The sequence below is a fragment of the Ipomoea triloba genome, chromosome 3 (genome assembly GCF_003576645.1).
Source record: "Ipomoea triloba cultivar NCNSP0323 chromosome 3, ASM357664v1".
NCBI lineage: Eukaryota > Viridiplantae > Streptophyta > Magnoliopsida > Solanales > Convolvulaceae > Ipomoea > Ipomoea triloba.
In genome coordinates, this window is record NC_044918.1 from 2,851,454 (window position 1) to 2,912,401 (window position 60,948).

Consider the following 60,948-nt stretch of genomic DNA (forward strand, 5'->3'; position numbering starts at 1 on the left):
TACAACTTATGTTTAAATATATAACAAAATATGTAAATATAAAAAAAATAAAAACAAAAAGGATAAAAAAGAAATTATAAAACAAAAAAAAAATCAAGAACAAAACAGGGACAAAATGAAAAACAAAATTGTTGCACCAAAAACGGCATAGGATGAATAGTGCAGCGCCATATATGCCGCTGCACTATTCATGAAACGCCAAATTTTTGCAACAATACTGCATTGATTGGAGCTCTCTTGTGTCATTTCTTTTGCCAATTTGGTGTTTTGACGGGTTGGTTGGAGTCTTAGAGATGGTCTAATGCATGATGCTTTGAAGCAAAATTTTCTTAGAGCAGATTTAAGCTTACCCTATCCAAAAAAAATTGTTTGACCGTTGTTGTTGTTTGATAAGACAGAGTGATAGTAAAATATGGTTAATTTCAAAATTTAACGTACGTACTTACGTACTTAATTGGGTGAATAAGGATGTTATTCATGTTAATATGTGTCATGCGGTCAAAAATGACCTATTACCAATTTGACAACTGTACATATAGAAATATATGTAGGTTTTTATTTTTATTTTTTGGACTGACGATAAAAATCCGCAACCACGAACTTAGGGTGTGCATTGATACCTTGTGACGTACTTTAGCTGATAAAAGTAATTCAGCTTAAGTTGTTTATAGCTGATCAGCTCAAATCAAGAAGTTAAGACCAATAGGTGACTCATACAAAGAGTCACAGTTGTAACATTGTGATCACTAAGCCAACAATTGAACTAACTTGGTTAGGTTATCTCATAATCATAATCATCAACTTTTTTTAGTGATGATGGAAACCCGCAGCTAATATTCGAGGTATGCATTAGTTAAACTCTGCCAGTTCAAATCAATAATGCCAAAAAAAAAAAAAAAAGATGCTACAATCCCATTAAAAATCAAATTTGTAATATTATTATTAAGTCAGCAACCTGACAAACTTAGTTGGTTTTCATCTATCTCTCTTCTAGTCTCCGCTGCCTGTTGGGTCTTGTTTTGTTTGGTTTCTTTGCTTTGTTTTCTTCTTTCTTAGTGGGTAAATAAACCATCTAATAAAATAATTTACTCTACCGATTAATGCTATTGAATTTGATATTACAATATCCTTTTAAACCCTAACAATAACAAAAAAAATATAGAAATTAATATTGCAATATTTATCCCTAAATTGTTACACATTATATATTATAATACCGCTATTTTTAAAAAAAATAAAATGTTGTCATTCAGTTATTTAGTGAACGGACAATTTAGTCCCTCTAGTAACGGAGTTCTTGAAAATATTCATTATTATTTGTATTTGTAAAATGCTTTTTACTCCTACAAAAACTATTCAATTTTTGCCACTCTCTAATATGGCAAGTTTTGTATGGTTAATTCTTCTTCTTCTTCTTCTTTTTTTCTCTCTAATTTCAAATCTCAATTTATTAATTAAAAATTATCACATTAAAATATTCATGTAATAAGTAAAATTTTAATAGAGTTTAATAGTTCTGTTGCAACTACCATGTAGTGTGATGATATATCGATTACCATTCCAAATGGGTGGTCACATGTTTGAACCTTGGTGGTGGGGGCTTTGCTTCTTTGGACTGAAAATGTTTGAAAAAGTATATAAAACAGATACTACCTGGTAAAGAATCATGAGTATTTCAAAAAACAAATAGTTTTGTTCTTCTAGGATTAAAAATACAACTTTTTCGAAGAATTAGGGATGTATATTGTCATGATAAAAAGTTAAGGACTAAAATTGCTAGCTATGAACAATTTAGAGACTAAAATTACTTTTATTTTCCCCCTAAATCTTAATAATTTGGCTAGTCAACATCAACCATAGCCACAATTCCTTTTAATTTGCTACATTCCTCAAAGCCACTAAAATTAATAATGTAATTAAAGTACCATTTAAGGAACTAATAAATTTTTGTGCCCTACTTTATAAGCAAGAATCTTGACTTCCTAGCACCAATAAGTGAAGGAATATAAGCAATAATATATAGTACATTGAAGTAATTTAAGTACAAATTTTAGTTCACATGATAACAACTTTTCCCACTTGTGTTAAACTACTGCTTTGGCGAATGAAATGAAAGGAAAAATTATATATGAATCCCAGATTAATACTAAGAACAACATAGGATTTGGTGAAAGACATTAGGTTTTGAATGAATTGCCATTTTTAAGTGGAATATTCATTCAAGAAACTTCATGCGGACCTCACTTCCATTTATTGATGTGTGTGGCTTTTGGTTTGGAATATATAATTGCACCATCTTGAGCAGTAGAGTGTAGATTAGATTGGGATAAGGATGTTATTAATTAAGTAATATTCTATCATGGGTTGTGAATAAATAATGCATCATTTTTGTCCCATTAATGATTTGATTATATATGATTTGTATTAGGAAGGATCATATATTAAAGAAAATATGGTAAAATAAGCTCATAAACTTTACTTGAAAAGTCAATTAAGTATCTAAACTTGTAAAAAGTTCAATTACACTCTTTTAAAAAGTTTAATTACCAACTGGTCGTTTTTCTCGACGGTAGGCAACCAGATTAGTCGCATTTCGCCGGGGAAGGCGGCCAGTTTGCCGCTTCTCTAGTAGTCGCGGTCGTTGGATTTGCGTCGGGAATGTTGCCGGAACTGATTTGGGCCTGTGACAGCGCTGAGTTCGGTCCAAAAATAATATTTTTATTGTATTCCATTATGCCGAATTTTCACAACCCGAATTAGCTAAATAGCAGGAGCTTGGGTTTGTACTTGCATAAACAGTCCCAAATAAGTATATACATGCATAGACAGGCCCAAATGCTTTTTGAAAAAAAGTTCAGAAAGGTACAAATGTATTGGGAAAGGCCTATTTCTCAAATTATTGATCACGATCTAAAAACACATAAAATAGATTTGTATGAACCACGGTCCAAAAATACAATCATTATTACATGGACCATGGTCCACAAAGCTGTGTGGATCATAAATAAAAAGTACATTTTTTAAAAAAAATAAAAAGTACATTTTTAATATACTAAAAGTACATTATTTTAGAGTACATTATTTAAGTACTGAAAGTGCATTATTTTATATATACTATAAAGTAATGTAACTTCAGTACAAAAATAATGTACTTTTAATATTATAAAAATATACCTTATATTCATGGTTCACACAGCTATGTGGACCATGATCCACACAATAATTTGCCCCAAAAATACATAAAATACATTATTTTAACTCATAAAATACATTATTCTAACACATAAAATAAATTATCTTATTTTAGAAATTTTATTATTCTAACACATAAAATACATTATTCTAACTCATAAAATACATTATCTTATCCCAAAAAATTCATGATTCTAACATATAAATTACATTATTCTAACTCATAAAATACATTATACTACCCTAGAATGTGTATTATTCTAACACGCGCACGAAACAATAATTTTTTTAACATCAAAGGGGAGTCGTTTTGGACTGTCATCCACACAATAATTTGCTTCAAATTATATCATCGACCAACGTACACCTTTCTTGATGGACCCTGGTCCAAAAAGTTCGAAGCGTTGTTGTTTTATATGGAGTATTAATTAATTAATGTATCATGTTCTATACTTTCAAAATGTATCATGTTCTATAGCATTATCTTGTACTATATTTATAATATTTATTTTATATGTTTATAAACTTAAATCTTAATATCCATAAACACTAAACCATATCTATATTATATGTATTTACATTCAATCTGTAGTAGGTTGATAATGTTGTTTCTATATGTTAATGAAAACAAAGTTTAATGTACATAAACATTACATTATACACATATCATGTTTAATAACATTTATTATGTATTATGTCCATAATATTTGTTATATATAATCATAAATCTAAACTTTAATATACATAAAAATTACACTATAGGTGCATAATATCTATTTCTATTCATTCTGTAGTAGGTTCATAATGTACATTTTATATGTTTATAAAAACAAAACTTAATTTACATAAACATTATACTAAAATAATAACTTTAGGTGTTATACTAAGAATATATATACTAAAAAGACATTGCTGTGAAGCATGGCAGCAAAAAATTATTGTGTAGACTAAAAATGAACATTTATTAGAGGTTTATATTACAATGCAGACATAGTCCATAGAATAATTTGCTGTGAAACATGGCAGTGAAAAATTATTGTGTAGACCATGGTCCATACAATTGTGTGGACTCCGGTCTAAAAAGACATCACTAAATTTTATAAGTTAGAATAATGTATATTATGTGTTAAAATAATGAAACTTAAATGTCATTGTATTAACGACATTTAAACTGCTTTGTTGATAGAAGACCAAAAATGATCACGCCACAATAATACTAGGACTAAATAAAGATGTTTTAATAAAAGAGGACTAAAAGTGGATTGCCACTTATAAATTTAGGACCAAAAATGAAAAACTCTTTTTATCATGGACCCGGGTCCACCTTGCAAGGTGGATCCATCACAATTTGTGAACGTTCAATTGTGATTTGTGAACATTCAATATGTAAATTGTGTGACAGATTTATCTCTAGGGGTGACACTTGTTAAACGATGGGCTTGACCCTCCTTTTGATCCAAAAAAAAAAAAAAAAAGTGTATTTTGAACTTACAAGATAAACTCAGGTCCACAAAATAATTTGCCGTGAAGTGGGCTATAGTGCATACCTCTTTACGTGGGCCTCACTTCGCATATTTGGCCCAATGGATCCTATATCTTAATGCTTGCGAATTGCAATATAGAAATTTTACAATCTTTGGAGTTGTGTCGCCAATTATTGTGAGATGGATTCAAAACATACATTTTTTTTATTATATTAATAATTTATTTTCTTAATGTTTATTTTGAGTGTACTATCTAAATACTAACTTATAATACATTAAAATAAAAATTTAGTATCCCACTTATAAAAAAAAAAAACATTTAGTATGCTAAAAATAAACGTATATAAGTGGTTTACTCTATAATGTAGAGATGGAAATGGCCCAGAATATAATTTGCCAAAGAGAAATGACAAATTGATGGATGTTTAAACATCAAATTTTGTAAAATTAATATAATTCAAATCGCTTAATTATTAATTAACTATAGTTGATTATATTTTTGCTTAAATAAGGATATCTATAAAGTTTCGTACTTTCACTTATTTATTTATTTATTTGTGCATAGTCATGATGGAAAGGATACAACTAAGAGCATACATTTTTTTTTTTAAATTAGTCTAGAAGTATAATATATAATACTCATTTAAATTATTTTATATATAATACAAATCAAATAAGTTGGGGAAAAGTATAAACAATTAATAAAATGATATATAGACTGACTATGGGTTAGGCGCTTCTAAAAGGATTGGAGAAGACAATTAATCTGATAGCCTTCTCCACTCTAAACCAACCATTTTCTCTAGTGGAAAAGGTCACCAGAAGGTTTTTTTTTTTTTAATGGTGATGAATAGTTGTTGGTTACCGGATGGTCAACGACGCTAATTTTATCGATAATCTGTTGGTTACCGGTAAATCGAACTTATTTGACTCATTTTGACAAATTTCAATGTTTAATTGTATTTTTAAAGTTTAAAGAGTAATTATATTTTTAAGTAAAGTTTAATAATTTATTTGATTTTTTAAAAAGAATTTTAAAGAATAAGTATTTCAAAAAAACTCAATAAAAGAATTAACAAATTAAGAATTCCTTTATGAGAAAAGGACACGTTTCGTGCAAAAAATCCTTAAACCTGTTTGGTAAGCCTCTCAAGTCTCAAGTCCCAACCTTATGTTGTGTCGGATTCTCCACGGGTTTCCTTGTTTTAGTCGGCGAAGCTTCCTAAGCTTTCTTTTTACTTCTCCTCATACAATTGTTATTCTCTTCTCAGTCTCTCTTATTTCTACGCTTATTTTTTTCCCAGAATTTTTATTAATTTCATTAAAGATTCAAAGCTCTCATCTTTCTGTGTAATGGGTATCTGGGAGTCTTTTCTCAATTGGCTTCGCAGGTATCTTTTTTTCCCTTCTGTTTAATATATTTGTTTTCAAGAATTTCCAGATTAATTGATTTCCCATTAATTACGGTGTTTTCGGCCCAGCAATAGCAGAAAGCCAAAAAGTTTTTTTTTTTCTTCCTCCAATTTGTGGCTTTATCAGAAGGAAAATTAGATAGAAAAAAAAAAAAAAGAAACTCTTTTTGTTTTCTTTAAATTTCTTGGCGTAAGCTATAGTGATTTATAGTTTCTTAACTCACCGCTCTGCTCTAATGTTGTCGGACGCTAATTTTTTTGGACTGATTTTTGTAAATACTCCATAAATGATGAATACTGAAACCAATTGTGATGGTTAAAGTGGTTATTACTTAACCTCTGTGGTTGATGCTTTATCGCTTGAATATAGGAATTTTGTATTTGTCAAACTTCAAAGAGGGAACTATCATTGTAGTTTAATGAATTACTAATGTAAATACCAGGTTGATGTTTGTTTGATTCCATCTTCTGGTTTAGCTTGAGGATCTTTAATGAGTTTATTAGTGAGGAGTGAGAGTAGAAGGTTGAGACATTTTCTGTTTAGGAATTAGGATGATGATGGACATTATAGACAGTTGGTGATGCCAACAATGTGGTCTATGAAACCTTACCAGGTGTTTGATAAATAGCTGTTAGTTGTTAGCTAATTGGGTTAGAGAGTTTGACTAGTTGATAGCATTAGCTGATTGTAGAGAGATGTTTGAAAAATTAGTTGATAGCTGATTATATGGAAAATTACTTTCTCAAAAAGGTGATCGAAGAAGCTGCGTTGAGCAACTTTTTGAATTTTAGGTCTTGGAGCAATAAGCTGTTACAAAAAGTTAATTAATCAAACACTTATATGGGTCAAATAAGCCAAAATTGGCTGATAAGCTAACTATGTTATGAAACATGGCCTATATCTTGATTATGTTAAATATGCACTCTGCTTGAGCCATTTCGGGATTAGTATTGAAAGAGGCTGTTAGTTAAAAAGGGATTATAATCATCATTTTGCAAGACATGTTTGATTCTTTTATAGCTTTGAGTGACAGCTAAACGCTTCTTGCCTGAGTATCATATGCGAGGCGTGATCTGTAATATGTTTAAGGAAGCCTTAATCGAAACAACACCTAACTTTTAGTTTTGTAGTGTATAAATGTGTTCAAACTTCCAGTGTTGTTGGTGCAAAAGAAAATAATATCTTTTGTCTCCTACAATTATGTTAACGAGAATGACAACATTAATGTGTGTGTGTGTGTGTTTTTTTTTTTTTTTTTTTTTTTTTTGCAAACATTAATGTGTGTTTTTCGAAATCCTTGTCTCCGTGTCAGTCTATTCTTCAAGCAGGAGATGGAACTATCTCTTGTTGGACTTCAAAATGCAGGGAAGACATCTCTCGTTAATTCCATTGCTGTAAGTGCATTTCATCTCTCTCCAAATGCACATCCTGTTCTTTCCTTTATTATCCTAATTGATTTTTTAACATATTTTTGGGTATTGTATCCATCAGACCGGGGCCTACAGTGAGGACATGATTCCAACTGTAAGTATCTTGCTCTAATTATGCAACTCAAATAACACATCTTGAATTTTAGGAATCGGGTTTTCTTAGTAGAATTCTTTTCAAAGCCAGGTTGGATTTAACATGCGTAAAGTGACTAAGGGAAATGTAACCATCAAACTTTGGGACCTTGGAGGGCAACGAAGATTTCGCACCATGTGGGAGCGCTACTGTCGCGGTGTCTCTGCAATAGTGTAATTCCTTCATCTCTACTTATTTACTTCGTCACGTGATCTAAGACTTGCTCACAAAGGATGTTGACTTTTTGCTTCTTCTGATTCTTCTGATACTAAATTGAATGATGTGCTTCGATAGCGAGACTGTACATTTATATATATAAATGTGCAGTTCTGTTATCAGTTTAAATTTTTAGTTGAAACAGAACACATCCTACAACTAAGTAGTTGTTCAACTTGAACTTATTTCATCTCCTGCCGCAAAACAGGTATGTGGTTGACGCTGCTGATCGCGATAGTGTCCCTATATCTCGAACTGAGCTTCACGACCTCTTGACGAAACCTTCATTGAGCGGGATCCCTTTGCTTGTACTCGGGAACAAAATCGACAAATCAGAAGCTCTTTCCAAGCAGGCACTGGTGGATCAATTGTAAGCTAGCATTTGAGCATTTACTCGCTCTGCCTTTTTAATCTCCCTCTTCATTCTAGCCATTCTCGAAATTTTCTTTGATGTCATTATATTGTTGCAGGGATCTTGATTCAATCAAGGATAGAGAGGTTTGTTGCTACATGATCTCCTGTAAAGACTCTGTAAATATAGATGCGGTTATTGATTGGCTTATTAAGCACTCCAAGACGGTAAAATGAAGCCTGTGTTTCAGTCTTTGGCCTATTGTATGTGGAACTATTTTAGCCAAAAATCTGCGTACCTTGGGAGTGCAGTGATTGCAGTCAAGACATTTTTATTTATTTATTTATTTATTTTTATTTTTTACCCTTGTTAGAGACACCACAATATTTGATGTGGGATTTTATGTTCATGTGGGAAAATATGTTCATCAAGACAGTGCTTGGAAACTTTGTCCTTCAATATATTATATATGATTATGTGCTATGTGTTTGAATATTACTCCGAGTTTACTTATTTTATAATTAATGCGGTAAAATGGGGGCAACGAAGGCATGAACACTATTAGTTGATTGTAGAGAGCTCTTCAAACTGATTGAGAGCCAGTAATAGCTTTAAAATGGAATAGCACTTCTCGTAATAGGTTTATTCAAGAACTTATATTTTTGAGAATAAGGTATTCCCCTACAAGGGGATTAGCTATTAATGACCCTGGTATTAAGTTTTAGGGCCGGGGGCCGGTTAGATATGATGCACTCAAAAAAATCAATGAATTTTAGGCCAACAGAAATAGGTGCAATTTATTATCCATGCAAGCATATATATGTTGTCTAATAGTATGTCGAAGCATTTAAGAAATTCTTGAATTATATATTTTGTTTAATTTAATTTTTACTTTAAAAATTACTCCCTGGTAAACTTACGTGCAAAAGTTAGCACAGCCATATTCCATTCAAGTTTTTTTTTTTTTTTAATTTTTTTTAATGACAAGAAATATAAAGTAAAATCTTTAATTATATATCCGATGATTAAATGGTTGTTTATACAATACACAATACAAAATTATGAAAACTAACAACAAATACAGCGTATTGTAATACTAAAATAGTATGATCTCCACTAATAAGATTATATTGTATTATATTATCTTCGGAAATATTAAGAAAATAAATTACAAAATACTTGTACTACATCGGCTTTCCAGATCGACAGCTGATGATGAAGTTTCCTCTTCCTCTGGAAGCATAAAATTGAACTCCAATGCATTCTTGGGTGCTTGTGGGGAGTTGTTGGATGATTTGCCTACAGGGTGGCTATATGGACTCGCGGCATAGATCAATCTGCATTTTAATCATTGAAAAATAAGTTTAAGAAAAAAGGACAAATTTTTAGACTTGATAATAACATCGCGACATTAAAGATTAATGTTTTGCACCTATACTATGATAATACCTGTGTTTGCGCTTCTCCAAGAATCTAGCCAAGGTTGCTTTGCGAGCCATAGCCAAAGCTGCATTCATCACAATAATAATATATGCTTCTTCTTGTTAAATTGAATGTGAAAAAAAGTATTATATTGTACTCTGTTTTATATAAAACTTTAACAGGCTAGGATCGAGATTATACCTCCTTTACCATAAAATTCGAAAAAGTTGTCGGGAGGAGGAGGAGAAGGAGAAGGAGCGAGATTTTGCGGCGGAATTTGCATATTTGGACTTAGAATTTCTGTGTCAGTTAGAGCATTTATAGTTTCATTCATTGCCTCGGTAGTCTTGGATTGATTAGCCATCTTCATGATCAATTCAGCCTAATTATTTTTAAAAAACCAATCAAATTATGTATAAGGGTGAACGGTCCAAAGAAAAAATAGTTAGAGATGTGGACCTTTTCTGGGGAGATATCGTTAAAAAAATGAACCCCACCGGAGTAGAAGATGGTCATTGAGGCTGTAGCCTGTTGGTTTGAGCTGCTAGGAGTATCATGGTCATGTCTAGGGAGTGTTCCCCCTAAGAAGTCCTGTCATGTTCAACATATATAGTCCACCAATTAAAAATTTAAACATGTTTTTAGTCTATTCTTCCTATCAATCAAATATATGTTTATATGTGCTTAATTAATTAGCTTGTGTGAATATAGTGAGTTTGGATGACTACAAAGTTATTATCACCAAATAATTAGTGTGTGGATCAGATCTCGTAAGAACCATTCTTCATGTAAACGCTATAAACTGATTTAATGACCGGGAAAGGTTGGTCGATCTAGAGCAAGAAGATTTCAAGCAAACGCATATTTCAAACTTTAGTACATCATACACAACTATAAAGTGCATCTGATGATATGAAGAACTGCACCGTGAGGATACACTTTGTAGTATTGAAGTTTAGACCAATATCATATAAAATCTTTTATATTTTAATAATTATACTAGACCCCCTCATGTTTTAATAGTTACACTTAAACATGAAAAGTGCTAGTCCCCTCCCCCTGAGTCTTCATACATCTAAAAAAAAAAAAAAAAAAAAAAAAAAAAAGCAATTCGCAGATTTTCCAAACCTATTGCGGAGTACTTTTTTACCGTATCATTAATTTTATAAATTTTTATCTAAAACTAAATACTCCCTCTGTCCCATTTTACCTGTCTTGTTTACTATTCATTGGTCAAACCAACTCTTTCTTCATCGCTTATTTTCTTTAGTAATTTTTAATTATTTTTAAATTTGATTTTTTGTGTTTAATAGTACTTTTAATGTAGTTTTTAAATATATAAATTTTATATACTAATAAAAAATTAAATATTATGAAAAATTGAATTAAAAATAACTCCAGTCAAGCCTCGTTAATCGAATCAGACAAACAAAATGGGACGGAGGTAGTATATATTAATTACTCCAATATTTACGCATAACAAAGTTAAACTAAATTTAGTCAAATTAATTATTATTTTAAAAAAAATACCTGAAATACGAGATTCTTTGGCGGAGCGGCTGTGGAAAGCGATAACTCCGGTTGCGGAGAAACAACATACGAAAACGGCCACTGCTTCCCTAACCCTGTCATTAAAAAAAATTAGTAAAAAAAAATGAAATTAATATATTTGAAATATATATTTTACTTGGTTTTTCCTTTCAGAATTTAAGGTTAGTAAAATATAATTTCCTTAAAGAAAAAAAAAAAAAACCTGGACTAGTGTTGGACTGTTGTTTCACCATTTCTGGGGAGCTCTTCTGGTTCAGCTTCACCTTCATATTTTTCTCCTTTTTAGCTCCCTTTTTCATCTTCGATCTTCGATCTTCGATTCCCAAACGCCAATAATCTAGTTGTAAGAAAATAAATTTAAAAAGAAGAAAATAAAAATATTATATATATCTTGAATTCCTGAAATCACCGAGAATACTTATATGTATATGTATTCCTATAGGAGAATAAATAGATGCATTTTTGTGAAGGAAAGCATTGCTTTATAAGTTTGTCAGTCATATACTAATTATTTCTTTTTTGATATTTTTCTTTTCTTTTAACGAAATGAAAAACACGTGCTTAGACACATAACGGGGCCCCACCCCGAGACGCCCAAGTCAGAAATGCTTTATGGCGAAACCGACTGCACGTACGGGCATTGTGTTTGGCGTGTGCGAATGTCTAAAAATAAGGAAATTAAATTATATATATTTAATGTTTATTATAAAAATTTAGTTGATTATAAAATACTGAGATAATGATGAAATAAATTCTCAATTTTTTAAAAATATAATTAGATTATCTCGCTCAAAATCTATTCAAACTCACAAAAATGAAATTAACTCATTTTTTTTTTTAGCTAATTATCTAGTAGTTGTATGTGGTGAATAAGTTAATTACCGAATATATATATAACAAAAAATATAATTTAATTTTTAGAAAATTAATTTCAACCAAAGTTTAGTACGAAAGTAAGATTTATTTATATAAAATAAATAAATGTGAAAAATAAGGGCTTTATAATTTAGAATATAACCCCAAGAAGAAGTAAGAACAAGGAAAGATCGAAGTCATGGTTAACCCACACTTTTTTTAAACCGATTTGCTACCTCCCGATAATGCTAGGAGCATTGTAGCATCAGTCTTCCAAGATAAAATGAATCACCACTTTAAGCTTGAGTACTCGAACAAAAGTTCAGCAAACTAGAATAACAGGCAAGCACTTTGTATCATTTTTGTAAGTAAAATGTATTGTTACAAAGTTTTGTGTCCTTCCCCCCTCCCCCCGCCCTATTTCCATAGGGGCTCACTTTTATATTAGACAATGAACTACTAAGTATAACGGCTACAATAATTGTACAATGACCTCATATTAAGCGCAGAGAATGACTCCTTAGTAATTGTTGTATGCTCCCCTCCATAACTTCTACTCATTATGGGTTGGTGCTCCAATAAGTACACTGGGCTCTACTTTAAGTGCACTGCTCCACTTGCCCTTGGTCGTTACTATTTGACCGCATTGATTGCTTTGACAGCTTGTTGCTTCGGGTCTCAAGATGGATGGTGTGAATGTGCCCACACTTCTTACAGGGAAAGGTATTATAGATTCGAGTCATCACTGTGGATTATTTTCCTCCATGTTAAAAGGGAATTGTTACACAAACTAGGTTAATAACAATGATGAGGTAAGCTATACTAGTAGATATGTTTTCAATATGGGCGTAAATGTTATATCATACAAATTAACCAAGAAATCATGCATAGCTACATTAGGTTAACTATGAAGGTAGAATTCATAGCTTTGGACCTAGCGGGATATGAGGTTGAGTGGTTAATAAAATTTATTAGCAAATGTACCATTGTGGGGTTATTTGGCACCTTCTGTACCTATGTATTGTGATTTACAAGCTACCATTTGCATTGCAAAAAAATAGTATATTAGGGGACTCGACAATCGCCTGGGCTTCGTCCGTTTCGCATAATCGCGGATTCGTGGGGCTAAAGTCAAGGCTTCGTATGGTTCGCCTAATCTCGTATTCCCAAGGCCGACGTGGGGGCTTCGTTTGCTTCGCCTAATCGCTAAATAAGCGGAAAACTAAACATTTAAATAAGATGTCAAGCTATGAGTACTCCCCTCCCGTTTTGCGATTCAGCTATTATGGCATAAACTCTTGCTTGTAAGGAGGATCTTTCTTGGTTGAATAACAGGAATGAAGATGTCGTTGTTGTGCTTACAGATTGTGCAATTCTTTGTGAAAATCTTGGGTCTACTTCAGATATTCTTTCGTATATTGGCATTTTCACGAGAGAGTGTCTTAGAGTTATGAGTTCTTTTGTTTCTTGTTCTGTCTTTTATATTCTTAGATCTCGGTAATGTCTTAGCCCATGCTTTAGCAGTAGCACGAGACTGTTTTTCCTCTTTGTAGAATGACCTTATATTTTGGGATGTTGTTCCCCCTAACTCCATTTCAGAGCTTTTAATATAAATTCTATTCCCTTTTTTCCACAAATGTGCACTTGCTTTGTGCAAAATAAACCAATTGCCATATAATAACTTCTATTTATCTATTTATCTAAATTCTCTGCAAAATTATAATTTAATTCCATTATTCAAACTATGTTTAGGAATTCTAATTTTCTTTTATTTCTATTTAACTGGTTATTGATGTTGTTTTAGAGTTAGGAATTATGAATTTTAATTGTCTTTTTAATTCTATTTAGGATTCCTATTTACGATGAAATGTTAAATTTATTAAGTTTATTTGAAGAATTATTTTATTTTAGAGTAAATACCAATTTTAGTCCCACGACTATTAGCAAAATGACAATTTTGGTCTACATGTTTAATTTTTACCAATTTTGGTCCCATGATTATTGTTTTAGTACCAATTTTTGTCCCACGACTACTGTTTTAGTGCCAAAATTCATCGTGCTAGTTACACATCCGTTTAAAACGTGCTGAAATCTAAAAATTTTAAAGGTAATTTTGTCCTTTTCAACTCAATATCCCAATTTGAGCATAAATAAAGAGATTTAAGCACTAAGATCGATCACAATTCACAGTTCTTCTCCTCAAATTAAGAAAAAATGAAGAGGAAAACTCCGAATTTTGATCGATCTTAGGACTTAAATCCATTTATTCATGCTCAAATTGGAATATTAATTTAAAAATGACGAAAATACTCTTAACAATTTTAGATTTTTGCACGTTTTAAACGGATGGGTGACCGGCGCGATGAATTTTGGCACTAAAATAGTAGTCGTGGATGAAAATTGGTACTAAAACAATAGTTGTGGGACCAAAATTGGTTAATAAACATGTGGACCAAAATTATCATTTTGCTAATAATCATGGGACCAAAATTGGTATTTGCTCTTTTATTTTATTTTGTAAGTTTTGTAATGTGTTTATTCGTTTTTATGAAGGGATTAGAAGCATTGTCTACCGATTATGCGAAATTAGAATCTCTAGTGTCCAAGTCCAAGCAGTCTACATGTGCTTTTGTTCCTTTTTATTTTTGTTTAAGAATAGTTTATAATAATTTTTTTAATATAATGTTGTCTAAAAAATTATGCGGAAGAAGAAAAAAAAAAAAAGCATTTAGTGGACTCTCAAAGAAGAGCTATGAAAATTTATAAATTTTATTTTAAGTTAGTTGATATTAATATGTTTGTACTCATATATTGAATTTAAAATTTAATTATAAAAATTTATGTTAACTTTTATACATGATATAATCATAAAGTCTCTTCTTTTTTTCTTTTTTTTTTTTACTTCATTTGAACCGAGCTTAAAAGACGATAGGACGGGCCTAATACGTACTATCATAAATGCCGGCATGCGGATAATGTTAGCGGAGATTATTGTTAGCTAATTGGACACTGGTAAAAGCAAAAGCTTTGAGCGCACATGTTTAATGTTTTCCGTTTTCAAACGACGCATAGGATTGGGACAATAATGTATCACCTTAGCATCTTTTAATTGGATAGCAGGATAAGCATGTGGCTGCCCACCTTCTTTGCAAATTTTGAAGCCCACGTGGTCCTCTAACAACCCCTCCCACCCTATCCTCGCGCAGGCGGTGTATAATCCATTTAACCCCACGAAATCCAATTCATTCCATTAAGACCATATTTGGTTCTTTAAAGGAATAGAAACGTTATTCGATCTTAGGAATGAAATACACATGAATTTGAATATAGTTTATATTTCATTATTTGATTCCTTGAAGGAATAGATTTTAATAATGTTATTCCAGTGTTTAGTTAGTTTAAGAAATGAAAATGAAATATATATATTTAAAAGATATAAATACTCTTATACAAAATATATATATATGTATTACATAAGATTTACGAACATTTAATAATATTCAAAAGAAGAATAATATATGTTTTCTTTTTCTTCAACAAAATACTCAAAACAATCAAATGATAATAGGAATGTTCATAAAATGTAAATATGAATGATGATTAATTGCTAGTAAGGAATCTTCTGTTCCACTATAGTCTTTGATAAGGATTAAGAATTTAAGACTAAGGAAAAAGCCACTTTATTAGGACGATCAGTGAGCTTTACCGAAACTAGGTCCATTTCGTCATAAGTAAAACCATCAACCTCTTTTAATGCACGATCAAGTTTCAGAAACATATCCATATCACGATCATATTGAAGATCATTGGACAAGTTCTTACCAACTTCTGACATTGTATTGCTTATTAGCTTCGCATCATTAAGCATATTTCCGGCACATATCTCGATAGTTTCATCATGACTCTTCTTTCTCTTACTTGAATTACTTCTTTTTCTTCCATCATTTTGTGGCTCAAGCACTGCTCCGCGTCACAACAATATATAATTTCATCTTACAATATAAATCATAATTGACAATATAACGATATATGGTTTATAAAATTTTCTAATCTAAATAATCCAAACAAAAAACCAGCCACATGACCATATCCGATATCCAGGCCCACAAACCAAATTAGGTCCAAAACTAACGTTTCAAAGATTATCTTCACACCAAACTCCATGGGCCATTGGCCACCGCCGTCGGCCTCAACAGGACACCACCGCCACCGCCAACCATTCCCTCATTTATATTTCCGCACTATTCACGTGTATCATCTTTGCCAAATTTAAATATTCTACAATTTTATCTAATTTAAAGAAAAATATTTTTTTTAGACCACGTAATGTCTTGATTAAGCTAGTACTATATTTAGATTAATCTCTATTTACACTGTATCTTTCCAATTAAGGAGAAAAGGGTTGGTCATATTAATTTTTTCATAAGGTGGTGAGGGTTTGAACACCCAAGTAAATTATTATCATCTGTATATAGTAATTTATTACCATCTAATACCATATGAAAAGATATGTTGCTTCTTTTATTCAACCATACATCTTTATGTAAAATTAGGTTCTCTATATTTTAATTAACTAGTAATAGAAACATTTGAATATATTTAATTTGTCTTGTAATTTTTTTAAGTAATAAAATAAAGTCAAATGTTACCATTTATCGATCCACCAATCAGACACAAAAAAGCGGAGAAATACATTGAACGGGCAATTGTACGCGGAAGATGGGATGGGTCAAAATGGAACATTGGATGCCCAACTGGCATAAGGGTAAGGGATACATTATTTCATATTTAGCCCAAACTATTCTGATTTATCAATCATAAAGGCCATTTACTATTTTAGAAGTAATCCACAATTCAACGTAGAAAGGAGGGATGAATGTGTAATGTGTTGATCTATTACTAAACTTAGACCAAATCAATAACTAAAAGAGAGTTGTACGTGTTAGAACACCTACAATCAAATATTTGTTATTGTGAAATCCTTTCAATACTTTAATTTACAGGAAAGCCTGCAATTGCTATTCAAATATATGTTTTAAGTGAAGAGCGGGGATTTTGTGACTCTAACTGGCAAAATACCAAAATAAAATCACATTTGGAACCGTATAATTAATAAGTTAATTGTCCAACCAATTTGATTAGGATCACTCTTTTGGTTAGAGTTTGAAAATATGTTAGTGCTAGTCAAACGTGCTACCCCATCACAGATTGGGAAATAAACGGGTTGGGCTCAACTTGACCTGTTTAGGAACCAAGTTGAGAATTTCAGCCCAACACAACTAGGCATAATTGAGTGGTGGTGGTGGGTGGTAGGTGGTGGCGGGTGATTGACTGCTCTACTGCTGCAAACGGAAAATGACTTTCCCCCCAAAAAATGGGAAGTTATTTTCTGGAAAATTCCCTTTATTTTCCATTGAGCACTCCTCTATTTTTCATTTATAGCCAAACACTGGAAACCCGAAAAATGAGTAGGGTAATTTTCATAAATATTATAAAATTGTAAAATGAACGGGGTGATTTTCATAAATATTATAAAGTATTGTTTATTTTTAATCGTTAAATTTACTAGATCAATGTTCTCACCTAGGACATGGTTCTCACCTGATTATAGAACTTATAAATAATATATAATATTGGATGGGAGCCAATGACCTTGTGGACTAGTGGCATCCGGTTGCACCCCTCATGTGAAAGGGGTGAGTTTAAGCGGGCTGTTGTCTCTGTGTGTTTCAGAAGGTTGGGAAAAAAATAATATTGGATGGGAATGATGAATCCCTTTTCCCCTGTGAAATTTTGTGGAGACAGTGAATCCCTGCCCCTAATAATAATCCCCACGAGGATGGCAAAAATATATTCATTGAATAGAGTCGGGGCCAATTCAAAGGCAGGGAATATGTTCCACGTATTTCTTTGTTTTATGACCGTCCATAATCACGTAAGGATACATTCTGCAATTAATGGCGAAGCTAAGGGCCTCCCTCTAAATTGCTATATTTGAATTTTATTGTCAAACCTACTAGTTGTGTTTGGGGGGTGGAAGTAAAGTAATTTAGAGATGTTATCACTCTCCATTCTGTTGGATTCCCATCATAAGTTCACCAATAAAACGCACAAATAATATACAAAGCAACTAATTACGATATTTCAGTTAAAACATCTACCAAAAGTTTAGTGCATCAAATCCCACTTTTGGAAGCCGCCATCATATCATATACCCAAATCAACTTCTATCGTGCCATTTGTTCAAACTTATACTACCACACGTTATAACAACAATGTTGTAGTGTCGCCTAACTCTCAACATTTGCCCAAACTCCAGAAAACTTGAGTTGGAGGCCCATGGTAAAAGAAAATTTATCATGTTTGTCCACATTATATTTTATTTCTATTATATTAATATATACATACATATTTACTAAAAAATATTTGATGGTGGGGTAAAGGTGGATAGGGGTGGAGAGGGGGGGAGGGGTGTCAGGGTCCCTATCCCCTAACGTACCTCCGCCGTTGCCTAACTCTGTAAATATTAAAGTGATTATCTAACTTTGTGCATACTAAAAATAATAAAGAAAGGAAAAAATGTGTAAAATAAGCTTTTAAGTTGAGCAAGTAATTGAGTACAAATACTACCTATTTAATGTACACATTTTTCAAATGTGACAGTAATTTAGCTTGACGTATAAATTGAATTGGACAACCATCATATTGACTAAGCTTCCACATTTCATTCTTTCTTTCTATTTTTTCAAGACAAACATGATTGCTCGAAAAAGTTTAGAAGATAATCATGATTGTCACGAAAGTAAGAGAATTGTGTGTGTGTGTTGTGTGTGGGTGTGGGTTGGGTGGGTGGTGGGTAGGGGATTGGGGAGTGGTTGTTCATATCTTTTCACCTTTGCCATAGTCATGATTGTATTGTCTTCTTTTTTAATTAATCACGACTGTAAATAAATAATAATAATTGTACTCTTGGAATCCACATAAATATTATAAGTTCATATATATGTCACATTAGTGATAAACTGCTAGATTGTTAATACAAATATAATTGCACTTCTTATGTTTTTAAGATTTAATCCTTTTCAGTGATTTTTTTTTTTCACTTTTGAGAACCAATTCTCCTACTCGCTCAACTTTGAGAGTTTGTTCACACCTTTTCTTTATAAATTAAAAATAAAAATTACAAATCAAGTATCACCAATGGTTATATCGTTGACCACCATGAACCCACTGTGAACCCTAGTCCAACACACAAAATTTGACTTCATATTCAGTACAGAATTTATGTGTCATCAACTATATATTGTAATATGGACCTGGTCCACGATATAAATTGCCCAAGTATCACTCCAATTTTGCTACAAACAAGTCATACTGGCACGTCTGCACACCGCCGTGACTTATGGTACTACTATTGTAGCTAGCTTGCTTCAATTATCGGACAAAACCTGGAACAGAAAGCGATGTTCGAACTGCTTGTGTTGTTTTTTTTCTTGACAAGGAAACTGCTTGCTTTCAAGATGGTTAATTCATTTCACTTCACATTCATTATCATCATCATTCCAATTCCATCTTCAATTAAGTTGTTATCATATTCCAGATCGAAGCTAGCAGGTAATGATGACTATCATCATATATCCTACATTATTTGATGTTGACAAATGCAAACTAAACTCATCAATCTTACAACATCCTCCATATAAACAAACTTAACAATTTAATATTAATTAACTTTGATACGAATCAACATTTCACTAACTCTATAATGTTGATATTCTCAAGTGTTGAAGGAATTTTTGCATTTTACCGTTTGAGTCTGAGTATAACAATTTAGCATTACATTACTTACAATAAATAAGGTTACGAAGTATATTAGGAAAGAATAGAGTTGTATTGCTATGTGTCTGAGTACAAGAATCAAAATGCGTTCCTGTAAAGTATAGGGTCGACTATTTATACTACGAGTGCAACAGCTCCTTTGCTGATGAGTGTAACAGACTTCTAGTAATGACAAGACTACATTAAGTGCTGCGTAGTTGCCTCCTTTTAAGTGTGCTACAGCCGTTACGTGTAGTGTCCCTTGGTCTCCTCGAGTAAGCTCTTCGGGTCAGGTACTACGCCTTGCCCAATTATCCTCTCACTCGAACACGTGGCTACTACGACAAAAGTTATAGCTCACAGTGAAAGCACAACTTATTTTCGAGAGGCAGAATGCTAGACTTGATTCTTCATCGGCCTCCACCTAAGAATTCGGTCTCCGCTCAACAATCTCTTTAGCTACCAATTACTAGACTTGTCCCTCTACCCGCTTTCGCCCAACACAGTAAACAAATGAGAGAGGTTAAAAGGCAAGAAATGTAGATAAAGATCATTCTTTAAGGAAAAGATGAGAAAATGGGAAGAAAATTAGGTTAGAATGAAGGAGACGTGAGTGGGATAGTCAAAGCCACTGCAATTACAAACCACGTTGAGCCGTAGTTGCAGACAACTTGAATTGGTATAATGAGTTGCTTAAATCTGGGATCAAAACAAGACCTACCAACCAATCAGATTTAACATCTTTTAATGATTCATCAACTGTAATAAATTGCAAGATTCATGAACATTAAAAAACACATTCATATAGGAAAAAGAGGAAAAAGTTGACAGCAGAGATCAGAATAAACTCACATGGCACAGCTGTGATTAAATCAATTATGAAACAAAGAATATGTAATTACAAGGCCGCCATGTGCCCAACAAGAACAGCTCGACAATACTATATTTTACATTAAACACACCAAAACTAAAAACTACAGATCTCCAAGAACCTTAATTTGTTGATCGAATAGCCGCGGAAAAAGAGAAAGAAGATTCTTATATATGAAATATAAAATCCAAGAATTGGGAAAAGATTAAACTGACAAATGAAGAATTCAAACCAGAAAACAAAACAAAAAAAAAGAAGTGGAACTTGAATCTTTTCGCAACCTATTACTCTTCTGGGTTGTCAACAATGTTGTTGTCCTGGAATCCAGGGCGACAGAGGTCTTCAATTCTGGCGGTAACTTCCGCCATTGAAGGGCGCTTGTCAGGGTACTGGGCAGTACAGTTAACAGCAAGCTGCAACAGCTGAACCATATCCTCTTCAACATTCTGGTACCTCAGCAGCTCCAGATCAAAAACCTCGGACGTCCACTCCTCCCGGACCACAGACTGAACCCACCGAGGCAAGTCCACGCCCTCCTCGTTAGATAACGAGTGGGTGGGAGCTTTCCCGGTGAGCAATTCCAAGAGCAGAACCCCGAAACTATAAACATCCGCTTTCTGGGAGACCTTCCGAGGATCAGTTACCTCGGGGGCCCGGTACCCATCTACCCGCGTGGGAGTGGAGGACGGGCCAACAAGCTGGGCAAGACCGAAATCGGAGACACGGGCATCGTGGGATTTGGTTAGGAGAATGTTGGATGACTTAATGTTGCCATGGGAAATGGATTGGCCTTGTGAGTGGAGATGGGAGATCCCCCGGGCTGCCCCTACAGCAATTGAGGTTCTTGTTTCCCAGTTCAATGGCGTCCTGCTCGCTCCTTTATTACCTAAGAATGGCAGAAACCGCAGAATCCAATTAATTAAATGCTCGAAATGGTAGAAATGTGAAGAAAATAAAATTGAAATTCAGCCAAAGATTAGATTTTTTTACCATGTAAAAGTGCGGATAAGCTTCCCATTGTGATGTAATCATATACAAGTAGCTTTTCGTCACGGCTATAATAGTAAGCCCTGAGAGGAACCAAATTGTCATGGTTCATCCTCCCCACCTCTTCAATCTTCTGTCGGAACTCCTTTTCCGGCACGGTGACATCCCGGAGACGCTTCACCACCAGTGTGATTCCGGCGTCAAGAACGGCCTTATAGGCAGTTCCGAAAGTGCCCTTTCCCAAAACCTCAGCAGAGGCTTTCAAAAGGTCATCTAAGTCATAGTTCCTCCCTGGGGCTTTGGCAAAGAACACCAAGCTCTTCCCTCCGCCGTTGACCTCCGCGTTGACCACCTCCTTCTCTTTCGCGCCAAATGCGGCGGCGGAGGCGGCGCCGGCCATTACCTCTTTTTCCGGCGGAATCTCGATCTCGGTCTGCTTAATTCCGGCTGCCTCATTCGATCTGACTTCTTTTTCGCCCCTTTTGCGGCATAAACAGAACAATAAAAGAAGAACCAAAAGCAACCCAATGACGCTGCCGACTACAATTCCTGCGATAGCCCCGCCGGAAAGTTTCTTTTTACTCTTTGTTTGCTGCCCATCGCAAAGATCAAGAGGTGCCCCGCACAGAGAATTCCCCTGAAACGCACTCTTGGGCTGAGTCGAGAGCTTTTCCGGAATCTGGCCCGTCAGAAGATTGCCGGAAACATTGAACTGGACCAATCCGGGCACATTCACGTCCGGAATTTCCCCGGAAAACTGATTCTCCTCCAAATACAACGTCGCCAACCGCGTCAGATTATTCACCGAAGGGGAAATCGACCCGGAGAAGTTATTGTGAGCAAGATTGAGGCGAACGAGGTTGGGCAATGAGAACACACCGTCGGGAATCTCGCCGGAGAAGAAGTTGTGCTGGAGATACACGTTCCGGAGATCCCGGAGAGAGGAAAAGATGTCGGAAGGAAACACACCCGACAGAGCATTGTAACGCAAACTCAAAGTCTGGAGGCGCGTGAGGTTAGAAATGGTCCCGGCCGGAATCACGCCGGAGAGACCCGTCCCCGGCAGGTGAAGCTCGGCGACATATTTCTTGTCGGAGGAGCACTGCACTCCCGGCCACAAACATATGTTCGGTTCCGTAATGTTCCAAAGGAGCGAGCGGCCGCCCACGGCCGAGCGGAGCGCCAAGAGGGCGGCGCGGTCGGAGGCGAGGTCAGAGGCGGCGAAGTAGAAGTAGAAGAAGAAGAGGAAGAAAAAGTGAGATCTCATTGTAGTTTTTGGAGAAAACGATGAGAAGAAAACAGAAAAGATTGTAACTTTGTCAGTTACCCAGAAACCTATAGCAGTCCAAAGTTCTTGGCCACTAATCTTTGTGGAATTATGGACTGCTACAAAGTGGGATTCATGTTCTTGTTCTTCTTCTTCTTCTTGTCAGTATTGCTATTCATTTCAGTCAGAGATAAAAGAGATAGAGAGAGAGAGTTGCGAGTTGCCAAGGTGGGTAAAGGACTTCTAAATTGAGATAGAAAAGTGAAGTGTTTATCGACCAAATCATAACAAATGGGGATTAAAATATCTCAATTTTAAACAATAATTCTCCGTATATGTATATATGAATTATTTGGAAAAAAACTTTAATTTAAAAATTTCACCTAAATTTCTTTTTTGAGTTATGAGATAAATTCAAAGCCACTACTGAATGGCATACATCACCCCTAGTCAGTGATCAGAACAGTTCATCAAATTAAGAACTATAGGTTTTTATTTTTAGTCAGCTGAACCCAGAAGCTAAATCACCCCTAGTCAGTGATCAGAACAGTTCATCAAATTAAGAAGAACTATAGGTTTTTATTTTTAGTCAGCTGAACCCAGAAGCTAAATGTTTGCTTACTTTGAACAATGAGGAATTATTCACTTTTAGAGATTGCTCTCAATGGCAAACATCACCCCTAGTTAGTAACCAGAACAGTTCAAATCAAGAAGAATTGGTTTTCATTTTCAATCAGCTGAACACAGAACCTAGACATTTGTTTACCGCGCACAAAGAGGAGCCCCTCACTTTTAGAAATTGCTCTCACCCTGCCGCTGGGTGAGACTCAATCTCCGGTCATTGTTCTCAAATTTTTCTCCTATGGCCAACTGGGTTGTTCATGTAGGCATTATTTTCAATATATTATTTGATTAGATGAGTAAAAAGATATTTTAAAATGAAACATGATTAAAAAGTATTAATACAAATAAGAAAGAGTAATATGATATGATCCAGGCTGGCAGGGAGATATGGTGACGCATAAAGGCGTTTGGTTCCAAATGGACGAATAATATTTGTTGGATGTAAACCCATTCCGGTCCACCATCTCTGTTCAATCATTCTGCCGGTTAACCAATCATCTGGTTTAGTGTACGTTAATCCGATCCCCTGCAAAATTATACTTTCAATTTATTTATTATCACAGTTAATTATAAAACAAATATAGCATTTAATACATTTAAAATGGTTTTTTCAAAGAGGGGAATGTATATATATGATTTATTCTGAATTGTAGTATGTAATAAATGGACAAAAATTACGATGAACATCCGGACAGTCTTAGTTATATGCTTCCATTGATGGAGCCTACGACTTTACATAGAAAATGTCGGCAAGCCGTGACAATAATATTGTGAGGACAATTTTATCCTTTTATTAAGAATTACACTATGCTGTCGGTTATGGTTTTTCTCTTCTATATGAGAGTGATGAGTGTTTGTCTTTTTATTATTATTATTATTATTATTATTATAATAATAAGAATAACATAAAAATACTGTGTAGAATTCGATGAATTCTGGCTAGCCGTTTTAAGAAATCATCCGGAAAAAAAAAATTCAACAACGGCTAGTTTTTGCTGAACAACAAACCATGTCTAATTTTGTCCATTTATTATATCTTCTTTTACGTTGTTTAGCCCACATGTGATGTTCTTCATTTGTTCGTTCGTTTGTTTTTTTAAATAATACGTGTAGTTCTTCGATTGTAATAATAGTGAGAATTTCCTGAGTATGGTACGTGCTTAAAGTGTTTTCTATAATCGTGGTCTAACAAAAAAAATGTATAAGTTTAATTAAAAAATAATAATTTTATTTTTCAATTATATTCGTTGCTACTTTCATGTATCAATTGTTTGTGACATTTTATTCCTAAGTTTTATTAAGATTAGATTAAAATAGCGACGGTATAATTGAAAGACAAAAAAATATTATTTCTTCACAATTTAAAAACGAAATGTGTTAATTTTCTTAATAAATAATCTTAATTATGATGTTGATAGTAATAATCTCACAGATACAATTTAATGCACAATGTTTTCTGTCATAAAGTTTTGCTCTCAAACTGAAACTTGTCAGCATCTATCCATAGGTAGAGAATTAAAAACTTTAGAAAGTAGGAAAAACTTTGAAAAAGTGCTGGCCATATCCCAGCAACTGTGGATCATTTAATTTAATTTGATCCATTCAAAATATTTGAAAAAATTGTAATAAAATATAGAAAATTATGGTGCTGGAATTATGAATTTTAAAATAGGGATGGGTGAAGGAGTATTGATTACTATTGGCACCGTGTTGTATTATTTAATTTTTATATATGCTCCGTAATTTGTTTTGTGGAAACGTAGGACATAGGAAAGCCAGCGTATGACAGCTTGAGAAACAAAGATTTCAGATTTCTTCTTTCCCATTAGTCATTCCTCACGGTTTCTTCGCTGTTCATCATATTCATCACATACACCGGCATGTGTACGTTAGAGCAAATTCATTACTTATATAATTGTTTTGGGATTTTTTTTTTTTTTAAAGATTTCAAGGCTCCCGAGATTGTACTAGTGGAGTAGGATCTGAATGTTGCACGTAACTACCGTTTTCAAAGGAGTCTATTACTCAAGATAGGGCTTGAACTATGGCTCGCAGTCTTTCTAGGTAGTACTCCAATTATTCGTCCTTTTAACCAATAGTCTATATATACCTCAATGGTAATGGTTTGGGAATTTATAATTTATAATTTTGTATTTAATACATGGATGATGACCTTTTTAATTTTTTTATTTTTTCTCCTATTTGTTCAAAAGTATAGTCATATAGGAGTTAAAAAGGTAATGAGTTTTGTAATTACTAAAGGAGTTGATTCTAGTAGAATAACAAAAATAGGCAAAGAAGATATCAAAAGTCAAATTGAATTTTGGACTGCATTGTATGAAGTTACAGGGAAATATGGAAGTAAAATTGAATCTTGGAGGGTTATAATGATTATATTTTAGAAGCGCAAGTAGTGAGTGCCGACATAACGTATTACCAGCATGTTAGTAAGTGCCCATCTTCATATCTTATCATATCATCCCCAAACGCCTCTCCTACACCAAACTCAATTTTAATTAGTTTTGCCTAGAAATGACCAGGGTTTGATTTGAACCGGAAGGTTCAAAAATTGTTCGGACGGTACCAGTTCCGGTTAAAATAATATATACAAACTCTGTTTAATACGTCATTCAATTGCAATCATTATTACATGGATTATAAATAAAAAATATTTTTTTAACATACTACAAGTACATTATTTTTATACATAACGTACATTATTTTAAATTACATTATTTAAGTACTGAAAGTAAATTATTTTATATATACTATCAAATAATGTAACTTCAGTACAGAATAATGTACTTTTACTATATTAAAAATGTACCTTATATTCATGGTTCACACAGCTACGTGGACCATGATCCACACAATAATTTTCCACTCAATTGTACACCAAATTGCAATTAGGTCATCGAACTAAAAAAAATGCAATTGCTTTCCTGAATAATACAAACTCTTGCAATTAAACCCAAAATGATCTGTTTACCTGAAAGTATACTGATGTGGCAGTTAACAATTTTAAAAATAATTTTTAAATAATTTTAAATAAAATAATTAATTAAGAAAAAAAAAATTGCTAGAGACAAGTGTCTCCGACAGGCTTTGTCTCCATGGCAAGGAAGGTTCATTCGTCTCCCTGGCATAATAAGTTACTCTTTTTTACTTTTATTAATTTTTCAAACAAAAATAATTTTTAACTTAAAATAAGTTATAAACTCTATTAAATACAATTTTTATATATCTTGAAAATGTTATCCCCTTTTATGGGTGTGATGGTAAATAATGCATAGTTTGATAAAGATGTTTTAATTGTGAGAATTGAGAAGTGAGAACCACAAAAACATCATCCAATCCTCACATCTTACACAAACCCATTGCCAGAGTCCTTGAATTCTCATGGCAGTACTCTCTCCCCCATCTTCTTCTTCTACAATTTCTATGCCCAAACGAATATACCCATCAAGGCTGCAGCAGCAGAAGAGGTTGGTAATCACCAAGTCTGAGTTGAAAGACCCATCAAAGCTTGAAATTGGGTCTCCAATAATCGTAGTTGAGGCTCCCAAGTACTTGAAAACTGCAGATTCTGTGCCTTGCCTCAGGGCTAATCCTGGCTTAGTCAAGCCTGGAGATGTGGGCAGGTCAGCTCCCTCCTATCCCATTTTCTCACATATTACCTATAACACTTTTGTGAGACAGTCTCACGGGTCTTAATTCGCGAAACGGATCGAATCTTTGTCTAATGTGTCTGATCTTTGACATCATTAATTAAAGATCCGACATGTCTCATGAATTGAGACCCGTGAGACGCTCTCACACAAGTTTTTGCCTTACCTATATGATTAAGCTTAATTAAATGGACATTTCATTCTTTCTAATTCAATTATATGTCATGGCTTTCGATTTGTCCAACCCAACCTGAAATCAGTTACTTACTATTGTTGAGGATAATATATACTCCGTATAAAATAAGTAATGTAATGTATATTCTTTTTATGAGCTTAGAACTTTGACATTTGTTCTTTTTCTGTGAATGATTACCTATGGGAATTATGATTATAGTTAGCTGTATTAGCAATTGAGCATGTGTCCAAGACTTCCACATGTTCCATGTATAATTTCCCTCCACTTCACGATTAAAACCACCCAAAAATATTTAGCATCATAACAATCACCAACTCCACTTATTTAATATACCCTTAATTGCTCCTAATTAATTGCCAAGCAATGACCAACTGGCCAAGCAACCTAGCTCGGTCAGCTCATCACTTCAGGCTTAGCCTCTTTTACATCTATATTACCAAACATTTATGTAATAAATAAAAAGGAAAAAGGTGAAATAAACTCCTAAACTTTATACGAAAAGTCAATTTAGCTCTTGAATTTTTAAAATTTGTAATTAAGCTCGTCAATATGTGCCAGCGATGCTCGGGTGACTGTTTGTCGCCAAACTTGCTGGAGTCTCCCGAAACCCAAGTGGCCTACTATCACATGTCAATAATTAATTTTTAGGCTTTGATACAAGAAAATAAACTATGTTCTGTATAAAGTTAAACAAGGAGTGTCGATTATCAAACTCTCAAATTGAATTTCATTCTACATAATAGAACTCTATTTATTTTGTACTTTGATTTTTATCATAATATATACTTATATAAGCACATAAATATTTGCAGGATTGTATCAAGAAAGCCAAAAGATGTATGGGCAGTTCGTCTCAACATTGGCACTTACCTAATCGATGGAAAATACTTTAAGCCCTTGGAGGTTGATGAGTGAACCATAATGCGCCATGAAGATATATATGCCATCAACACTGTGTATCCCCTATTTCAACATCAATAAAAAAGTGCTTGCTATTGCTTCACAAAACTTAGAGTCATGAATACATATAAGAATATTGTACAGATCAGAGTAAGATATTTGCAAAATTTCGTGCATAAATTTGTATGGTATGTACGAAAGCGATGCATGGATGCTTCAGCCAAGGATATCGGAAGCTAGCAGCAAATGCAATACATTCTGCTACTGAAATACTAGCAATATGATTATCGAGCACAATCTGGGTATTTACACGCAAAATCCTACCTTCAAATGAGGGTCTGGCACCCAACATAGACTTACCCTGTCTGGACATGGATGAACTTTGCTAGTGTCTTAGTACTGGCTCGCATTTCGGGAGGTGGTGAGATTAGAACGGTTAGAACTGTTGCTTCAAATGCATGACTATATCGGGAACCTAGCAGGTTTCAGCAAGCTGTCATAAATACCGAGAACAGCAGATAAGAAGAGTATGCTGAGACGTGACATAAGAACCATAAAACTGAGACTTGTATATATCACCAAATGAGAATAGATGAGGCAGCCTTTCAAGGATTAACTTGGTAATAGGTAAGACCGTAAGACGCATTTCAAATGAACACAAACACGACAGGAAAGGCAAACAAATGAAATCAAAATGCAGCGCGGCAATACTTTGTGACAATTATTCATCAAACCAACATGTAAACAGGGGAACTAGATATGTGATATAGTAAACGCTTCCACTACTATTAACAAATTAAGAAACTTTTCTAGAGTTCTTCACACAACATACAAAGATTTATCTTCAAAAAGATCCTTTTACTGCATTAGGAGGAAAGAAAATTATAGAATACAGACATACAGTCATCAACATTGCCAAGCTACATAACATTTTTCAAAATCTCATAACCTATCACTTTTTATCATCACATGACAAAGACACCAATGGGCACTACCAAATCTCTTTTCAAATCAGCATATACTATCAAAATTTAAACCTACCTAATATTAACAACTATGTAAACTCAAAACAGAACAGTACACGAGACTTAAGGACCATTGGTCGCTGTAATGAAAAACATTATGTAAAAAGCACTTATGGAGTTCCACAAGATTACAAGAACTAGAACCCAGAACCAAAAATAAAAAAATGAAAGTAGTAACAACATGTTGGCTCCATTCTCAAATAAGATTACAATACGTAGACAATAATTTTTGCCTAAGAAACTAAGAAGTGAACTTCAGTATAGATGGAAATGATTTGAAGAGTAAAAAGGACATCAGAAATGTTTACCACTTGCACTGATCATAGGTTACTATCATAGACAAAACTGATTATGTTGATTGCAATATCTCTACAAATTTAAAACCTTTTAAGTCATCAAGAATCTTGTTAGGATCAAGCGCTTACCACTTACGTCAAAAGCTATAGCTAGTAGCGAAGGCACAACTTTATTTCCTTTACTGGACTTGACCCTTTACAGACCTCCACCCAACAATCGCCTAGACACCGGGTGCTAGACCCGTGACCTGGCTCGGATACCAAGGATCAAACACTTACCACTTATGCCAAAAACTATAGCTAGTAACGAAGACGCAACTTTATTTCCTTACTTATAGACCGCTGACCGCCATCACATTTTCGAGAGGCTGGGCGCTGGACTTGATCCTTTACCGGCCTCCATCCAACAATCCCCCAGCCACCAGTGCTAGACTTGGCCTTTACTTGCCTCCGCCCAACAAATCTCAAAGAGACATTTGAATATAGCTGAACAAACAACCATGCTATAGTGACCAATTTCGACTCCTAAAACAGAGTAGCCTAAGATATTAAAGTTGTAGGCATGCATAAAGGCCAAGCCACCAAATATGCATAAATAATGCAAGCATCTGCGAGCTCTCATTGCATCATTAACTCAAACACACAATCTAACAAGAAGATTTAGTAGTATTAATAACATATTCCATGATCCACAACCTATTTTTTCATGTCTTAAAGAACCTCAGAAGCAAGATGATTCAGCTCTGAATTCCCAAACACGATGCTATAGCTAATTGCAATATGCTTCAAAGCAAGCATTCCGAATTTCTCAAGCTCAATGCCAATCAAAGAGTCGAACAGAAATTTATGTTTAAATAACACCATTAAGAGAGACAAAAATCCAAAATATGCATAAGATACCAAAATTAAATACACTGTCGTAATATATCAGTACAACATCCTAATAATCGAGAGAATAGATAGTACAAAAATACGAAAAACGCAGACGACAATGGACACTCCATATAGAAATCGTAGCAACAAAAGGGGGGCTTATCTGATACGGAAACTAAAAAGGGGTGCGGATTGACCCGATCCGACCTGATAGAGCAGTCGATCAGTCCTGATTCTTAATCTTCTCGATGCGATTGTTTAGGTCATCGATGCGGACGAGGAGATTGGTGACGGAGTAGAGTATCCAGTAGAAGAAGAGGGCGGAGGCGATGAGGAGGGCATTGCGCTCGGACTTGATGATAGACTTGTGGAAGCGGAGGTGCTCGGCGGGAGAGCAGGCCTCGGGGGATTCGCAAGTGGGTCGGGTCTCGTACTTGTAGTAGATGTCCATCATGAGGAACAAGCAGAAGGGGACGATGGAGGATAGAGGCTTGAGGAGGCTCTGAGCGACGCTGACGAGGCCCTTGCGGAGGGGGTTAAGACCGGGAAGGGTGAGGAGGAGCACCATGATGGCCTCTGCTCCGGCGGTGTAGCCTAGCACAACCCACTCCAACGCCATTTGTGGTGGTTAGGTGAAAACGGTCGGAGATTTCTCTGCAAATCTTAGGTGAAGAAGATGGAGGCCAATTCCTCTTATGCAACTACCCAAGTTTGATTTGGACCCACTTTGTAACATGTGGCACACGCGTATATATAAAATTAAAAAAAAAAAAAGAAAAAAAAAGGGGATTTTATTGTACTACATGTACTCCTCTCGTTTTTACTCGCTAACGGGTCATAAATGATTAGATATTTTCATCGCGTAAATTTAATAAAAAATATTAACATCAAAATTTTGTGTGAGATAGTAAAACTTATAAGTAGAACTTGAGAGTATAAGTACAATTGTACAAATAATATTTTCATTTATTGTAAAATCATCTCACTTATCTTTTATTTGTGATAAAAATTTGATCAAAATAGAAATGTAATACTCACTTATAAAGAAAATTTTAACACTTTTTAAATCAAAATGTCATAGTTATGATTGAATAAATGAATAGTTATTATGATTAAAAAATGTAATCTAATTACGATTAAATTGTTTAATTGTTATTTATGAGATAAATCGTAATATTTATGACGAAAAATATGACACTTTTGATTTAAAAATGTAATATTAAGGTGGCCTTCTGGTCGTCTTCTTCGATGAAGAAGGCGGAGACCGGTAGCCGAAATTTTGTTTGCCGGAACTTTTGTTGGAATAATCGTCAGAAATTTGATGACCGGTTATATCAAGCAAATTACATGTTATTGGTTTAGATGCACTAAAATAACAAGTTTAAGTGTTTAATTGTACATTTTAGTCATTAGAAACTTGATGACTGGTTATATCAAGCAAATTACATGTTATTGGGTTTAGATGCACTAAAATAACAAGTTTAAGTGTACCTTTTAATTAAAGTTTATGAGCCTATTTCCGTTTTTTTTTTTTTAGTGCTACTAACTCTGTTACAATGTAGTATCTGTTCATAAACTACTTTCAGCAGCTTTCTCAACCTACTAAAGCACAAAGAGATATAGTATCTGTTCATAAACTACTATTAGCAGCTTTCTCAACCTACTGACGCACAAAGAGACAGCAGCGCCTCCACTGAGGCTTAAACATACTTAGACCACAAGGTCGGCTTGACTTTTTCCTTAATTTTATAAAGTAAATAGATCGCTTTTTTCGGAAAAAACTACCTTGTTTTAATAATTAAAAAAATTGGGAGAAGAAAAAAAATTCTTACATTTATGGGATCCGATTAGTCCGTCAACTTAAAAAACATTACATTTATGAGACTTCATGTCTAATGTCTAGTCTTAAATTGTCGGTTTGAGGAATGAACAATTGACCGAGCCAGTTGAGGGAACTTGCCATCCATCATTATATCATGGATCATGATGCACCTAATCACGAACACAATATGTTAACATATATGTAATTGGTTACCTTATTTTGTATTCACAAGTTCCTTTTAAATAATACAGTCATACAATATTAACATATTAGGATTTGATGACCATGTATTGTATTCTACCGTTATTATGTGTTTTAACTTAGAAACACAAATTACATTATGAAAGTTCACAATTCCAATAATAAAAACACACAATTCAATATCGTTTAGGACCAGAGTCTACCTTGCCTAGTCCATGGTATAACAACTCCAAATTAGATAATTGGGGCTTAGCATAATTAATTTGTTGTGATCCAATGGGCTAAGTGTGCAAAGTTCATTGGGCCTGTGGGCCACCTTATTTAAACCAGAAACTAACAAATAATCTATTTACATAATCACTAAATTGTTTAGTTTTCACAAACCACTTGTGAAACAAGAAAAAAGAGTTTGTTTCTCGTTAAATAAGATCTCGATGTTTGCCAAGACCTTGTGGTCTAATGGCACCTGGCACAATAGATTGAGACAGTAGTTATGAACAAACACTGCATTGTAACAGAGTCAGTAGTACTAAAAAAAGAAAGATCCCGATGTATAATAATTGGCTATTTACATAATCACCAACTTGTTTAATTAGTTTGCACAAACAATTAGACCCAACTGAAACTCGGGCCCAAAAATCATTGAAGTATAATGTGTTTAGTTGGCACTTTGCACCAACCATCTATTGTACAAGTGAAAAGAGTTTCTCTAAATAAGGTTTATTGTCGAATCAAACTCGAGTTCGAAAACCACTATAATATATATATTAGAAAATGGTTTAATTTAGTTTGCTTGCATTTGCTTAACATATAGAACCAAACAAACATGCTCCATATAATAATAGTATGACGGTGGTATGCAACGTAACAAAGTTAATTGACTAAGTAACAAAGAATACAATTGTTGAAAACATAATAAAAAAGGAGTTGTCTCAAAGGTAACTCCATTTGGATCCCTTTATGTATATAAATATACAGAAATTCAGAAAGGCATAAAAGTCTATACATACACAAATTAATAAAGGTCTAAAGATGTTAAAGTGGGAAAATCCCTTTCCACTTTTTGCATCAAATTTTTCATAATATACATAATTGGGCTAAGCTAGGGCTTTACATTCTCTCTCTCTCTCCATACTACTTTTACTTTTAAGTAAATAAATAGCAGGCAGGCAGTAAAGCCATCTGCCCTGTTAGTGTATATGTATATGTATTATGTATATACACATGCCACGTTGAGCTTTACAACTCTGCATGAGGTTGCATGCCAGGCATCTTGTATGGGCAAATTATATTAGTACCATGATCTACCTTAATATATTGAATATACATTATTTGCGTACTGAAATGAACGTTTAGTATATCAAAAATGTACCTTTAATATAATAAAAATGTATCTTATGTCAGTGGTCCACCTTACAAAATGAATCAGGGTCCATGGTATTATAAATTAAAGATTGTCTTTTATGTTGTCCGATGTAGCACAAACTAAACTAAGTTGTCTTTTTTAAGAAATAATACTAAAGTGTAGAAGCTTATTGCAAGCATATACTAGTTTCTTCCATCTTGGGCCATAAGTATGGCCATGGCTTTAAAGGATATGCATGTTAATGTAGATGAAAGGAAGGATATATAGGATATACAGAATGATTCAGTCTGATCTGCTTTATCTATCTTTATCCAAATTAAAGGTTCTAACATGTAATCCACCACCACCACAATAAGCTTTTGCAAGACTACCTTAATTGTTATATATTCTTGGGGGTATATCAAACCTTTTTCCCCGACATTCCCGAATTGATTGATAGGAATTTACTATAAAAATTGAATTAATAATATTCCGTATGTAAACTCATCTCCTGTATAATAACTTGCAAACCATATAAAAGAGATAAATCGCACTCATTATGAATACCTTGTGTGACTGGTTCGACTGAGAGAGTGTTGGCATTAATAATACTCTTTTCTTGTCTTTATATATGCAAGTTAGGTCACATATATCAATCAATAAATTTATAAAAACAAGATACATGCATTAAGTAACCATACATTATTCTGATCTGCAACTCTAATTTCAATTTCCAAGCGGTGAAATCTGCAGCCTTGACACATCTGGCAAAGTGAGAGTTCCTCTTTATAGGTGAGTCCAAATTGTTCGTCACCTCTTGCACTGTGAATCTTGCAGTGGTCCCAAATTCTTGTTTCAGAGAGATAGTTGTTTGCCGTCCATTTTAGTTCATTCAATACCCACCAAAAAAAACAAAACAGCAATGTTCTCACTACAAATATGTTGTCATATTTCATACATGTGCCGCGCAGGTTTTCTATGTTCCAGTGAAGAAATAACCAGAAAAAAAGATAAAATCACGGGTGATCTAGTTGTTCAGAAATTCATCACAAGCTGTCTATTGACTTTTTTAGTTTGAGATGGTATGCTATTATAGACAATCTATACTAGCTAAGTTGATTTATCTTCTTGTGTTCATTTACCAGTTAGGGTTACAAGACGGACTTTATCTACAACACATTTTTAGATAGTGGTTGCGGACTTCCCCAGGCCATAATTCAAAGAGAAATAATTGGAAATAAATCTTACATATGATGGAAAACAAAACACTAATAATGTAAAAGAAAATGAAATGGTGAATGTTAAGTAACATTAATGAAATGGTGAATGAATATATAGTTTAAAATCCAATAATACATCACATGAAACCGTACATAACCATCTGCATCTGCGCAAAAGCATTCACATTACAACGTAAATTGTGTAAGTAATGAGGGAATCTTAACCTCTTTTTCCCCCCTTTCCAGTTTTCCTTTTCTTTTTTTTTTAAATAAGAAATTAAAGAAAATTAAACAATAAATTAAGAGAGAAGGGCAAGTCGACGACGTTGATGAATAAAAAGGGAAGAAAAAGCAGCCATAAAAAAGCAAATGAAGTAGCTGCACTGCTGCCTCAAGATTGCCATTGTCAGAAATGTTGTATACCAATTTATTTACCTGCAAAAAAGTTTAGAAGTTTTAAAATAAGAAAAATAAAAAAGAAAAAGAATCACGCAACATATTCTTATAGAATGATAGAAAGATGCAAAAGTACTATATTACGTAATATATATAATTACCATTTCCGGTGAATATCCGTCTCATGAAAGTCAAGAAAACAATGAGCAGAGCAACTCCGGCTAACAATCCGATGATAAGGGCAAATGTCTTCTCACTCTCATTATGGGATTCTGCGTTACATTCCAAAAAACAAAACAATAAATTTAAAATTGACATTAACCCCATGGTACACTTCAAATAAATAATCCCAAATATTAACTTAATGGCCAAGCTTACTACTATCAAAGCAAGCCGGTCCGCCCCACCGTGAGCCTAATTTCTGACGGGCTTTTGTGTGTCGACCCGCAGAATAACAGGCCCTGCGAGTTTTTATTTTATTTTTTTGAATATATATATAGGGCATAGCCGTATGGCTGACCCGCAACCCGTGCAGGCCTTAGCGGGTTAGGTCCGTTAGGCCCGTCAATAGGGCATGTGTGACATTGTGATTATCTACTTATAAAATAGGGTCTAAATATGAAAATAAAAATAAAAATTAGTAAACAATTTAGCAAGAATAAGTGTTTAGTTATAGCGGTTTGAGTACCATGGTTAGATTTGGCGGCATAAGCATGAGCTCCATTAGTGGTGTACCTAGCATAGCATTTCCCCAAGAACATATCCCCAAACAACGCGCCGCCGCACTCCGTTTTGAGCCGGCCGATCGCCTCCGCTACGCAGCTCTGGCACTTCCCCACGCTCAGATCACCCACGCACTGCGCCACGCCGTTCACCTCCTGGGACCCACCCACTCTATACAGCCCTCCGGCCCCCCCGCCCATCAGCCCCGCCAGCACGGCGTCGCGGCGGCCCATCATCTCCGCGTCGAACCCGTTCGACGGCCCGCACTTCTTGTACACCACCGACCTATCCTCCGCGCCCACGAAGCTTGCGTTGTCGTACTTCACGAAGCAGCCGTTGAGCTGCAGCGCACCGCCGCAGGTCTGGTGGCACAGGTCGCCCAGCCGGCTGACCGAGCGAGCCACGCACGTGGCGCAGTCGGGCATCGACAGGTCGCCGCGGCATTGGTAGAGGCCGTACAACACGTCGGCCTGGCTGGACCCCATCACGCTGTACTTGTTGTAGGACGAGTACGTGGCCGAGTTGACCAGGGAGGTGAGTAGCGAGTTGAGGTTCGACTCGTAGGGCGAGTCGGACGAGTACTTTATCCGGGAGCACCCGCCGTAGAGGAAGCCGTCCACGGAGGAGTCGGAGAGTGTGAGGAGAGTGGAGTGTGAAAAGACAAGAATGCCCATCAAAGAAACAAGAAAATGGAAACTCAATATGGCCATGATTGAGGTTTTCTTGGAATAGATGTTTGAATGATCTGATGAGGATCGAATATTGTCTCTCTGTTTACTTCTCTATCACATCTGTGAATGAGAGTATTTCAGTCATACATATATATACAAGCACATGAGTATATATAATAATATAATTGCATATTCTACTCAATGAAAATGACTTATTTGCATTCTTAATTTTAGTCAATCCAACAAACTAGACTGGTTTACCTCTTTAATTGTAATCTTTTAAGACTATGGTTACAATGCAGGATTTAATCAGGACACAATTTTGGGGTTAGAGGTTTTCTTTCATGAATCAATAATAATAAAATTATAATACTAACATGTAAATTGTTTTCAAAAAAAAACATGTAAATTAAAGCTTTTATGTGAAGAAAGCAAAAGAAAAAGAGTAAAATATGGAAGGGACCATTGCATGAGTTATGATGAGTATGTACCATCCCAATCCTACGTAGTTTATTTTGTTTTGTTTGCGTATATAAAGCTAGCTGTTGTAATTAATATATTATCTATCTACCTATACTGATAATATTATGCATGGCTTTTGATAAGTTTATACTAAAGTTTTCTAATTATGGGGCACTGGCCCATAATTTGGGACTTTAGGTTACCTAAGCTAAAATATTTATTTTAAGGTGATGCATTAGTGTCTCGATACTCAGTATTTAAGGATAAACCAACATGTAATCCTAATCCATTTATTTTATATTATGAATCTATCACCACTACTCACAGTGAGACTCAATGATTACCTTCAACCCATTATCTTATCTGATGAGTATTTTTATGAAAAAGTCAAGTGACATATTCTGCTCCCTATAGACATGTTCAAATTGTACCTCTCATTATTTCATAAGTTCTCTTATACAAAAATAAAAATTTACTAAACACGAAATTAGATAGTTTTTAAAAGATTAAAACTTTGTAAATTTTTTTTTTTTACTATTTGCATATAGTTCCAAAGTAGGAAACCAGAAGTGGATGAAACATATTAATGTCACATACAATTATATCGTTTTAATTTAAATTAACACAATTTATCTCAGAATAATGCTAACTAGGACAACTACTTTTTGCCTCACGACCAAAACATTGTCACTTTCTCTCTTTCCATCTCTTTCTCTTTGGGATGAAGAGGTCCTCATTGCCCATTCATAGAAACCTTCAATGCATTGCCCACCCAGTGAATTAGGACAAAATGAATTCAATTCACTACCAAATTTTATTATTGTAATATATAATGCACTAAAATTTTTAACGATAAATATTTCACACTTCGAGTATATATTTACATTAAAAATTTTGAAACATTTCAGAATCATTTATGTAATTAAAAAAATCCAATAACATTTCGGGGCTCAAGGCACGTTCCAAAGGATATATAATTAAAACAAATTAAATGTGAATTCTTATTTCTTGATCGCCCCAGCAATTGTATGCAAAGGTTACGATTACTTTTACATTATAGTCAATTTCAAAGTGCAAATAAAGTCAATTTTGTTACATAATCTATTTAAATATTTAATAAATGGCATTATTTGTTGTAAAGCTAAAAAGACCAAAAAAGTCATTGAGGCCAAAGTGAATAAAAAGAATCCAAAGTTCTCAAAGCCCCAACATAACTTCACTGATCTTTTGAAATCTTAACCAAATCATCTAATGTCAACTCACGGTAAAAGAAAAGCATGATACAATTATACAAAAGTTGAAAGGCATTACATTATCACATATCAAGTTCTCTGCATTCAGAGCAAGAATAAGGCAGTAATTAAGTGCACTTTAAAAGGTTTCTGCATGCTTACAGAGATCTTAATGCTTAACAAAATTACGTTTCAACCTTACAAAATTTACAACCAAGTTATGATACAATACGTCGACGCATACATATACATGAGTGCATCTACTCACTGAGAAAGCAAGTCCTCATAAGAAATATCATCTTGAACTTGCCAGCTTAGTGTGGGTATTTATACTAAATTGAAAGCAAACAGCATTTGCCTAAACTATATCCCTAGTTGGATGAATCCTGTAACATATGACTAATCAAACGCATCAGAATCATCATCGTCCGATGTCACCTCTGAACCCTCATCTTCATCTTCCTCATCAATCTTAAGTGTTCTCTTGGCAGTCATCTTGGTCAGTGCCACTGTCTTACTAGCCCTCTGTGACCGGGTGCTCGTTGCACCAGGGTTAGCAGGAACGACAGATGAGGGTGACAACTCCTCGTCTGAGGAAGATTCTTCCACATTCCTCGCTCTTCTCCTGCCACGGCTTGGTCTAGTTGATCTTGGCGCTGGAGTAGGTGGCACTTCCATGGAGATGTCCTCATCAAATGTTACTTCAACCTCTAACTTCCCTGTGTTATCAACATTTTACAGACTTAAGAATTCTTAGTTGAAACAGCTATCAAGATTGTAGCCACAACTGAGAAATAGCAAATAGCAGCAAAGAACTCAAAAACAAGACTTTCCAAGATCTAAACTGACAGACCATTGCATACAATTTACACCCTGAAAAGATTTGTCACTAATAAAAGAATGTTATTACCTAAAATAAGATTGGCCTGATCAGAAGACAATTTCTGATCTGGAAGTCGGTCTAAAGCCTGTAGCCTTTCAGCCATCTGTTTCAAATCCTTCAAAAGCTCCTTCTCAGCTGCTACAGATTCAAAGATAAGGTTTAATAGCTGCCGCATTAACTTAACAGCCTCTTGTTCTGATGACCTAAAACGGAGCAAGACTAGCGTCTTGCAGAGTGCAGATGTATATGATTTCTCAGCTGCTGTCTTCTTGCCACGGAAGCTAGTTACCTTAGAACCAAAAAATAATATAGACAAAAATTACAATAGCATTTCAACATGATTGCAATATATCATATAAAAGTTCATCTCTGTAATTGTCAGGTCAGTTCAACAGGCTTATGTATCCAGGCCAGGTTCTAACAGAGAATAATTTTGTTGAAACTTCTTTTTAGACTTGAAGGCAATTCTCATATCATGAGTTCTAAAACACTAAACCATTTCACATTATAGCATTTGATGAACTAAACATGTAATAAGAGTCTTCTTAAACCATTATAGATAATTAGATATCAAGAACCTTTCATATATAACTATTAGCGACATTCATGTGTTGGAAGAGAGTAATGATGCAATATGAATGAGCAGCATTGAAACAAAAATAGAACATGATAAATACTATTCACCTCAGCACCAATTCGTATTGCAAGCCCTTCTTCTCCACTCTCATACTCTGAGGAAGGATCCACTGAATCATCTAGGTTTTTCATGCCATCTTCATTGGAAGGTGCAGTCCCCTTTTTGTAAATGGGAGCTTGCATCATCTGCACCATAAAAAGTGATGCTTGCACAGCACGTTTGCGCATGTTAGATACCATTGCTGTAGACCCTGTAGCATTTCCATTGATGCCTGGCCACATAGAGCGCATAACTGGCACAAAAGCCTTGGATAAGCACATCTGCACTTACAAAGTAAGAATCCCCATTAATCACAGAATTATAATCACTCAAAAGCATTTCTACAATTATTTGAAATCATTTATTTACTTAGAATTAAATGATGCACACCTTGTGATTCACTGAGAGGGATGGATAGTGCTCAAAGAATACAGATAAACACTGTTTCAACCTATCAATTAAACCTGTAATTAGATGAATTTGAACTATTAAACTAGTAAAATTAGTTGTGAAGCACTTTACCTCTGAAATTCTTTGCTCTCACTAAAAAAGTACAAGCCAATTAGCTTGGCAAATAGTACAGGATGTGACAAAGCAGGTAGGCCTGAATACTTCTCACTAAGAAGAAGAATCTTTGCAAATCCCTCTCCAAGAATGGACTTAACTGACTCATTGTCATTACTCTCTATACAATCATCCCAGTCATTCTTTTGAAGTCCATTATATAAAAGATCAAGCAATTCTATCTCAAAATCCTCTCTTCCATCACAGAGTTCAATTGGTGTAACAACCATGGAATGATCGCGGAGTTGTGAAGACAAAGGTTGATTCATGGCTTTATCTACTTCATTAGGACCATGCCACATTGCAAGATCAATCAAAGCCTTAGAAGCCATAATAGTAACTGGAGAAGGGCCTTTAACAAAAGAGCGCCTTAAATGTTTCACTAAATCATCACTGGGCCTCCTTTCCAAAAGACCAAAAAGACCTAGACACCTCGTGGCAGCCCTCTGAACATCCAAATGGACATGTTTTACCTGTATTTCAGAATAATACCACATTTCATAATTTGTAACTTAAACAGTTAAACAGAAGATAAAACAAGAACAGGGATAAAAGAATGAAAAATGATGGTGAAAAACAAACTAAACTCAGTATCACTTTGCCCATATACATACCCCAGGAAGCAAAACAGAATGCAAAATCTCTACAGGTTCTATGGCCTTTCCCTGCATCCAATGAAATGACTGTGCGTTTTCCAAGAGAAGGCTAATCACTGCAAGACAGTGAAGCCATTGCATACAATTTGCTGTCCTTTCCCTGCAAGGTCGAGCAAGTTCTTCTATAACCCCTACAACCACTTCTTCAAATTCTCCTGATGTAGCATGCACTTTCCTTGCCAGTTCTGACACAGCAGCAGCCCAATCCTTGTCCCCACCTAAATTGATACCATCTCCTATAACCACCTCATTTTCATGCTCATCCAGTTCATAATCAAGGGGTTTGTGCAGCAACTCCTGCAAAAATTCACCAGCAACCCTTCTGTTTGAAGCATCAGAAAAGTCAAGCATTGCACCAAGCAATAGTAATTGCCGAGATGCAAAGCGATAATTTGGGCCTGTAAAACCAGATGGTATTAGATAATGTCAAAATGGAATAACATGAAAGAATGTAGAAAGGCAGGAGCAGGCAAAACACACCAGCATCTATATGAGCTTTAACCAATTCCACATAATCACTGACAGTAGCAGGTAGAACTTGGTCAAGAAGATCATTACTGTCTGAAGCTTCTGCTGCATAGACAGCAGATTCAGTGCCTGTTTTCATTGCAGCATCAGAGCCCTTCACCTGTTTGGTCATATTGAAAATTCCTTACTTTACTGGAATAATGAACAAGTTTTTGAAAAATCATTTAAATACAATAGATGAAGCTTTAGATCTCTTTCAGAAGATAAAACTACAAAGAGGTAATACTCCTTATCTAAATGGCATTTTACTAACCTCAAGTTAGTATGCCCTAATCACAGTTATTTTATATAATTATTTCACAAAATAATAATCGTTGGCAAGTGATTCAGTTCAATTTGAACAAGAAGCATGCAACAAAGACATAGTACCATCTGCAACATGATGCATATTATGTATGCTCTAATTACAGTTATTTTATATAATTATTTCGCAAAATAATAATCATTTGCAAGTGATTCAGTTCAATTTGAACAAGAAGCATGCAACATAGATTTAGAAATTCATTAGTAGGTGGTTGTTATGGAAGGGAGAGAATAATTATGTGGATTGTGGAACACAGCTTGTAGGTATCTAAAGAAATGTGTAGCAAATACTAATACTCACAAAGAACTCTAGCTAAAAAGTACAGTTATAGTCGACCAACATATTTTTTTCAAGTAGAGCTCTAACTTTCAAACAAAACGAAGGGAAGTAGTGCAATGATCAAGATACCCACTTGTGCTTCCACCTGCAGGTGCTTACAGAAGGTTCTCCAAAAAAATGCAACCTCTGCTTCCATTACTTGGACAGTGCAGTTGCATTGTCCTGTGTACAAGAAAGAATTGAATAGATTATTGATTGTATTCTCAAATAACCCTGTAGAGCATATATATATATACACACATAGAGGAAAATGCGCTCAACCCATTCTTGTAGGGTTACATTATACACTTAAACTCCCTGTAAAGCATAGTTATCAAGGCGGACTTTCTAGGCGAGATGCCGTCGACTGCCTAGTCGACTAGGCAACCGCCTAGGCGATGAGTAATATATATATATATATTCTCATATAAAACAATTAGTATGTGAATAGGCAATTAGGCATGATGTGTGTTGGAAATAGGCAGCCATATTTACTCTACTCTAGGAAGTTGTAGCCTTGAGAAGAGTGAAACTGAAAGCTTTTGTATATTTCTATGTATTATCACTACACACTGATTACACATATATATACATAGGAATTTAGAAAAAAAGGGACTCTTTTCCTAGAAATACTACTCCCACTATCAGCACTAACACTACTAATGCAAACATCCTTATTTTGCTCCTATTTTGCTCCATAATGTTTCAACAAAGAGGAGTGGGCTTTGCTCGGAACAGGAGGACAACGCCAGAGCTCGAACCGCTCCGCCATCGGAGCCACCACGCGCCGCCGCCGCTCCGACTCCACGCGCCGGCGCGTGAGGCAGATTCCGGCGACTTCTCCGGCTGGAAATTACACCGGTAGACTCGCTTTAGTGTGTAGATTCTACCCATGTATGTTTTGTGGAGTTTTGGGGTTATATTCTGCACTTAGGCGAGGCGAGCACATTAGGCGTTCGGTCTCAACCGACCAGACGCCTAGACTTGATAACACTGCTGTAAAGTTGGAGCATAGATATTAATCATGACCAACATGTTATGTGAAAGAATAGAATATATGATTGATTGTATTCACAAATAACATTTATAGTGTGTATGTGTATACACACATAGAGGTAGATGTGAGCTCCACCCATTCTCATATTGCTACATTATACACTTAACATCCTGGTACGAAGATACAAAACCAATCAATATGACAATATGTTCTACGCCACAAGGACAAAGTTTTGGCTAATGAAAAACAACAATGAAAGAGATGAAACACCATCATAAAATCTTAACTTTGACACTTGATAAACTTGTCTTTCTCTAGTAATTTGCTATTGATAGTTCCATGTTGAGCACATATACAACTAACAAAAATGATATTCACAACAGGAAACACAACAAAGATGTAGCACACAGCTGAAACGACAGCATACAAAGTGTGTTAGGAGACAGAAGAAGAAGATTATAGTGGTAGAGATTTTAATGCACCTTCTCTACGTTTACATTCATTAACTAGCCATAAAAATTTTCAAATAGAATGGCCTTTTAGATAACAACTTGGGTTTGTTTTATTCTGCAGGCATGCAAGTAGTGAGCTACTAATTGAACTAGTCTCAAATTCTCAATCTTACATCAACAGCTTAATAAATATTACATCAGAAGTAGGTGGAATTTAAAAAGGTAAAGTTACTGCATATAGGGGTTTTTTGTTAACATACATATGGAATTGATCTCAAGACCTCAGAATGAGAAGTTTAAACCTATGTGTAGAAAACTGATGTTTCAGACCAGAAAAAATGCAGAAAACTGATGTTCAGAACTGAAAGAAAAGTTTCTGATTTATATTTCTGATCTATACAAAGATTACAAGATGTTTCTACTCTCTACTCTCTATTATTTCAGATATACACAACTAATATATATACACACAAGAGACATAATAAAACTACACTGCTCTAGGTAGACACTACACTGCACTGCTCAAGAAGTCTGCCCAAGAAGTCAAAGATGTGGACTGCCCAAGGCAGATATATTTAATATTTCAACACTATGCCACTGAACTACAAGGTCCTTAATCATATAGGGGCTTTCACTAAAGTATTTCGAATGCTAGATGTCCAGATGTAGTCTATAATTCCCTCTTAAAGCAGTAATAAAACTCATATCCCTAGAAATTATGGTACAGTCTCGCAATAATGCAAAGGCATAACATACTAGTCAAAGTGAATTAAAAAAATCCATCTGAACATAACTCTAACCTTCAGCAGAGTCACTAGTTGATGTAAAGAACTGCCTAATACTTTGACCATCTTGCAATTTCACCAGTCCAGCTTTTAACAAAGTGCTCATTACTGACTCTCCAACTAACTCATAGGTTTCAACATCAAGAAATTTTAAAAGTTTTATTGGGTCTTCATTGCAACATTTGGCGAGCCATTCATCTTTCATCAATTTAATGCACTCCTTCATGACAGACAAGGAGCGATCTGCCAACCCCCTCTGCAAGATAGTTGTCCTAAGTTTGATGCTGCAGAATTTATTGCACAGAAAAACACATCAGGTTCTGAATGAATAGAAAGAATACATTGTGTTTTACTTATCCACAACTGCAAACGGCTAGATATGTATACTTCCAGGCTTAGGTAGTCATTTTATGAGATGAAGAATAAGTAGAGTGGGTAATCAAGAAAGGAAATTAACTATTTGGAGAAAATATCAACACATGCAAACAGGATCAACTAATTCTTGCACAGGGTATAAACTGGTGCATGATAGTTTAAATTAAATGTCTAGCTAGCAGGCAGCTTTCTCATTTCTCTAGATATGTAATATTCTTTTGGTTCAATATATCATGAACTAAAGGCACTAACCACAGTTGTTTTATATTCTACATAGTTGGTCAGAAATCAAGGTTTTGGAATCTTAGTGATCAATCTAATGTGATGTTCCATGGTCATGATTAGCAGAAACATGACCAGTACAGGATACTCAAAGGGCATATTAATAAAAAAATGAGTAAATATGTTCATGAAATGTCAGCAGTTACTTGATACTCCACAGGCAATTACCAAGTGCACACATGACATATAGCACTCAAGAAGACACAATAAGAGGAATGAGAAGAGAGACAAAAAAGTCAAAAGTTACCTGAGGCTCTGTAGGGGAAACTTACTAGCAAGCACACAATAAGCTGCTTTACGTACAGATTCACTCACATCCAAGGTGCAATCAATTACTGTAGTAGCAGTGGAGTGCGAAGGCGGAAGAGAAAGCACAATTGTCTTACGAACATCCTGCATAAATTCCCCAAACTCAGGAACTACAACAGGAGGTTCACTTCCTTTAAAATAAAGAATAACATAATAAGCAAAAGGATACTAGATTCCCCTGTTGCATTTGCCCTTTTCTTACAGGAACTAAAAGTGTTAATATATTTAACCGGTATTTTTGCTAAATATCATTAAAATATTTTAAATTAGTTAGTAATGTGCAAGGGAGAAAAATAATCAAGCTGAATGTATTATATGTTCACCTATGTTAAGAGTCCACATGGATAAAATAAGAGATAACATATGGGTTTATAAGGCCATGGGTTAGATTAGCTAATTGATGGGATCAATCATTTAGTGTGGTTTGGCCCATGTACATTATAGCATTGAGTAACCTTGACCCAATAAAAGCACAGAAAAACAAATACGCCAAAATTATATAATAAACTGACCACATTCTGCTCAAGAAGCAATGTCTGCATGAACAACTCTAGAACATCACTATTTTCTGAATCATTCACAAAGCGTGAAAGAGCCCTGATAGCAAATGTTCGCACAGCAGGGACCTTATCACCAACACGCAACTTCATTCCCTCTATCACCTCATCCCAAAGTTCATTGCTAACTTCAGTGTCATCCGGCAGCCGCATTATGATCTAGAAAAGTAAACAACACATACAAACAAATAAATAAAAGAGTGTGTGTGTAAGGTCCATATTGTCAGAATTGAATTGGAACCTACTGAAGACTAAAACTAAAACAACTTGCAATTCCAATAAATCCACCTATGATACCAGGAATACTCAAATTCTACAATTCAAGTGTCTACTTACAGTACAGCAGGAGTAAGCAAGAATAATATATTATGTTATTTGCCTTCACTTAGCTGATTATGAGCAAAAATAGTAGCATACTCATTAGACACTAAAGGCATGAAGTCATGAAGATTAACTACTGCACAGGTATAGTGCATAGTAAATTTCAGAAAAAGATAGAAAACTATTTATTTCTTCCCCCAAATTTTCCTGTAACTCATTTCTCTAATTCAACTACTCAAATCCAGGTACTCTGGTTATAGTTTTATCCAATTCTGAAAAAAAAAAATACAAAATGCATCTCAGATAAATGATCGCATTCATAAAATTGCATAAAATAGTTATAAATCTTCATAATGTCTCAGACTATTTTCGTGCCATTTTCTCATATTACCTCAGAAATGATCTGACAAGCTCTAATTCTCGCCGTCCTGTTGGCTGCCACCGCAGCCACGAGCAAAAACCTAAGGAACTGCTCGAGAAACGCGTCACTGTGAGAAGCATTCTTCGAGTCCCGTTCACCCGCAAAGATCGCGACGAATCGGATAATTCTCTCCGCGGAGGATGTACGGCGTTGGAAGTCAAAAAGTGGAGTCAACGCTGTGCAGAAAGCCGCAAAGAACTTTTCCGAGGATACAGATGAGCGGGAACGGAGAGCGGAGAGCTCCTTGAGCTTCCGGAGGTGGGTAGCATGGGACGACCTGACCTCATCCAAAACCCTAGCTATTTTTTGAGTTAATTCAAGCTGCTGCTCTGCTTCTTCTTCTCCTCCGCCGCCGCCGTGGTTGAGGAGGGCCGGCATCGTGGATTGATCTTTGAACGGCTAGTTTCTGTGTAGGTTCTGATGGAGATGAGACAGAAGAGGATTGTTGTTTGAATTTGGGATATTTTGCTAAAATTCTATTTTCCCCGATTTTGAAATGAAAATTGATTTTTGAATTTCGAGCGGGAAAACATTAAATGATGATGGGCCATTCTCCATTTGGGCTTCATGTCTGGTAGACTTTTCTGGACGGCCAAATTATGGCCTCATTTGATTATCAATGTCGCTTCTCCCGGAGAAAGCGACCAGAAGGCGACTCGCCGGAAAAAGTGAACATGTGACTTTTCCTGCTATTTTTTACCGGTAATTTGTTGGTTACTGATAAATTTAATAAATTTGATTCAATTTAATATGTTTGCGGGTTTAATTGATCATTTTAAAAGTTTATGAGCCTAATTAACTTGTGGTGTAAAGTTTAGGGGTCTATTTGACCGTTTCACTTATTATTATAAGTTTTCTTTATCATTATTATAAGTTAAAATAATATAATATATTCAAACCCTTGAAAGTCATTTTGCATATAATCAGCTATCAATTAATTTATCAAACATCTTTATTTCTATAACTAGGTAATGATATCAGTTAGTCAAACCTACAAACTCAATCTGCTAATAACTATTGCCAAGGACCTTGTAGTCCAGTGGCATCAAACCCTTCTTTTTATATGGGAAGTGGTGGATTCGAGCCTCAGTGGAGGTAACATTGGCTCTTGTGCTTCAATAGGTTGAGAGAAAGTAGAGGCTAACGTCTGTTTGTCTTAATCAACTTTTTAGTATGTAATGTTTATAAAATTGATGGTCTAACTCTCGCTTTTAAAAAGTATTCAATTAATATTGTCGTTATTCACAAGGTTATTTATTGTTTGTCTTTTCACCGCTAACTTTGTCAAATATTAACAAAATAAGGAAAAATATTGGGGACCATAAGTCCAAAATAGGTAAATATTCTTTCTCACAATGCCTTTTTTTCTCTTTGCAGCATCAAAAGGTTTTTGCTTTGGCCATTTTATGTCCGCCTTCCAATAACATTAACATTTAAGATTGGGGACCAAAAGTCTAAAATAGGCATTTTCTGTTTTTTTTTTTTTTCAGTTTTTAAACGGAGGGAGAGGAAACTATTTTATTCGTTTGATTATTGTCAAAGTACTTTTAGGTTTTACATATATATAAACTTCAATGTATAGTACTCAAAAAAAAAATATAAACTTCAATAATAAATTAATTTTAAAATTTATTGATGTGGTTGCTGTTGTTTATATATTTGGAATTCAATGACTCTTCTTTTGATTTAGTTTTAGAAGATATTAGGAAATCAACTATGAATTTCTTGTGTATTAGCTTTATGTTTATTAAACGATAAGGGAACATGATGGTCCACATGATTGCTAGGAATATCGTATGAAGCTTTTTTTTGAGTACTATTGACTCAACATATTGAAGCACAAGGAATCAATAGTTACCTCCGCTGAGGCTCGAACCCACTCCCCCTTCATCCATGTGGGTGTGTAAATTGGGACACCAGGTGCCCCTAGACCACAAGGTCTTTGGCAAAAAATTTGGAAGCTAATTAATGAATCATTGTTTGGTTTTTCAAAAAAGAAAAAGTACTATTTACAAAATGAGTTTTATTATATGTACTCCCAAATTATACTCATTCACTTTTACTCCATAATGTAACAAACAATGATACGATATTTTCATCACGTGGGTCCCATAAAAGTGTCTACCTACAAAATTTGCAAGAGAGTAAAAATAAGAGTCCATATAATAATTTTCTTACAAAATTAATACAATATAATTACTTGTTAAGTTATGGTATAACGGAAGACCAGAAGTACAGAACAAATCAAACCAAGAATATTTTAATTTTTCAACTGAAAAATTCGTGGTCAGTTTCAACATGACCTCCAATTGTGACTTTTGAGTGGATAAATTTGAAGGTGCATCACACGTACATGATTCCCATTTTCGATCTGAATGTGCAAATCATACTAAAGTTGCATAACACGGATTTCCCATATCATTCTTTGCTTCTTTATTATTTTTTTTTTTACTACAAAAAAAACCAGCAATAACTATTTTAAAAAAAATGCATTCGATAAACTATGCTTGATAGTGTAAATTGATCTCTAATTTATATTACACTATTAATATTTTTGTGTAATAATTCGTAAATTACACACATAAAAAAGTAAATTACATTAAAAAGATTTAATGAAATGAATTTGACAAGAAAATACTAACAAAAATTAAATATGTGATTTTTAAAGACGAAATAAAATTGTGTTTATCTTCCTTTTAGTTGCAATCCACTTATTTTGTCCCTATAACAAGTAACACCATCTTACTCTATGCAGGTGCAGTGTATATAGGTGTCAGATATTCGATACTGGAATAATTGTTGAGCAACACTAATCCGGTGCAGTGCAGATAGCAGAAGAATAATAATTTGTATCTAAGAAGATTTTTGAACTGAATTCAATGAAGGGTCAAGTCAAACACCCTACTTTTCGAAAATGTAATGACAGCATAAAAATAAATAAAGTTGCGTCTTCGCTGTGAGTTATAACTTTTGATATAGTTGTAATCACTTAATCTTAACATGTGTTGGCATGACTAAATGAAAACCGACCACTTCAATCAACACTAGAAATGGAATTATGTTAAGATTGAGAACCCTGTTATCGGCAACAAAATGTAGAAGCTAGCTAGCTATACTAGCTAAGAAGCATATGTTCCAAGCATTACAGTACACCCAATTTGATTGATGGCATTATTGTTATCATCAAAGTTTAGGGTTTGTTGGGTGAGAAATAATATAGCAAAAGCTAGCCCGCTATTTCTGGGTACATAAGGCATCAGATGCCGTCTCGATATGAAACGGAATTGGCAATATGATCTGATCTCTAATGGAGTGGACAGAGTGCGGCTGACAAATTTAGCACCACCCGACGTGGCCATGTGAAACTTTTCACATTGGAGATAACAAAACAGTTTTGGTTCTCTAGTTTTGCACTGTCCGTCCTATAATTTTGTAAAAAGCAAACCTATGTAGGGACTGCATGCGCTGGTTATATATGTTTGACTTTTTATTTAATGTTTTTGTCACAATGAAATTGTGAAATCACTATTAGAGTACATATAATAGGTAAATTATACCTTATATATATTATCTTAGTTAGTTAGTTGGTAAAGGGCTGAGTGACGACAACCTAACAGGTTATCTATATTTTATTGATTCAACCAAGAAGATCAATATATAATTCATTCATATGAATTAAAACTTATAACATTGTGGTTAATTACCAAATCAACTTAGCTGAGTTGTCCTTTTATTCTTACTTTTATACTCGGTCAGCACTTAGTGTTTAAGATTTGTGGTCCAACATAATTAATAGTTAATTACATAGTTAATGAAATGTTGAATGAATATATGGAACTATGGAAGATAACGTAATAATTTAGGCATCTTAAGAGTTAAGAGTGTGTTCATTATTGTGGATTGAATGGTTGAAGATTAGTATATAAATGGAAGGTTGATAAATTTGACTACGGAATTGATGATATTATGTATATATAGGTAATCCGTAATCAAATTTCATATAAAAAAAATCCCAAAATGTAAGTTCAACATATAGGAGAATTCATCAAACCTAAAGTATCACTAAATTCTTACCATTCGTACCAATATATATATAATTATAATTATATTGAATAATTGATTAATTGTCCATTGCTCGAGAAATATAATTGACACCCGTGATGACCAACTCTAAACATATCATACTCTGAACTCTTATTGCCCCCTGTGGACCTTATCAAGAACATGCCATGCAATCATTTTCTAAAGTTTTTTTTTTTTAATAAAACAAAACTATATTAAAAACTATGAGAATAAGTGTTTAATGCAATCAGAAAAAAAGAAGTAAACCAGTAGATAGACCATGAACTCACTGCTCTAGCTAGTGTATGAGCAAGTGCGTTCTATGATCTCTGTATGACTGTATGTAATGAATAAACACTGATTCAAAGTGTCGTTTAAGGGCTCGACACTTGTTTATTATGCAGTTCATGTAGGAATGATCAGGGAGGTCCCCATTTAAAAATTTGCAAACCATCAAACAGTCAGTTTGAAGATGTATCCCCTATCCAAAATCCATGATAAAGCTTCCTTGATCGCCATTGCTTCCATCAGTTGGGGATTACTCATGCTCCTAACAGGTCCGTTTTTTGCCGCTACACTATAATGGCATGTTTGGTTGGATGTAGTTTGGGGGGAATTGCAATTCAGTGAATTCCCAAACTACAGTGTTTGGTTGGAGGGAATTGCAATTCTGCAGAATTGCAATTCTCTCCAAATGATGAATTGCAATTCATGGGGTACCCACCATGAATTGCAATTCGGTGGAGAGGAGGGGCAATTTGTTGGTGTAAAGACAATTTTGCCCCTCCTCCCATACCCTTTGTCTTTTTCTTTTTCTTTTTTTTTTTTTGAAAGTTGAAATAATAATAATAATAATTATTATTATTATTATTATTATTATTATTATTATTATTTTGAAAGAATTATTATTATTATTATTATTATTATTATTACTACAACATCTACCACAACATAAGGGTATTTTAGTCATTTTATCATTTCTTACCTTTCAGTCCCCTATACTCCTATTTCTATATACCAAACAATGTAATTTCAATTCCTACTTTATTCATTGAATTGCAATTCCACCGAATTACAATTCTATTCCACCCTAATTCCCTACTCCCAACCAAACGCCCCGTAATAGACGGTTTGTGTTTCTGGGAATACTGCTTCGTCTACGTTTATAGTATCAAATCATTTTTTAAGTTGCTCTCTCTCATGTACAGATAACTAACTTTTTTTTTTTTCCAAATATCGTTCACTCCTAATCATTTCTAATACCAAATAGTCGTTTTGTTGGTAATTCTTGCCTTGATGAGAAGACCAATTGTAGATACTTAAACCTACCGTCTTTTAGGGCTGTTAGCGAACAGAGCTTTCGACAAACTACTCGTGGTCGAGTTCGGTAAGCGTTCGTTTATGTTCGTTTATTAAGATAAATGAACATTAACAATCAAAAATTTAGAGCTCGGTTAATAAATGAACAGAGTCTGAACAATGGTAAGCTCGTTTGCTAAGTGTTCGCGAGCAAGCTCGTTTGTGTTCGTTTAGTAGTGTTCGTGAACAAGCTTGTTTGTGTTCGTTTAGTAGTGTTCGCAAACAAGCTAAGGCGGTTAGTGTTCGTTTAATAATGTTCGCAAACATGTTTACAAATATATATATATATATATATATATATATATATATATATATATATATATATATATATATATAATTGTTCATGAACGTATATTATTTATTGTTCACGAACAAAATGTGTTCATGAACATGTGCATGTGTTTAGTTATTAAGTGTTCACGAACGTGTTCTTGAATGTAAATGGACATGTTTGTGAACGTGTTTGTTAACGTTCGCGAATTCGTTCCTGAACACGTTCGTTAATGCTAACGAACACGTTCGCGAACGTTAACGAACACTTAACAAACAAACACGAACAAGATTTTCAAAAACCTTAACAAACGGTCACGAATATGAACACCCCAAAATCCTTAACAAACGAACACGAACAACCTCCATTCGTTTATGTTCGGTTCGTTAACAGACAGCCCTATGGTCTTTATCACTGCATTGACAATATTAGTTTATTGGGAATCTTTTTAAAATATTCCGCAACCTCAACTGTCCAATGAACATTAAAACAACCTCAAAAAGTCATTAATCCTTAAAGACAAATAAATACGTCCACCAAACTTGTGTCTATGGGCGTCTCTACGGGCAGTTTCGAAAGGTTGGCTAAAAGGTAGTCTTGACCGTTAACCTCGCTGCCGTCATGTGTTTAAGTCAATAATTAGAAATAATAATTAATTATACTTTTAAATAATGAACGGCGCAGATCGAAGAGATTTGGTCCCTCTTCCCTAATTAGACGACTAATTAGTTAACGTGCCTAACAGCGTCATCATCGCCTTCAATTCAACACCACACAACACTACCTAAATACGCAGGGACTGATTAATACTTAATTAATTAACCCACTTGGATTACGAAATATATATACAAATTAAGTAATTTATGCGAAGAATAGAAGCTGCAACTTGTACATCGATCTCCATCTGTTAACGTTTGCAAATTGAATGATTAGGCGGCCGGTAACACCGAATCTGGCTAATAATGGGAAATGTCAACTATAGTAGCCAATTAATCAATGATATTTTTAGTTTATTTACTATAATATAATAATTATACATTAATTAATTTGACTAATCTCTACAAACTTACGGACGTGTGTGTTTAAAGAACTGTTTAATGTCAGCACTGTCATCAACTGGATTCGAGATAAAACCTCTCTTCGAGGACCTATTCGAGAAAAAATTGAGGAAGTAAATCGATGGCTCGACAAGGACTGGAGGATATCTATCAAAGGGACCTACCGAGAACATAACAAGGTCGCAGACTATATGGCCAAAATGGGAGCCCACCAACGAGTCGAATGGGTGACATACACAATTTGTCCCCCAGAATGCGAAGAGACCTACCTGTTTGACCTGGCTCATGCTACGAGTGTCCGTAGAATTAGGAGAGAAACTAGACCGGTTTAACCTCCCTCGGGTTTCACCCGTCCATGTATGATAAAAAAGAATTGTTTAATGACAGTACGATAAACTTTCAAGTTTAGGTAACGAGGGAAACAACATGCACTTTCAGGAGGTGTTTATTGGATAATATGTTCTTGCATAGTGATTTGAAAACCACATAAAAGAAATTAATCGCATTAGAAAGATCCTACTATACAAGACTTGCTCAATCGAAGATGATATTGGCAAGCAAATATATGCATCCCAGTGTGATTACAAATATTCAAGCATACTTTATGTGGCTAATATAATAATAGTTGAACATACAATAATAACATATATATTTAAATTGATATTTGCAAAAGAAGAAGAAGACTAGTATAATATTTATATCTCATTCTTAAAAAATTCAAGACTTTCAACAACTAGAAAGTAGTAAATTAAAAAATGTACTACGCAATATTTTTTATTATTTTTTTGAATAGAAATTACTTTTTTCAACCATTTTTCTGAGCACGTACTTTTAGTATGGTATTTGAGAAATACTTTATCATTACTACTAACTACTCGTTGAAAGTAGCCGATAACATCGAACATCGATAAATGGTCGTTGGAGAAATTGTCCAGTTAGATCCTTATTATGTTTCTTATTGTTCAAACATGGGTGGTTGAAAATCTTTTCAAAAAAAAAAAAAAAAAAAAAANAAAAAAAAAAAAAGTCATGGTTGCTATAATTTGGCAATAATGGTCAAAACTTTTTGCTAGTAAGCATAAACTCATATTCATTCCGACAAAAATAACTATATGCTATTCTAGTAGAAAACTATGAATTTCTTTGAGAGGAAGTCATAAATTTAGATTTCTATGATACATTATTTCGACTCGTCTCTAGTAGAAAGTTGTTGTCAAATAAGTTAAAAAAAAAAAAAAGAAATCCCTTGCATGAATCAATAAAAAGCATGCAAGTTATGCTAACTGAGATTGCACATTGTATTAATCAAGTTATACATCACTAATTTTTTTGTTCTCTCCAAATACATGTAGGATGACCATAATATTGAAATGGTTAGAATAATTACAATTATATCCCCTTCACCATGTCCTTATTCAGTTATTCCACCCATTTCTTTAATTATAAAGAACAACATTTTTTGAGCGATTTAAACAATTTAGGATTATTTCTTTTAAAACGATATAGTTTTAAGTGAAATAACCTACTAAAAATATAAAAGTGACTAACTGGTGAATTAGGCGGTAGCAACTTAAAATACCGACTCCAGTGATATTCTAGTCGACCGGTCAGTGTCTAGGCACGATTTTGACCATTATTAAGAAAATCATATGCCACGTGGTTTATCCTAGTAGGAACATGTTTCCTTGTACTGACAGAAATTGCCTATAAAAGGAAGCCACTCTCTCTGCAAGTTTGCATACTAATCTCTTCTCTTTCATACACAGACAGACAGGTAGCTTCCTCAGCTCCTAGAGCCCTCTAAAATGTCTCTTCTCTCAGATCTCATCAACCTCAACCTCTCCGAATGCACCGATAAGATAATCGCTGAATACATATGGTGACTCTCTCCTCTTCACTTATCTATCATCTTCCCATGTTTCTTGCCAGTTGCCACCTTTTTCTCTCTCTGTTTCTCTGTTGCATGAACGTACAATAGCTTTTTTCTTCTTCTTCTCCTTTTTTCGGAAATATTTATGTTCTTTCTGTGAAGTTGTTGAATTTGTGTTTCTTAATTCTCGTCCGTTCTGCTATTCTTGATTTAATTAACCAAATGTCAAAATACTTAATATAGAGGTGAGATTAGCTTGGTTGGTAAGTACTCCTAATTTACCATGAATTGAATAAGCTGTTAGATCTAAATATAATCAGACGATATTCAATAATAATCTACAAGAAACCTCCTAACCTCGTACTATAAGAAGCGGCTCCCGTCATGATTGACATCTTGTTGTGTTGCTCTTAAACACTATTAGTCATTTTTTGTGTCATACTTTAACTCAAAATTACAAATAGTATATTGATATCTGCTCACACCGTAAATTGAGTATGTTATATAATGAATATCTCATATTACATCAATTTATATTAGACACAGCGTCTAATTGATTAACTTCTAGTTATTCAGTCTAACCAAACTATATTACTAAGAAAATCTTACATAAGCCTGTGAGTTCGAACTTTGAAGGCACGTGATATTCACTGTTGATCCTTAATTCTAGCTCGTAGAACATGCTGCGCAGATGTTTGTATCTTTGTCTGGTTTTTTTCTGGGCTTGTCTTGTTCTTGCACAACTCTCTAGGAAATGTTGACAGCAATTATTGATTATGTAGCTTCTCAATTTGTTGTTTACTGGATAACTTTTGTATCGGAGGATTAAAATGTAATTTTTTTGGTATGATAACAGATTAAGTTAAACTGAACATGTAAATATATAAACATAAATGTGTAATTCACTATCAACTTAAATTTGTAGATTTTTGATAAGTTGATAGTTGAGATAGAGACTATGGTTTATTTGGAGCGCATAAAAAAAGTAATTGGCCTTCACACTTGAGGAGCCTCAACTATCAGCTTAGACTTTTAGTTGAAATGGAGCACCAAATTGTATTTGATGTTCTATTTACTAATGATGTTTTGCAATGTTTCAAACAGGGTTGGTGGATCTGGCATGGATCTCAGGAGCAAAGCCAGGGTATTTCATTCTTCGGAGATTGTTGTTTTGGCAGTGAAATTGATTTTAGGTTTTGTTAAGGTTGCTAACTGAATTAATTTTGGTTTTAAATATGTAGACTATATCTGGACCTGTCACTGACCCCTCAAAGCTTCCCAAGTGGAACTATGATGGGTCTAGCACAGGCCAAGCTCCTGGAAAGGACAGTGAAGTAATCCTATAGTGAGTTACCTTTCCATTTTTAGAGTTAATCATGGAGAAATTAACCGCAGTTTTTAACCATGGTTAAATTGACGCAGCCCTCAAGCGATCTTCAGGGACCCCTTTAGGAGGGGTAACAATATCTTGGTGAGTGAGTTCATTTATTGCTAAACTAAGTGCTCATTAATATTAGAACATAGCTCTGTTTGGTAAAATAGTTTGTCTATTAACCAATTTCGGCTTATTTGACCACTATTAGCTATTTGACTTGTTAAAAAAATCAATTTAAGTGTTTGGTTAATCAGTTTTTTTAAACTCCAAAATGCTAAAATTTAAAAAGTTTGCTCAAAACAGCTTTTTCAATTTTTTTTTTAAAAAAATAAATTATACCAATCAGTTAACAACTAATTTACCAAACACCTTTCTACGACTGATGTTATCAACTAGTTATACACTCTAACACAATCAGCTAACAATCATTTACCGAATAGGACCATTAGAGCATTTGATTGAGTCTTGTATATTTTTGTAGGAGCAGTGTGAAATCTAATGTTGTCTTTTGTGTGTTTTTGTGTTTGCCTAGGTCATGTGTGACTGTTACACTCCAGCTGGTGAGGCTATTCCAACAAACAAGAGGTACAACGCAGCCAAGATTTTCAGTCACCCTGATGTTGCAAAAGAGGAGCCCTGGTACTTTTGTTTACTTCAATTCCCCCGTCCTGTAATATCGTGATTGCGTTTTACTGTGAACCGATAAACGTTTAAACTTGCGGTTTTTATCCTTGAATCAGGTATGGAATTGAGCAAGAATACACCCTTCTGCAAAAAGATGTTAATTGGCCCATTGGTTGGCCACTCGGAGGTTATCCTGGACCTCAGGTATAAAACATTGTATTAGTGTTTTATGGGAATCAATAGAATCATTAGATTTTTATGAGAATTTCTCAGTTTCTTTGCTTATTAGAATGTCTTCTGTGCTTCTGTTGTGTACAGGGACCATACTACTGTGGAGTTGGTGCTGAAAAGGCTTGGGGGCGCGATATTGTCGACTCACATTACAAGGCCTGTCTTTATGCAGGGATCAACATCAGTGGCATTAACGGAGAAGTGATGCCTGGACAGGTAAAAACAACCTTAATTGTTTCATTTGCCGGGCTCGATTGTTGTTCTTTTCCTAGTATTTTGAAGTTGATATGCTCTGCAGTGGGAGTTCCAAGTTGGACCTTGTGTTGGCATCTCTGCTGCTGATGAACTCTGGGTGGCTCGGTATATTCTCGAGGTATTGCAACTTGTTATTTGTGACTCGCCATTTTTAAGTTCTGTTCTTAGTGAAAATATATGTTCCCAAATCTTTTTGTGTATAATTTGGTATTTTTGCAGAGGATTACTGAGATTGCTGGGGTTGTTCTGTCATTCGACCCCAAACCCATCCAGGTAATTTAAGGTTTAGTTTTCTGATTCATGATTTGTATGTTTTGTTGATCCTAAATTGTTTGTTTTCTTTGACTTTACCATTAAATCTAGGGTGATTGGAATGGTGCTGGTGCTCACACAAACTACAGGTAATGCATACCTATTATTCATTAGAGCGTCAATTCAAAATAAAACTGTAATACTTGTGTTGTAAAATATAATACTAATCAGAATAAATTGATTAAGTAATGCAAAATATAATACTGATCAGAATAAATTGATTAATTATTAACTCGACATGTTTGACCGTCATTAAAATGTTTGCAGCACAAAATCAATGAGGAATGCAGGTGGATATGAAGTGATTAAGACAGCCATTGAAAAGCTTAAGCTGAGGCACAAAGACCACATTGCGGCCTATGGTACAGGCAACGAGCGTCGCCTGACCGGGAGACACGAAACAGCCGACATCAACACTTTCTCATGGGTTTGTTTCCGCCTTTTGTGGAGTCTTAATTAAATCATAATAACTAGCAATGTTTGACATGGTTTGTTGAATATCCATTATATGTGTTTACAGGGAGTGGCTAACCGAGGCGCGTCTGTTCGCGTGGGTCGGGACACTGAGAAAGAAGGCAAAGGCTACTTCGAGGACAGAAGACCGGCGTCAAATATGGATCCGTACACTGTTACCTCCATGATTGCCGAAACCACCCTCCTCTGGAAGTCTTAAAGAATGATTATTGAGTGTTTGAGAAGTGTTACGTTGTTTATTTGAGGGAAATTTATGAAGTGTAGCTTAGAAAGCGCCTTCTGGGTTGTGTTTAATTTATGGTTTTAAATGTTGTTGTTTTTCGGTTTCCTTTGTGCTTGTAACAGAGAGGGTATGAAGTGGAATAATAATTAATACTACCTCCGTCCAAAAATGGTTGTCTGGTTCGTTTAACGATGCTTGACTGAAGTAATTTTAATCTAATTTTTCATGATATTAAGTTTGGCATTAATATATAAAATTTATATATTTAGAAACTACATTAAAAGTACTATTAAACATAAAAAATTAAATTTAAAAATAATAAAAAATTACTAAAGAAAATAAGCAAAGAAGAAAGAATTGGTTTGATCAATGAATAGTAAATAAGACAGGTAAAATGGGACAGAGAGAGTAACATATATAATGAAACGGTTGATTGGTGCTTCATGTTGGCAATTTTATTACCACAACAAATTTTGTGGTCCGAACATGCTGAGATTAACATTGTTTTATTTTTGTTTTTTTTTTTAAACTATAATTACACATCATTTATATAGATCTATTTGCAGTGAAAAATCAAGTAAGTAATAATTTGTACACAATTATATATGTCATTCTTGATTCTTGATTGTTATGTAACTAGTTATATACATGCACTGTGTGCGAGTGAACGAAATGCACTGCGTGCGAGTGAACGAAATGTCTAATGAATAAAAAAAATTGATAAAATTATATGATTGAAGTAAAAGAACACACGAAATTATATGATTGAAGTAAAAGAACACACAAATATTATAACTATTGAAAGATGAAATTTTGATTTTTTGATAATAAAAAAGTATTATATCCCATAAAATTTTAAACACTACATTGAATTTGGTAGATATTTTGTTTCAAAATGATTATAGTTTTTGCAAGTGTTTTTTTTTTGGTGATAATTTTTATTTTTGTTCTAGAGTTTTAATATTGAAACCATAGTAAATCAATAATATTTTGTTGACAAAAACACAATAATGCATATATTCTACATCAAGTAAATTGGTAAGCTAAAAATCAAATGAAATTTTATTATTGTTTTTCCAAAGTGAGTTTTTAATTGAAAAATTTAAAATAAATAAAAATTATATATTTTTACTTTATATGATGAGGGTAGAATTGAGAAAATAATAAATAGTGAAGAGTTGAATTGATAAAAAGGTATAAATATACATTACAAAATGCACCAAATGAAATGCAATTACAATCATTTTTTATTTAAGCAAAGATATGACAATATATCATTAAAATAATTATAGTATGACATTCATATTCTTTTATGGTGAAAATTCAAAAAAATAAAAGCTTTTATTTTTCTTGTTTAGTTGAAAGAAATAAATCATATTAAGTAAATATTATTATATTTTAATTCTTACCACGAAGAATAAAATACTTGCAAAAGAATATGAAATACAAAATTTTTAAAATGTCAATCGTGTCATTTTATATACACTAATTTAATTGTTATAATAATAATATAAAAATAAAATGGTCATCATCTTTCGTGTTGTTGTTGTTGTTATTATTAAAATTAAAATAAAATGTTATAAAATATTTTGCAAAAGAGTAAATTAATAATAATAAAAAGGTTAACAAAATATTTTATTTCGTATTCAAGTTTGTACATAAATGAATAGTAATTTTATAAATGTCTTATTATTATACAATGAATAAATTAAAATGTACAATTATCAATGCATTTATTATATTTAGTAGGTTATAAATTTA

At 34.2% G+C, this 60,948-nt stretch overlaps 8 protein-coding genes across 9 annotated transcripts; 3 read left to right on the top strand and 5 right to left on the bottom strand.

Annotated features, from left to right (window-relative positions):
- Positions 1-5,869: 5,869 nt before the first annotated feature.
- On the top strand, positions 5,870-8,715 carry LOC116012461 (ADP-ribosylation factor-like protein 8c). The gene is made up of 6 exons (XM_031251996.1): positions 5,870-6,067; positions 7,402-7,483; positions 7,581-7,613; positions 7,704-7,825; positions 8,077-8,238; positions 8,339-8,715. Exons 1-6 carry the CDS (start codon positions 6,030-6,032, stop codon positions 8,454-8,456), a joined length of 555 nt encoding a protein of 184 aa, XP_031107856.1. The 5' UTR covers positions 5,870-6,029; the 3' UTR covers positions 8,457-8,715.
- A 498-nt stretch (positions 8,716-9,213) lies between these two features.
- On the bottom strand, positions 9,214-11,639 carry LOC116012404 (protein JAZ7-like). 2 transcript variants are annotated; one of them, XM_031251936.1, is made up of 6 exons: positions 11,396-11,639; positions 11,173-11,267; positions 10,102-10,233; positions 9,844-10,006; positions 9,670-9,727; positions 9,214-9,557 (listed from the first exon to the last, which is right to left on the bottom strand). In XM_031251936.1, exons 1-6 carry the CDS (start codon positions 11,490-11,492, stop codon positions 9,389-9,391), a joined length of 714 nt encoding a protein of 237 aa, XP_031107796.1. In that variant the 5' UTR covers positions 11,493-11,639; the 3' UTR covers positions 9,214-9,388. The 2 variants fall into 2 exon arrangements, with proteins under 2 accessions (XP_031107796.1, XP_031107795.1); XM_031251935.1 differs by having other exon boundaries at positions 9,844-10,024; positions 11,396-11,636.
- A 9,064-nt stretch (positions 11,640-20,703) lies between these two features.
- Positions 20,704-23,269, bottom strand: LOC116013474 (probable inactive receptor kinase At1g48480). The gene is made up of 2 exons (XM_031253254.1): positions 21,728-23,269; positions 20,704-21,623 (listed from the first exon to the last, which is right to left on the bottom strand). Exons 1-2 carry the CDS (start codon positions 22,989-22,991, stop codon positions 21,022-21,024), a joined length of 1,866 nt encoding a protein of 621 aa, XP_031109114.1. The 5' UTR covers positions 22,992-23,269; the 3' UTR covers positions 20,704-21,021.
- Positions 23,270-26,927: 3,658 nt separating this feature from the next.
- On the top strand, positions 26,928-28,598 carry LOC116014019. Its single transcript, XM_031254000.1, has 2 exons — positions 26,928-27,256; positions 28,292-28,598. Exons 1-2 carry the CDS (start codon positions 27,015-27,017, stop codon positions 28,392-28,394), a joined length of 345 nt encoding a protein of 114 aa, XP_031109860.1. The 5' UTR covers positions 26,928-27,014; the 3' UTR covers positions 28,395-28,598.
- Positions 28,599-30,534: 1,936 nt separating this feature from the next.
- On the bottom strand, positions 30,535-31,269 carry LOC116014018. The gene has a single exon (XM_031253999.1). The coding sequence runs from the start codon at positions 31,190-31,192 to the stop codon at positions 30,797-30,799; it is 396 nt and encodes a 131-aa protein (XP_031109859.1). The 5' UTR covers positions 31,193-31,269; the 3' UTR covers positions 30,535-30,796.
- Positions 31,270-35,230: 3,961 nt separating this feature from the next.
- On the bottom strand, positions 35,231-37,059 carry LOC116014410 (plasmodesmata-located protein 7). The gene is made up of 3 exons (XM_031254462.1): positions 36,246-37,059; positions 35,719-35,829; positions 35,231-35,596 (listed from the first exon to the last, which is right to left on the bottom strand). Exons 1-3 carry the CDS (start codon positions 36,988-36,990, stop codon positions 35,589-35,591), a joined length of 864 nt encoding a protein of 287 aa, XP_031110322.1. The 5' UTR covers positions 36,991-37,059; the 3' UTR covers positions 35,231-35,588.
- Positions 37,060-38,764: 1,705 nt separating this feature from the next.
- On the bottom strand, positions 38,765-47,596 carry LOC116014409 (condensin complex subunit 3). Its single transcript, XM_031254461.1, has 12 exons — positions 47,044-47,596; positions 46,287-46,490; positions 45,713-45,858; positions 44,824-45,092; positions 42,669-42,757; positions 41,905-42,052; positions 41,383-41,822; positions 40,727-41,241; positions 40,595-40,655; positions 40,213-40,485; positions 39,556-39,817; positions 38,765-39,364 (listed from the first exon to the last, which is right to left on the bottom strand). The coding sequence occupies exons 1-12, from the start codon at positions 47,449-47,451 to the stop codon at positions 39,045-39,047; spliced, it is 3,135 nt and encodes a 1,044-aa protein (XP_031110321.1). The 5' UTR covers positions 47,452-47,596; the 3' UTR covers positions 38,765-39,044.
- Positions 47,597-55,557: 7,961 nt separating this feature from the next.
- On the top strand, positions 55,558-59,342 carry LOC116013956 (glutamine synthetase cytosolic isozyme 2-like). The gene is made up of 12 exons (XM_031253925.1): positions 55,558-55,702; positions 56,798-56,837; positions 56,935-57,038; positions 57,116-57,164; positions 57,601-57,707; positions 57,809-57,896; positions 58,011-58,139; positions 58,222-58,296; positions 58,398-58,451; positions 58,542-58,579; positions 58,758-58,917; positions 59,011-59,342. The coding sequence occupies exons 1-12, from the start codon at positions 55,629-55,631 to the stop codon at positions 59,161-59,163; spliced, it is 1,071 nt and encodes a 356-aa protein (XP_031109785.1). The 5' UTR covers positions 55,558-55,628; the 3' UTR covers positions 59,164-59,342.
- Positions 59,343-60,948: the final 1,606 nt, after the last annotated feature.

Coding starts and splice junctions, on each gene's coding strand:
- LOC116012404 (XM_031251935.1), bottom strand. CDS start 11,492: ATGAAAAAGGGAGCTAAAAAGGAGAAAAATATGAAGGTGAAGCTGAAC. Junction 11,268..11,395: donor ACAGTCCAACACTAGTCCAG/GTTTTTTTTTTT, acceptor TTTTAATGACAG/GGTTAGGGAAGCAGTGGCCG. Junction 10,025..10,101: donor ACGATATCTCCCCAGAAAAG/GTCCACATCTCT, acceptor AAAAATAATTAG/GCTGAATTGATCATGAAGAT.
- LOC116012461 (XM_031251996.1), top strand. CDS start 6,030: ATGGGTATCTGGGAGTCTTTTCTCAATTGGCTTCGCAG. Junction 7,484..7,580: donor CTCTCGTTAATTCCATTGCT/GTAAGTGCATTT, acceptor TGTATCCATCAG/ACCGGGGCCTACAGTGAGGA. Junction 7,826..8,076: donor CGCGGTGTCTCTGCAATAGT/GTAATTCCTTCA, acceptor GCCGCAAAACAG/GTATGTGGTTGACGCTGCTG.
- LOC116014410 (XM_031254462.1), bottom strand. CDS start 36,990: ATGGCCATATTGAGTTTCCATTTTCTTGTTTCTTTGATGGGCATTCTT. Junction 35,830..36,245: donor TGCCGCCAAATCTAACCATG/GTACTCAAACCG, acceptor AATGTAACGCAG/AATCCCATAATGAGAGTGAG.
- LOC116013474 (XM_031253254.1), bottom strand. CDS start 22,991: ATGAGATCTCACTTTTTCTTCCTCTTCTTCTTCTACTTCTACTTCGCC. Junction 21,624..21,727: donor CTTATCCGCACTTTTACATG/GTAAAAAAATCT, acceptor TGCCATTCTTAG/GTAATAAAGGAGCGAGCAGG.
- LOC116014018 (XM_031253999.1), bottom strand. CDS start 31,192: ATGGCGTTGGAGTGGGTTGTGCTAGGCTACACCGCCGGAGCAGAGGCC.
- LOC116014409 (XM_031254461.1), bottom strand. CDS start 47,451: ATGCCGGCCCTCCTCAACCACGGCGGCGGCGGAGGAGAAGAAGAAGCA. Junction 40,656..40,726: donor GAGAGCAAAGAATTTCAGAG/GTAAAGTGCTTC, acceptor TTTAATTGATAG/GTTGAAACAGTGTTTATCTG. Junction 40,486..40,594: donor CCCTCTCAGTGAATCACAAG/GTGTGCATCATT, acceptor TTGTAAGTGCAG/ATGTGCTTATCCAAGGCTTT.
- LOC116014019 (XM_031254000.1), top strand. CDS start 27,015: ATGGCAGTACTCTCTCCCCCATCTTCTTCTTCTACAATTTCTATGCCC. Junction 27,257..28,291: donor AAGCCTGGAGATGTGGGCAG/GTCAGCTCCCTC, acceptor AAATATTTGCAG/GATTGTATCAAGAAAGCCAA.
- LOC116013956 (XM_031253925.1), top strand. CDS start 55,629: ATGTCTCTTCTCTCAGATCTCATCAACCTCAACCTCTCCGAATGCACC. Junction 55,703..56,797: donor ATAATCGCTGAATACATATG/GTGACTCTCTCC, acceptor TGTTTCAAACAG/GGTTGGTGGATCTGGCATGG. Junction 57,708..57,808: donor GTTGCAAAAGAGGAGCCCTG/GTACTTTTGTTT, acceptor TCCTTGAATCAG/GTATGGAATTGAGCAAGAAT.